The sequence below is a fragment of the Sminthopsis crassicaudata genome, chromosome 4 (assembly GCF_048593235.1).
Source record: "Sminthopsis crassicaudata isolate SCR6 chromosome 4, ASM4859323v1, whole genome shotgun sequence".
Lineage (NCBI taxonomy): Eukaryota > Metazoa > Chordata > Mammalia > Dasyuromorphia > Dasyuridae > Sminthopsis > Sminthopsis crassicaudata.
This window is the reverse complement of record NC_133620.1, coordinates 27,050,900-27,121,042: the sequence shown is the minus strand read 5'-3', so window position 1 is coordinate 27,121,042 and position 70,143 is coordinate 27,050,900. Positions and strand designations below refer to the sequence as shown.

The 70,143-nt window shown below is 46.3% G+C and overlaps 2 protein-coding genes and 1 long non-coding RNA gene across 3 annotated transcripts; all 3 read left to right on the top strand.

The window, feature by feature from the left end:
• Positions 1–19,948: 19,948 nt before the first annotated feature.
• FOXE3 (forkhead box E3) lies at positions 19,949–21,859 on the top strand. Its single transcript, XM_074264647.1, has one exon. It carries the CDS (start codon positions 19,949–19,951, stop codon positions 21,191–21,193), a length of 1,245 nt encoding a protein of 414 aa, XP_074120748.1. The 3' UTR covers positions 21,194–21,859.
• A 3,182-nt stretch (positions 21,860–25,041) lies between these two features.
• LOC141540511 (uncharacterized) lies at positions 25,042–25,901 on the top strand. The gene is made up of 2 exons (XR_012481559.1): positions 25,042–25,133; positions 25,629–25,901. It is a non-coding gene; the product is annotated as an uncharacterized LOC141540511 (long non-coding RNA).
• A 29,764-nt stretch (positions 25,902–55,665) lies between these two features.
• Positions 55,666–59,943, top strand: FOXD2 (forkhead box D2). Its single transcript, XM_074266004.1, is given in 2 exon segments — positions 55,666–58,138; positions 58,140–59,943. Coding segments are annotated over 2 exon segments (1,560 nt in total). The 5' UTR covers positions 55,666–56,833; the 3' UTR covers positions 58,395–59,943.
• Positions 59,944–70,143: the final 10,200 nt, after the last annotated feature.

Sequence of the window (70,143 nt, the reverse complement as noted above, 5' to 3'; positions counted from 1 at the left end):
TGGTTGTAGGATCTTGAGGGAGTCATTGAACTTGTCGGGCCCTTGCTTTGATGAGGTAAGGAAGTGAGAATCAACAGCCTAAGTGCACCAACGATGTCACATCATCCTACTTGTATTTTCTCTCCAGTTCGCCCTACGACCAGGGCTGGGGAGCAGGAGGGAGGAGGGCAGGGGCAGAGCAAGCAACACGAATGCACTTAGGCTGTTGATTCTCATGTCCTTGGTCTTGTGGATGTGGTGAAGAATTGTTATCTGTGGCTTCTGGGAGGAGCTGCCCAGACCCATCCTCGGGGCCCCTCTCCTGTGCTCTCCAGGGTTAGGGGTTAGTCTGGGGACAGTGGGAGGGCTCCCAGAATCACCGAGTTAGAAGAGAAGCCTGGGGCACCCCATTGACCCCAAACTTGGACACACATAGAATGGACAAGAAGCCAGGGGGAGGGGGGTCCATTCTGGCTTCTGTCCATTGGTAGGAAGTGCATCCTGACATCAAGTTCAGATCTGCCTCTTTGTGACTTCCCTGATTGATCCTGGTTCTGCCCTCTCAGGCCAAGCAGAATGAATCAAATGCCTCTTCTGCATGACCTCCCTTCAGAGACTTGAATGTAGCTGCTACGTGTGTTTTCTGAGCTTTCCCTTCCCCAGGCAGAAGCAGTTAGTCAGTCAACAAGCATTTTTTAAGTGCTTTACCCTATGCCAGGCACTGTGTTAACCTCTGGATTTACCAAAAAGAAAAAAGCAAAACACAAAGCTTGGAACACAGGGAGCTCCCATTTCCTTTAAAAGGTTTCATAGCCAAATGCAGCCTCATATTAGCTATATGACCCTGGGCAAGTCACTTCATCCTCTTTATCTGTTTAAAATGAGCTGGACGGGAAAATGGCAAACTACTCTAGCAAATTGCCAAGAAAATCCCAGATGGGTCAGTCAGGACTGAACTACAACAACCACATTATGGTTTTCACTGTTCTGGTCACTACCTTCTAGATGTTTTCTAATATCCAAAGGGAAATTTTGGAAATTAAGCTTTTATCTCACATTTTCATCCCATTGTGGGGTTTTAATTTTACATTATTTTAGACTGTCTGGATTGTGTTGGCTCTTGAATCTGAATTCTTTGTTAGCCTCCTCTTTCAGGTACATGTTCTCTGAAAATTTAGTAGTAGTGGGAGGAGTAGTAGTAGTACAAGTTGTACTACTGGTAGTAAGTAGTAGTAGTAGTAGTAGTAGTAGTAGTAGTAGTAGTAGTAGTAGTAGTAGTGATGAGGTTCGGCACAGGGCAAGGAGTTGTGGGAATCCCCTTCCAGTTGGCACAGGCCCTTCATAAATGAATTTACGAACCTGAAAGTTAAACTGGCAAAAGAAGTTTATTATTAAAGATCTAGCAGAGAAATCCCGACAGAGAGGTGAGTAAGGTCTTGTTAAGGAAATAGGGGAGAGAGATAAAGAGGAAGTAACGCTGAAAGAGAATGTCATTTCAGCAGGCAAAGGAGAGGGTTGCAGCTATGCCAAGGGGAGAGAGAGGTTCCTTGGGATGGCATGTTAGGTCCTCTGCTTTTAGGTTCTCTGCAGGGGATTGAACTGAAGGAAGCTTGTTTTATGGGCAGCTCTTGGTGGGGGCTGGGAGCAGTTTGAGCTGGAATCAGAATAATCTTGGATTTGAATGAGTGTCTTTGGGCTAACCTCCAAATTAATAGAGTTGGCTAGAAATCTCAATCTCCAGCTTGGGCTAAATAGGAGTGGTCCTAGACTCAACTAGTCCCACCCAGATAACAGAATGGAACCATTTTATTTTGATTCCCTGGGACAGGTCTCTCAAGAGAGAGCTTTTCTGAGGGAGTTTACCCCCAAAGTCCAAGAGTGAGAGTTTCGGGGCTCCCCTCATCAGTAGTAGTAGTAGTAGCAGTAGCGGCAATAGTAATAATAGGAGTAGGAGGAGCAGGAGCAGGAGCAGCAGCAGCAGGAATAGGACTAGGAAGAGAAAGGAGGAGGAAGAAGAGGAAAAGGAAAAATAAGATCAGTGGCTAGCATTTCTATAGCATTGTAAGGTTTGCAAAGCCATTTACATATTTAACCAAGTCACCAATAAAATTCAGGGATTGTGAAACAAATGCTGGTCCATTCTGTATGACTCTTCTACAGTGACAATAGCAGTAGGAGTGGGGAGGGGACAGAAAGGGCTAAAACGGACCATCTACACATTTGTATTTGGCTGCTGGGATGCTTGGGAGATCCTTGTCAAGGACCATGAGTGGTGCTGAGCTGAATTCCATCACTTTTGTTGATATTCTTGCTCTAAATAAGACCAGAGATAAGCAGGAAGTGTAACTCAGTGGTAGAATGGCCCCCAGTCCTCCTCCTCCTCTCCCTGGCTGACATGGACCAAGCCCTTGGAGAGGCAAAAGAAGGAATTGACAAAGTGGGCTTTTTCAGAGTCTAAAAGCAACAAGAAACATGATTTCTTAGGTATCTGTTTATCTTTTACTGGAGTGCCAATGATAAGAAGGAATGAATGAAAGAGAATTTGTTGAACATTCCATGCCATATACTCAGGTAACCTCTGGGAATACTGAATCAGGAAAGAAAGACCATCTGTGCTGGAACAGAGATTACATCTTAATGGGGGAAAACAACAGATGTAAAGAGAAGTTAGAACGAGAGCACCGAGACCACCATAAACATAATTGTAGTTGATGAGCCAGTTTTGGTTGCCAAAAGATGAAGCTGGAGAGAAATTCTATAAAGAATCTAATAAAAATTCTTCACATTTAAATCAATATAGTCAAGTTAGCAAGCACTTCCATAGCAGTGGGGGTATGAAGAAAGGCAAAACTCGGCCTCTGATCTCAAGGAGCTTCCAGTCTAATTCAGGAACATCATCAACTTGGCAAACATCGATGTACAGACAAGATCTGCTGGTGTTCTTCAATCATTTCAGTCCCTATCAGATTCTCTGTGACTCCATTTGGGGTTTTCTTGGCAGAAATCATGGAATGGTTGGCCTTTTCTTCTCCGGTTCATTTTACAGATGAGGAAACTGAGGCAATCAGGGTTAAACGACGACTTGTCTAGGGTCACACAGTGGCTGAGGCTGAATTTGAGCTCAGATTTTCCTGACTCCAGAGCCAGCACTCTTATCCCATCTCCTATAAAGAGAAGATAATCACCAGAAAGAAGGCACAAGCATTCATATAAATAATATACACTGTATCCCCTCTAGTCTCTCTCTGAAAACCCCTCCTCACCAACTCAAGCTGCTCTCAGACTCTGCCCTGATTTCCTCTCCTCATGTGTAAATTTCAAGAGGCAGGCGTCAATTACTTGCTCCCTGAAATTCACATCATTTCTTCCTGAGCAGATGCTCCCCATGGGCCAGAATCGGGTCTGGAGAAGCAGCTCCTTTCATGGAGGTATCTTAGCAGTTCCACTTTTAGGGGAAGAATCCCAGCAGATGTGTGGCTGGCTGACTTTCCCTGTCACCACTCTCGCGTGCCCTCTTCTAAGGCAATTCCTTCCCCCCATTCTTTTTAAAATTGAAAACCTCTGGGTCAGATCTATAAGACTCTAAGCTCTCGCTAAGAATCCATATTTTTAGTCCTGGTCCATTAATATAAAACCTGATTTTAGATACCACTATGTTTGAAGGATCCCTCCAACTCCCAAATTTCCATTTATTGTTCTAAAACTCTTTCCAGCTTTGAGATTCCATGTTCTATGTTCTGAAGGTCTTTCCACGATCCACATACAGCTCTGACTTGCTATATTTTTGGTTTTAAAAAAATGATTATGTGACCCTGGGCAAGTCACTTAACCCCAGCCTCAGGAAAAAAAATTGAAAAAAAAATAAAAAAATGATTATGAAAATAATTTCTAATATTTTTATGTAGATAATAAAAAATAAAAATCCTTTTAAACTATGACATTCAGAGTTGTATGTTCAATGGTTCTTTCCAGTTCTAGTATACTCTGATTTCCCTTAATAAAATGTGAGCTTTTGGTGAGCCAGGTTTGTCTATATTTATTATATAGCAAAGTGCTTAGCATGTAAGAGGAAATTAATAAAGAGGAAATTAATAAATATTTATTAATTGGTAGATTCAGATGTTCCTTCTGACACTGAAAGTCAATAGTTCTAAGAAACGAGAAAGGTCTCTGTGATCTTTGAGGGGTTCCTGCGTTTCTCTGGGTACCTTTGCTGGGAAACCTTCCTCCTGCTTCCCTATCCCAGACCTGTCAGATGGCCTTTGACCTGATGGCCTGCTTTCACTGGAGAAGGGATAGATGACAACTTGTACATTGGACTAGATGTCTCTGCTGCCCTTGGATCTCTGAGCTCCTGAGATTTTAGGGTTCTCCACATTGCCTACCATACATAACAGAAATTCTGTTGACTCTTGGATGTCTGCCTAGGGCATAAGCCTAACAAACTTTTCATTTTGAATGTCTTTCTCCTGCCCTGTCCTTTCAACTTTTCAACCAGGACCTTCCCTACCAGCATTGGAGAAGGCAAGGCATGTGTGTGTGTGAGTGTGTGTGTGTGTGTGTGTGTGTGTGTGTGTGTGTGTGTGTGTGTGGAGTGTGGCCTTATAGCTGGAGAGCTGCTAGACTAGGGATTCACCTCTCATCCCTGCCCTGGAGAGAGAATGAAGGGCAGGGGGGAAAGAAGGTTGGAGTTCAGGATAGTCACAAAAACTGTTCTATACTGGCCACTGGCTGTGGTGGCCATAGGCAGCTTTACATTGGGTTTCATGGGAGAAACCCTTCTCTATTTTCTGCCTTTTGTCCCTTTTTGTCCCTTGCCCTGCTCTTCTCATCCTATTTCAGTCTCCCCATAATTTGCTCAGTCCCGTTTCCTTTCTACCTTCACCCTTTTTATTTGTACTATTTCCCATATCTCTTCTACCTCCTCCAACTACCAACCAATTAAAATCCTCCTTCTGTTTTCAGGCCCACTCCTCCAGGAAATCTTCCAATACTTCCCCACTCCCACCTCCTTTTGATCCTGTAAGCCCAAACTAGGATAATTTGCCCAGGGAAGTAGTGAGCTGCCCTCCCCACCCCAACCCCCAGGTATATTACAGAGAAGAGAATCTACCCCAATATTCATGGGGACTGTTTGTGTCCAACTTGTGGCAGATCATTCTGAACTCGTATTGGTTTGATTAGCCACAGTTGGACACACTAACTTGACTCTTCTATAGTGATGTCATTTTTATAATAGCTTTCCCCAGCACAGTTTTCCGCACATGGGATTTAAATAAATGCTTGGTGAATGAACAAATGAGCGACTGCTAAATGAATGAATACATACACTGGCCTATTTAGTCTCTCTCTCTCTCTCTCTCTCTCTCCTTTTTTTTTTTTTTTTTTTTTTTTTTTTTTTTTTTTTTTTTTTGAGGCTGGGGTTAAGTGACTTGCCCAGGGTCACACAGCTAGGAAGTGTTATGTGTCTGAGACCAGATTTGAACCCAGGTCCTCCTGAATTCAGGGCTGGTGCTCTATCCACTGCACCACCTAGCTGTCCCTACTTAGTCTCTTCTATATATGAATCCTGTTCCCCTTTGTTCTTCCCACAGGGGACAAGTACTCTCAGAGGACAAATACCAGTTCTCCTCTGACTCCCACATCACACACTAGAGATCAGGTTATAGGACTACTTGATACCATGGCACCAAAAAAGAGTTGAGTGGGTGGGAGGTGGTGAGGCTGTATGGATTAGCAGACAGAATAGTGTTTTTGGATCTAGAGGACATTGGTTAGATCCCTTTCCACTCCTAGATCTTGGTTTCCCAATCTATAATATGGGAGAGTTTGACTACATTATCTCTTAGTTCCCAGTCCACCCTATAATCTGTGTCCTGCATTTCAAAGCCAAAACTCCTCCCGAAAAGGAGTCTTCCAGACCACCACCTTCCATGTGTCATTTTCCCATGAGTCTTTCATCCAACACTTGTCTCTGTGATCTGAACTCTAAAAAGGAGATGGTTCCTTTGAGGGCTGGTGAATCCCTCTCCTTGGAGCCCCCAGAAAAGTCCAGATGACTACTTATCAAGTACATTATAGTCATGATTCCTTCTGGGTATTGATTGGACTAAATAGTTAGTCATTTAGAATTTATAATTACAATAATACAAAATACATGATATTATGATTATACATCATAATTTATAATTTCTGTGACTCTGCAGATCTCTCCAGTCATATGACTACCACAACCATCCAAGTTCAGGATTTTGTCATTTCATCATTTAGACTATTACAATAGTTGTATAGAATCAAATCTTTTCTTCTAATTGGTTTCTCTGTACCTACTCTTTCCCTCTTCTCTAACCTGTAGCTTGTACACGCTAGTCCTCTCTCCTAGAACCAATCAAGTTATGTTTCCTGTTAGAGTGACTCTTCTCTACTTTTATTGGCTGGAGCCCCCACTATCTATGTTCACTCAAACACTATTTATTATTTATTAACCTTTTTTTTTTTTTTTTTTTTAAGCTGAGGCACTTGGGGTTAAGTGACTTGCCCAGGGTCACAGTCAGGAAATGTTAAGTGTCTGAGAATAGATTTGAACTCAGTTCCTCCTGACTTCAGGGCTGGTGTTTATCCACTGTGCCACCCAGCGGCCTCTATTGAGGAACTTTTATACAGAGATGTTTATTTCGAAGTTATAGCAAGAATAAATGTTCAAATATTTCATTCAGCACCTCTGGAACATATTCTTTCCCTGAACCTTGATCTCTGGGGACAGTAGGCTGCAAACTCAGCTCAGTTGCTACATAGCCTCGATCCTACCAAGTTCATGTTCAGATATAGCATGACTCCTGGTTGAAACTTTCCACTGGGCAGGGATCCTGAAATTTATTCCTAAAGATTATATCTTCTTTCTCAAGACATTAATGCTTTGATGAATATAAAACTCAACCTGGACTCTGACTTCCAGATTTCTGTGGTTTCCTTCCTTTCTTTTTTTTCTCCTTAATGGTAATTTTTTTCCCTGTTAACATGTCAAGAAAATTTTTAGCATTTATTTTTATAAGATTGAATTCCAAATTTCTTTCTCCCTCTTTCTTCTCCCCCTTCTGAAAATGGTAGACAGTTTGATGTAGTTTATACATGTGCTATCATGTAAATCATATTTCTATATTAGTCACAGTTGTGAAAGATCACAAGGGGAAAAAATTCAGGAGAATGAATAAAGTGAAAAAAATTATATGCTTAATCAGCAGTGATTTCCTTTCTTGACTTTTAAAACCTCCAAGGTTGGGGATTCTGCTCACTTCATGTAAGAGGAAAAAGATCAGATGAAAAGGCCAAGTACCAAGTCCTGTTTATTTGGGCCACATGGCTACAGACGGAAGAAGGTCCCCAAGCCTTCCTTTGCTTGTCTCTCACATGACTCTATCAGTAAAGGCAATAATAGCAAGACCAGGAAGGAAGCAAAAAGAGACCAAGAGAAAGCTGGGAGACCTTTTTGTACAGCTCTGAGACCACGCAAAGAACCTACTCTTCATCAAATGGTGAAGACTGTCCACAAATGCTCTCCAATCTCTTCCCTTATATGTCATCACAATTCTAAAAACAAACTATCTGGTGACTTCCACACGGAGAGTTTGCGTCAGCCGAGGAAGATGATAAGATCTGCACATGCACTGGACCCCCATCACAAACCCAGTTTCCATCCAGCTTCCAAGGAAATATTTCTAAAGCACTGATCTGACTGGTTAAAGAAGCTTCAGTAACTTCCTATAGTCCCTAGAACAAAGTACAGACTTTTGTGATTGTTATTTTAAGACCTTCACAATTAGTTTCCAACCCACATTTGCAGTCTGATTTATATTACATCTCATTTTTCATTGGTTAAACTTCCTCCTTGCTGGATAACTAGCTCATCTGATTTTCTGGCTGAATGGATGGACCCAGAGAGTAATCATTAATGGTTCCATGTCATCTTGGGAGGAGGGCTTCCTTGGAGTTTCCTAGGGATCTGTCTTTGGCCTTGGGCTATTTTAAAATGTCGATCAGTGACTTAGATAAAGGTGAGAATAGATGGCATGTTTATTAAATCTGAAGATCAGAAGAATCTGCAGGAGATTTTTAATATGTGGGATGACAGGGTGAGGATATAAAAAGATCAGATTAGTCATTGGGATGAATCTAAGAATATTAAATTAACAAGGATAAATGTAAAATCTTAGACTTTGACTCAAAAAGATCAATTTTACAAATATAAAATGGGGACATGTGAAAAAGATCTGAAGGTTTTAGTGGATTGTCCATTCAATGCAAGGTTACAATATGATACAATAGTCAAAAATATCTAATGTAATCATTCAGAGAGGGAAGCTGGTCCCATATCTTCCACCCTGATCAGATCACATCTAGAGAACTGCGTTCAGTTCTGGGTACCACAATCTAAGAAGGATAGCTATAAGCTGGGGAGTGTCCAGAGGAGGGCACCCAGGCTGGGAAATGATCATGAAGTCACATTACATGAGGGTTAGCCTGAAGAAGATTCAGGAAGGACATCAAATGTTTGAGGGACTGTCATGTATACAAAGATTTGCCTATGCCCAAAGGGCCATCAAACTGTGCATATCCTTTGACCCAGCAGTGTTTCTACTGGGCTTGTATCCCAAAGAGATCTTTAAAAAGGGAAAAGGGCCCACATGTGCAAAATGTTGGTGGCAGCCCTTTCTGTAGTGGCAAGGAATTGGAAATTGAATGGATGCCCATCAATTGGAGAATGGCCAAATAAATTATGGTATATGAATGTTGTGGAATATTATTGTTCTATAAGAAATGATCAGGAGGATGATTTCAGAAAGGCCTGGAGAGACTGACAGGAACTGATGCTGAGTGAAGTGAGGAGAACCAGGAGATCATTGTACACGCCAATAACAAGATGACATGATGATCAACTGATGGATGTGGCTCTTTCCAACAATGAGAAGATTCAGAACAATTCCATTAGACTTGTGATGAAGAGAGCCATCTGCACTCAGAGAGGGGACTGAATGTGGATCATCCACTGAAAGGTGGGTCACCTTGTTGTTATTATTGTTTGCTTGCTTATTTTTTTTTCTTTCTTATTTTTTCCCTTTTTGATCTGATTTTTTCTTGTGCAGCACAATAAGTGTGAGAATATGTTTAGAATTGCACATATTGGATTATTTGTTGTCTAGGGGAGTTGAGAAGGAGGGAGAAAAATTTGGAACACAAGTTTTTTGCAAGGGCGAATGTTGAAATCTTTGCATGTATTTTGAAAAATAAAAAACTATTATTAAAAAAAAAACAGCCTCATTCAACTTGGCTTCAGAGGGGAGAACTAAGAGAAATGGTAGAAGTTGTGAAAGACAGATATAGGTGTCCTATAGGGAGAGATTTCCTAATCAAGTGAAATAGACAAGTAAGGGAGGAAGTGAGCTCCTCTGCATCAGAGGTCTTGAGCAGATGCTAGAAGACCATTCAAGTGGGAATATTGTTGGAATGTATGATAATTGTTTAACAATCAGCTCACTAGAAATGACACACTTGTAAATTTAATCTACATTTTAACTGTTTTCTCCATCACTGTATTAAGTCCAGATAATAATATATAAAAATAAGCTTTATAATTTTATATATATATGAATATATATATATATATATGGAAAGACAGAGACAGAGACAGAGAGAGAGAGAAAAAAGAGAGAGACACAGAGAGAGAAAGGAGAGAGAGAGAGACAGGCAGACAGAGAGACAGACACAGAGAGAGAGACAGAGAGAGAAAGGAGAGAGAGAGACAGAGAGACAGAGAGACAGACACAGAGAGAGAGACAGAGACAGAGAGAGAGACAGAGAGAGAGAGACACAGAGAGAGATAGAGACAGACAGAGAGAGAAAGAGAGAGAGAGAGAGACAGAGACAGAGACAGAGACAGAAAGAGCGAGTGAGAGAGAGACAGAAACAGAGAGAGACAGAGACAGAGAAAGGAGAGAGAGAGAACTCTGACTTATAGTGTTGTGGTGTTTGCTAATTTCTAAGGAATAGGTGTTCACACTGAAAATTTTACAATCGGCTCTCCTGAGCCATTTGCACTGGTTCCAGCACATCCCTAATTGTACTTTACATTGTCTCTTAGATTTAGCTTCTGTGAGTCCACAGACTACAAGAGGCTGCTGACAGGGATCCCAAAAGTGCTCCTGGGTTTCCCCTATGGGGTCCAATCTAAACAATAGTCTGATTGCTTTGAAGTCATTTTCCAGGGAGTAGAGGGGACTGAGGGGCCCTATGGTGCAGTGAAAGAACTGGGCTCAAATGTTGCCTCCATCTTTGTACCAGGAGATCTTTGGCAGACCACTTCCTTCACTGGACCTGAGTTTCCTCTTTGGGAAAGTGAGGGCCTCTAAGGTCCCTCTCAATCTATGATGCTATGGAGTAACAAATGGCATTGACTTACTGATCTGGGAAGTGGAGGATCCAGCCCCTCAGGTTTGTGGGTGTTGTTGGGCACAGAGTCTGGAGGATGGGTGAGGGGACTTCTGGAGGTATCCCTCTTCACCTCTCTGCTTTTCTGGAGCCTGTTATAAGTGATTTCTGCATCCCTTCATCAAGGATGTACGACTTTCCTTTTTAAGGATCCAGGAGAGAACAGTGCTTAACTCAAAGAAGTGATTCCCTGATGGCCAGTGTCTAGCACAAGCTGGGGAGAGAAGGGCAGCAGGGAAGCCATTCTAGAACTCCTCCCACCTCACCGAAGTCCAGCAGAAGCCAGGGGTTCCGTTCCTTTATCTCTAGAGAGGGACAGGAATAGGATTGTTTGAGCCACACGAGGCTCCAAATGTAGCTTTCTTGGGGAAAGTCTGAAGTGAGTGTGATGGGGGTGTTGAGAAGGGAAGTATCCCACAAATAGGGGTCTAGGACCCACACCATTCCTCCAGACTGGGTGCTAATCCCTGCTGCTGTCTCTGGATCCCTGGATCCTTGTCAGATGTTGGAGGGTTTGGTTGGGGGCCAGGCCCAATCTCTGGGGTAGGACAAGTATTCATCCAGAGAGCTCTGGGTCCAATCAGTCAGGCTCCCCCTGGGCTCCAACAGGCAGGGGCAGGGGGCAGAGTACTAATCCTCCTTTTCAGCCTGGCTGGGCCCCTCTTTTCACGAGCCCTGGGCCGAACGTGATTCGGCTGAGCAGCCCATGCCACAAGGACCCGCCGGCCCCTTTCTCATGGGGCCCGAATGGCTTCCAAGTGACCGCTCCGGGGGGAGAGGTTAGATGGGGAGGACAGCCCTTTGTTTGACTGCAGGGGCCCATGGGTGATGACCCATGTGCACGGAGATCCAGGCTGGCAGGAGGGATTAAGGGCCAGCTCCATTTCCCTGGGGGCCTGTCCTTCCCTTCTGAAATGGCACTGGGCAGCGGAGCCTGCTTGGAAAGCTGACCAGCCAAGAGCAGGACTCCCTCCAGCAGGAGATCACTCCCCAGATAGGAGGGTGGGAACTCCCACCCCTGTCCAAAGCTGTTAGTGTCTGTCTCCAAGGCTCCCCTCCCTGGTTCGCCAGTCTTAGTCACGGCCTTCCTGGGCTCCCCCCTGCCTTGTCTCTGGCCATGTCTGGCCTTTGGGGAAGGGGGCCTCTCTGGCATTGTTTGGCAGGAGATGTCAAAGCTGGGCTTCCAACCAGGCCTCTGAGTCATTGAGGGAGCCTCAGGGTGTGAGGAAGGGACTGGAGAGGAAGGGAAAGGGGGGTGGGGTGGTGGAGCCTACCCTACAGTCAGGTCAGAGGCTCTCAGACTGCAGAAAGGAGCAAGTTATTTTCTCTTCCCTCCTCTCTTCCAGAATCAGATATTTGGGTTGATGAACACCTTCAGAAAGAACCATCCCAATATGAGTAAGAGTGCTGGCTTTGGACTCAGAGAATTTTGAGCTCTAATTCTAGTTCTGTTACTTACTTGTGATCTTAGACAAATTAATTCAGCTCTTTGGACCTCAATTTTCTCATCTGTAAGATGAGCTCAAAATAATTGATAGCTAGGGCCCGATCCAGATCTAAATCTTATAATCAGCAGCCAGCAAGCCCAGAAGAAAGCTCTGCCCTCATTCTCCAGGTTCCATCCTTCTCTCCTCCAGGACTTTGGGCCCTAAGTCCTGAACTCCCAACTTACCTTTTTTAAAAAAATATTTTATTTCATTTTTCTAGTTATATATGTACATTAATTTTTAAAAATATACATTTCTTTATGAGCTATGTTGGGAGAGAAAAATCAAAGCAAAAGGGAAAAACCATGAGAAAAAAAAGAAGAAAAACAAAAGTGAACAGAGCATGTATTGATTTATATTCAGTCTCTGTAGTTCTCTCTCTGGATGTAGATGGCATTTCTTTTTATTTGGAGAAAAAAATAAAACAGTGAAAACAAAATCCTGAAATTCACTTGATTAATAAGATAAAATTACAAATAGGAAAATTCTGGAGTATGTGTTTTACCTCATAAGGACAGCCCATTATCATGATGATTTGTAATTTTCTGTCTTGGAGGTAACAGTGATATTTCAAGATGTGATGACTAAGGATTAGGTCTAATTGATTTCTCCTTACTTAATGCCAATTAATAGGTCATTTTAAGACTCATCATTATTTATGTATATCAAACTGTGGACAAAGATTAGAACTAGTAGGTTCAGATATTCTTGAGATTGTTATTCTAGAAGGAGTGGTGCTTCATTTAAAACCTATACTTGGTAATACTTTCTCATCTTTCAATATGTTAACTGGCCTTTTATATTATGACTGCTCCAGTGTCTTTTTTTTTTTTTTTTTGCTGAGGCAATTGGGGTTAAGTGACTTGCCCAGGGTCACATAGCCAGGAAGTGTTGTGTCTGAGACCAGATTTGAACTCAGGTCCCCCTGAATTCAAGGCTGCTGCTCTATCCACTGAGCCACCTAGCTGCTTCTAGATGACATTTTCTATCCAGATTATTGGGATTGCTTTGGATCACTGAACCATGGTTCACCACATAATCTTGATGTTACTGGTACAATGTATTTCTGATTCTACTTGTCCCACTGAGCATCAGCTTGTGTAAATCTTTCCAAGCTTTTTAACATCTGCTAGTTCATCATTTTTTTATGTTTAATTATATTACTGTAAAAAATATTCCATGACTTTCGTGTACAATAACTTATTCAGCCATTCCCCAACTGATGGGCATCTACTCATTGTTCAATTCTTTGCCACTCCAAAAAAAGCTGCTACATTTTTTGCACATGTGGGTCCTTTCTCTTCCTTTATGATTTCCTTGGTTCTCAACTTAAATGACCTGGAACCAAGCCTCCATGGTACTTATGCCCATTCCCAATCAGTTCCCCATGTGCTTGCCCCTCTAGCTGCCGCATTGTGTGGTTCTTCTCCTTTGGAATATAAGCTCCTTCTTGTGTGCTTTGTCTTTGTATCCACAGCAGCCTGACTGAGCCCTTGGCAAATGCTTTATCATTCGTTCATTCACTCACAGGTAGATAAAACAAGTGAAGTACAAAAGGTTTAAATAACTTAGTCAAAGTCACACAGTCAATAAATGACATAGGGAGAATGAGAACCTTAATTTAGTGTAAGGGCATCCTCCTTTACCCCTATCCGGGGATCACAGACAGAATTATTTCCTGAATTCAAGCCCTGAGCTCAGTCTGCATTTTTAAACCCATCCCTTTTGTAATTTCAGGGCACCCATACTTGGCCCAGTGGAGGTGTCCATCCCCCCCCCATACTAGGCTTGTTGTCTTGCTGCAGAAGGGTAGTGAGCATCCTCATCGAATACATAAAGGGGCTTTAAAAATCATCAAGCCAACCTTACCAGGAGATTGTTGTAGAACCTTCCAAGGGACATCAGGCCATCCACTCCAAATTCCCATTGGACATAGAAATGACTTCCAGCTCCTGCTTCTTCCTGACTAGCTCAGAAGCAGTCCATTGCATTTTTGAACTTTTTAGGAAATAATTGTCATTAAACCCACATTTGCCTCTTTGTAACTCCTCCTCCCCTTCTGCCCTTCTGGGGCCAAACTGAACAAAGCTAATCCCTCCTTCCCTTCATGGTCCCTCACGTTCTTGAGGACGGCTACCACATCTCTCTCCATGTCCTCTCTTCTCCATACTAAATATGTCCAGTTTTTTGGACTGTCCTACGAATAATTTGTACCTAAAAGCACCAGAACTGGGGAGGAGGAGGAGGGAAAGAAGAGTAGAGCCAGCTGGGCCAGACCCAGCAATCCTTCCTGAAAGGAGTGACCAGAGGCTGGCTAAACAATTTTCTTCCAGGTCCCTGAGCAAGCTGTCATCCGTATGGCAGGATCCTTGTAGGCCTTGAGAGCTGAGAACTGGGGGCTCAGGAGAGAGCCTGGGAGGAGAAAGGAGGGGAGGCTTGCTGACTCCTACCCAATTTCCTCAGGACAGGAAGAAGTCACACAAGTTCACCCTTTTGACTTATCTGCCTTGGACATATATGTAAGTAAGAGAGATCATTGTTATGGCTCCAATTTATGGAGAGAGACTGGGAGGGCTGGCCATAATTGAAGGCTTGAGGCTTGGCTTATAATGTGGAGGAGGGAAAGAGTCCTTGATTTAATCTCAGAAAATCTGGTTTGAATCCTGGTAAAGGACATTAGCTATGTCATGGGCCTGGCCAAGTCACCATCACCTCATTTATTAAATAGGAATAATAATAGCTACATTACTTCCCTGTTGCAGGAAAATACTTTATAAATTCATTTTTTTATATATTCATTCAACAAATATGTATTACTTTAAGGTGTTACAAGAAAGATAACATTGAGAAAGAGCTGAACTTAGAGAAAGGATTTTCCCACTTTTTGTATGTGTGTCAGGCCCCCTTGGGCAATCCATCTGGTGAAACTAAAACATGATTCTTGGAATCATGTTTTTAAATGCAGAAGATAAAATATGTAGCATTACAGAGGGAATCAATTATATTGAAATACAGTTATCAAAATAACAGAACCCATGTTAAAAACCCCTGACCCCAGGAAATCTCTGGGTTTGAATTCCATCTTCTGGAACTTCCAGCTGTGAGACCACAGACAAGTTATTTAAACTTTCTGGGTCTCAGTTTACTATTTTCACACCAATTCACAGGCTCTCTATGGTGAGAGACTGTAAAGGACAGTGGTCCCCCTCACTCCTCCCCAATTTATTAAACAAAGAAGCCTCTAATTGTTCAAAAACCTACCATCTTTGTCAAAATAAGACTAGAAGCAATGCTGGAAATTTCATTTCCCCATCATTCCCAATATCAGGGAGCTTGGCTGTCAACTAGCCACCAATTCCCCAGGCATTCTCCCCCACTAGAAGCCAGCTCTAGTCTCAACCTTGTCCTTGACTGGAGTCCCTGCCCCTGGTGCCTGATCCTATTTGACCCATAAGAACCTTTTAAAAACCTACATTGCTTCCCTGTGTTGGGCAATAAGTCCATCTGGGACTCCAGAGGGGTCCTGTGTTTATCCACTTTGGCTGTCCATTCTATGAGGATTCCCACTCCTATATAAAGTATGATTACTTTAGTCTGTTCTTTCCTGTCTCCAGTCTTCTCACCTTTGAATCATCAACTGTAATTCAGGACCATGACTAATATTTAGCAGCTGCACCTTTGTCTTGGGACCCTGCCATGAACCATGTGACCCTCAGATATTTCCCACTAAGTGGCAGATTGTTGTTTTTCCCTGTCATGGACCTTGATATTCTAAACCTTCCTAAGTCTGGATTAAAGTAGAAACCAATTAACATAATGTTTGTAGAGCACCTATGTAGCAAACTGCTACAAAAATTTTATCATTATTGTTCTAATTCTGTTTCTCCCCATAGAGTACCTAGTCTTGCACTCTGACTTCAAGGACCTTCTTCAGCAGAAAGGAAAAAAGGATTGAGGCAGTCAAGGCTGGTAATGGAGTAGTGTGATATGTGGGGGGTCACCAATAGAGGGCCAAGAATTCTCTAACTATTCTCTCTTTGGGGTAAGGCATGTATCAATCAATCAATCAACAAGCATTCATTACTTGACACATTACTAGACAGGATACCTCACTCTGTAACTCAGGACATCACTTCTCTGAGCCTCAGTTTCCTCATGACAAGTGAGGGCTAGACTAGATCAGAGCTGGAAGGAACCTCAATGGCTATCTTTTCCAGTCCTTACATGAACAAGAATTCCCCAATAGGTGGCCATCCAACATGATCAGAAGACTTCCAGAGAGGGGGAGCCCTTTCCTGAGCAACTTCCACCAGAGTTTTACTTTACTCCCAAATGTAAGGAATTTTTTTTTTGGTACATCAGGCTGATATTTGCCTCCTTTTAACTGTTAGCACATTGTCCTTTGGGAACAACAGAACAAACCTTCAAATAGCCCCTCAAGTTCTTGAAGACAGTCACCATGACCCCACTCATCCAAATCTACTCTATAGATTAACATCCCTAGTTCCTTTAGATCATTCCCCATGACATTATCTGGAAGACTTTCACCATCCTGGTTGGACATAGCAAAACATTTAGAGCTGGATGGGCCCCTTAGGGGCCATGTGCAGCACTTTCACTTTACAGATGTGAAAACTGAGGCATGGAGGGGTCAAGAGTCATCCAGGATCACATAGCTAATAAGTAGCGAGGGCAAGGTTTGATTCTGAGCCCAACACTTGATCCACTGTGCCCTCCCAGCCCAACCCCATCATTTTATTTATGTGGATTCTGAGGTCCAGTAGGGTCACGAATATATAGCTAGTGAGTGGTAGAGTTGGGAGCCCTAATGTTCATTCTCCTCATCCCATTCATCCTGAGGCTAGAATGGTCCTAGCTCTTCTTTCATTCTCTCCTTATTCCCCTTAGAGCTAAAAATGCCACTTTGGGCTGCCTTAGCATTCTCACCAGTCTTGGCTCATGCTGAGTGAGTGCATATGATATTCTTGACACAGGACCATGACATGTTTCCTGCCCATGCAGCCATATTTTACACAAATCTTTTTTTAATTTTATTTAGAATTTTTTTTCACAGTATATATGCATGAGTAATTTTTAAATAATATTATCCCTTGTATTCATTTTTCCAAATTATCCCCCCTCCCTCTATTCCCTCCCCCCAATGACAGGCAATCCCATACATTTTACATGTGTTACAATAAAATCTAGATACAATATATGTGTGTAAATACCATTTTCTTATTGCACATTAAGTATTAGATTCTGGGTAGATAGACAGTAGTGCTAACAGTTTAAATTTACTTCCCAGTGTTCCTTCTCTGGGTGTAGTTATTTCTGTCCATCATTGATCAGCTGGAAGTGAGTTGGATCTTCTTTATGTTGAAGATATTCACTTCCATCAGAATACATCTTCATACAGCATTGAAGTGTACAGCGATCTTCTGGTTCTGCTCATTTCACTCAGCATCAGTTGATGTAAGTCTCTCCAAGCCTCTCTGTATTCCTCCTGCTGGTCATTTCTTACAGAGCAATAGTATTCCATAATCTTCATATACCATAATTTACCCAACCATTCTCCAATTGATGGGCATCCATTCAACTTCCAGTTTCTAGCTACAACAAAAAGAGCTGCCACAAACATTTTGGCACATACAGGCCCCTTTCCCTTCTTTAGTATTTCTTTGGGATATAAGCCCAATAACAGCAATGCTGGGTCAAAGTGTATGCACAGTTTGACAACTTTTTGGGCATAGTTCCAAATTGCTCTCCAGAATGGTTGGATTCTTTCACAACTCCACCAACAATGTATCAGTGTCCCAGTTTTCCCACATCCCCTCCAACATTCATCATTATTTGTTCCTGTCATCTTAGCCATTCTGACAGGATTACACAAATCTTTTAAATTGGGAGTTCCTATCATAAAAGAGGAAAAGACCCACGTGTACAAAAATGTTCGTAGCCGCTCTTTTTGTGGTAGCAAAGAATTGGAAAAGGAGCACTGGATGCCCATCAATTGAGGAAAGGCTGAACAAGCTGTGGTTCATGAAGGTAATGGAATATTATTGTTCTTTTAAAAATGATGAACAGGCTGATTATAGAAAAGCCTGGAAAGATTTACATGAACTGAGGCTGAGAGAAACAAGGAGAACCAGGAATACATTGTGCACAATTACAGCAAGATTGCGGGATGATCAACTATGAAAGACTTAGTTCTCAGCGCTTCAGTGATTCAAAGTAATCCCAAGAGACTTTGGACAGAAAATGCCATCTGCATCCAGAAAAAGACTGAACGTAAATCAACACATGCTGTGTTCACTTTTTTTTCTGTTTTTAAAAAATCTCTCCATGTTTTCCCCTTTTGCTCTGATTTTTCTCTCCCAACATGATTCATACAGCAATGTGTTTTAAAAATAAACTTACTGTGCTAGTTGGTGTAGTGGATAGAGCACCAGCCCTGAAGTCAGGAGGATTTCCTGGCTATGTGACCCTGGGTGAGTCACTTTAACCCCAATTGCCTCAGCAAAAATAAATAAATGATAAAAATAAACTAGGAGTTCTTCAGTTTCCATACATGTAAACTCATACATATAAGCATATCCACGTGTATATGTACATATAGTTCTTTCTCTAGCATTTTTTGTCATAAATCTTTTTGGATGGTCTTGGATCATTGTTTTGCTGAGTATAGTTAATCAATAGTTAACTCAATCATAGTTTGTACAAGGTTGCTGTCACTGTGGACACTGTTCACCTGGTTCCACTCACTCTACCGTGTCACTTTACATCAGTTCATGTAAATCTTTCCGGGTTTTCCAAAAGCATCATTTCTTATAGCACAACAGTGTTCCATGGAATTCACTACCACAACTTGTTCCTCCAGTTCCCCAATGGACAGGCAATCCCATTAATTCCCAATTTTTTTGCCACAACAAAAAGCTGTTATAAGTATTTTAGTGCATATAGATCTTTTTCTTTCTTTCTTTTTAAAAATCTCTTGGGGATGCAGACCTAATAGTGTTGCTGCTGGTCTGCACGTGTTTTAGCCTTCTAAATTGGGAAGGAAAGCATTCTAAATATGAGAGGGGGCCAGGGCAAAGACAGAACAACAGCAAAAAAGACGGTGTCATTGGTTCATCATTGACAGCGAAAGGGAATACTATAAGAGGACGGGAAATTTAGCAATGGGCCAGCTTGTGAGAGGCTTTGAATGCCAGAGAACCGTAGTTGCTCCTGAATGTGGCAGGGAGCTACTGCCTCTTTAGAAAGGTCAGTTTGTCAGCTGAGAGGAGGGTGGACTGGAGTGGACAGAACCTGGAGGCCTGGAGACCTCCTAGAAGAAGCTAGTTAAGGTCCAGTTTAAGTGGTGAAGGGCTCCAAGGTAGGCAGTGTGTGAGTGAAGAAAGAAATGAGTAGCAATAGATTGGGCCTGCAGGGTGAGGGGGAGTGAGAAGTCAGGATGGCTCAGGTGCAGTCTGGGTGATGATTTCCGATCTGTAGAACGGGATTAATTTTCCCTAGCTATTACAAAGGATTTAGAGATTATGTAGCCCAGCCCCCTCATTTCAGAGATAAGGAAACTGAGGCCCAAGGAACTGTTGTGGGGAAAGTCCTTGAACGCCCTCGGGATTTAGGGTAATTGTGTGGCCCGCACATTGCCCCGGGCCTGGCGTTATTCTCCAGATCCGCGTCCCCTGAGGGCCTTTAGCCTCGTCCTCCACGTTCCCTCCCCCCTCGCCCCCGAATCTCTTGCCCGGCTGCCCCGCAATAGTGAGGCTGAGCCTCAGGTGGGGGGTAGAGACTGGAGAGGCCATGGGGCGGAGAGGTGGGCGGCTCCTGCCCGGCGGAGCTCTCCCTCCTCTGCTGTAGGGGCGGGTAGCCGCCGCTGCGGACCCTACAAAAGGAGGCTGGGTGCCTGGGCCGCCCTTCCTCTTCGCAGGGGCGCGGAGCTGGGGGCGGGGGCCTAGGGAGCCGTGTCCCCCGCGGCCGGGAGCGGGAAGTTTATGAATCCGCCGGACGCCTTCTCCTGTTTCCCCAGCCTGGGCCTGGCGCTGGAGCCCCCCTCTCCGTCGGAGCTGCCCCCGTCGCCGGTGCCCCCGCCGCAGCTGCCGGCCAAGGCGGAGTCGAGCGGGGCCGGGCCTGCCAGGGAGGAGCCGGCGCCCGTCGGAGCCGGGCGAGGGGAGCCGGGGGCCGGGGGAGCCGTCGGGGGCGGGAGGCGGCGCAAGCGGCCGGTGCAGCGAGGAAAGCCGCCCTTCAGCTACATCGCGCTCATCGCCATGGCCATCGCGCACTCGGCCGAGCGCCGGCTCACCCTGGGGGGCATCTACCGCTTCATCACGGAGCGCTTCGCCTTCTACCGGGACAACCCGCGCAAGTGGCAGAACAGCATCCGCCACAACCTCACGCTCAACGACTGCTTCGTCAAGATCCCCCGCGAGCCGGGCCACCCGGGCAAGGGCAACTACTGGGCGCTGGACCCCGCGGCCCAGGACATGTTTGACAGCGGCAGCTTTCTGCGGCGGCGGAAGCGCTTCAAGCGCAGCGACCTCAGCACCTACCCCGGCTACTCCCCGACCCCCCGAGCCGGGCCTCCCGCGGCGCCCGGGGCCAGCGCTTTCGGGCCGCCCCCGCCGCCGCCGGCGGCCCGCGCGCCCCCCTACGCCGCGTCTCTTTACGGAGCGGCCTACGCTGCGGCCCCGACGCCCGCCGTGATGGGCCCGGGGCCGCAGCCCCTGCAGTCGTATCCCGGGGCCCCGGGAGCGGCGCCCCCTCCTCCCCCTCTGCCTCCGCCGCGCGTGTTCAGCATCGACAGCCTCATCAGTCTCCAGCCTGGCTCCGACGGGGCGGCCTTCCCGGTTTCCGAGCCCGGGCCGTGTTTTCCGGGTCCCGCGGCGGCGGCGGCCGCAGGGCCGGGTGGCGGGGTTCTCCTGGGCAGGGGGGGCCCGACCTCTGCCCACTCGGTCTCCTACCCTCCCTACCCTGCGTCTCCTCCTCCGTTGCCCTGTTCGAGCTACGCGCCGCCCGGCAGCCCCCAGCTATATGCGCTGCCCCCCAGGCTGGAGCTAACCCCCGCCCTGGCTGGCCACCAGAGCGCCGAGCCCTCCGCGGCTGAGCAGCTGCTGGGCCTGGGTAGCCCCGGGCCCGGCCCCGGGCCCGCCGTCGGCGTCAACGGGTTGAGCCAGTTCGGGCCCAGCGGCGCTTACCTGAGGCAGCCGGGCTTCGGCGCGGGGCTGGAGCGCTACCTGTGAGCTCCCCTCCTCTCGTCCCTACTCCGGGAGGGTCCTCTCTAACGCCCTGTGCTCCCTCCCGGATCTTACCCCTCACCCCAAGTCTCCTCCTGCGGGATGAGGTGAAAGGTGGTGAGGGGAGAGAGCAGGAAAGGGATCCGGGTTGGGGCGAGCCTGAACGCTGGGAGTCCCTTCCGGATGCCTCGGACAGGTGGAACCCCTTCCATTCCTCCCTCTCCCGTTCTCTCACTCCGCCCGCTCTAACCTCTCCCGTCTCTTCCACTTTGGTTCTTCTTCCTCTCACATCACTCTACTTGTTCTTCTCTTCTGTTTCATTCATTCAGCGATTATTTATTAAGCTCTTCCTTCCCCACTTCTCCCTATTTCCTCTTGCCTGGCCACTGCGCCCTCCTCCCCCATGGCGAGAGTGGGGAGGATAGAACTCCGGTCTGTATTCAGATTTTTGAGCTCCGTTCCCATTCCTGGTCCCCACTGCTCCTTCTCTCCTCTCCCACTTCTCCCTTCGCCCCATTTTACTACAGTTTTCACAGGAGAGCCGCCTGGAACGTACTTAGATGTCTCCAGAGAAACTATGTGGACCCCCATGACATGGGGACCCCAACCGCCCCGACACCCTCTCCCCACCTGCCCAGTTACCTGGAGTCCTTTGTATTTTCTTTTTTAAGCGATGGCTGAAGAATAAAAGTTCCATTTTCAGTGCGTGGCTATTTAAGGAAGGGAGGGGCTGCGCTGAGTTGTGAGGTGGGGAGGGCCACCCTAGAGGTCACAGTGCAACCACTTTCCCGACAACCTCACAAATGTACACCCAGCTTTTGCTTGATGGGATAGAGCACACTCCCTATGGCAGGTTTTACATTCTGGCAACTCTAAGTGTGATAAAGTTTGTCCTGATATCCCGCCCAAATCTGGCTCCCAGCACCTTACTTCCATCATTTGAACTTTTGTTCCCTGAAGTCAAACAAAACAAAGCTGGATCCTCCCTCCCCAGGCAGGTCCAGCTATCATGTGCCACTCCCACTGCCCCAGTCTTCTCCAGGGTAAACATTCCGGGTTGTTCCCACCATGCTCACCTCCTGTGCAGATCCTTTCCCCATCTGATTGTTCTTTCCTATATGCAGGGGTTTGGATGTCAGGCAGTAAACAAGCTTTTTTTTTTTTTTTTTTTTTTTTTTTCCTGAGGTAATTGGGGTTAAGTGACTTGCCCAGAGTCACACAGACAGAAAGTGTTAAGTGTGTGAGTGACATCACATTTGAACTCAGGTCCTCCTAACTTCAAGGATGATGCTGTATCCACTATGCTAATTAGCTGCCCCCAAACAAGCATTTTTTTTTTTTTAAGTGCTAGGAATACAAAGAAAGACAAAATCCCAGTTCCTGCTGTCAAGGATCTCACAATCTGATAGGAGAGGCAAGGAGACTATGGACAAAGACAAGATAGACAGGAAATAATGGGCAGCCCTGGGAAGTGTCAATATACCTAGTCCACTGGATCCCATCTATGGGACATCAAGGAAGTCAGAAGGTAGAGATGAGGGGTGGAGAGCATTCCAGGCGTGGAAGACATGAAAATGGCCTCAGTCAGGAGATGGAGGGTCCTGTTCAAGACCATCTGTCACTGGATTATATTTTGTGCATGAGATGGGGGAGGGGAGGAGGTCAAAGATAGTTGGAAAGGGGGTATGTTAGAGGCTGAGTCATGATGGGCTTTGAAGGCCAAAAAGAAGAGGATGACATGGTCAAATCTGCATTCTAGGAAGAGAAGATGGACTGGACTGGGGAGAGACTTGAGGCAGGGAGGTTTGCTAGCAAGCTATGGCCATCATCCAGGGCAGGATGTGATGGGCTTCTATAGAGGGGTGGTAATGTTCTAGTGGCAGTGAGAGAGGGGAGCCCATAAAATTATATTGTGGGGGCAGCTAGGTAGCGAAGTGGATAGGACCTGAGTTCAAATCTGAGCTCAGACACAATACTTCCTAGCTGTGTGACCCTGGGTAAGTCATTCAACCCCGATTGCCTCAGCAAAATCAAATAAATAAATAAGTTATATTATGAAGTTAAACTGGTGAGACTTGGGAGCTTGAGATTCCATATTGGAGTTGAAAAAGAAGTTAATAATGACAACGAGGTTTCAAGCCTGGGTGATGGGGAAGATGTTGCTGCCTTTGAAAGTAACAGGAAGATTAAGAAGATCAGAAAACTTGGCTGTGTGTGTGAGGGGAAAGGTCAAAATGCTTCCTTTTCTGCTCATTCTAAACTATAGCCTCCTCATGGGAGGGAGCTGTGATACCACTTGATGAGATGGGGGGGGGCTATCCCCTATGGATCCCAGCTGCTGTCATATCAATCACTCCTTTCATCCCACAGAAGTCAGCAGAGGGTTTTTGCAGACTGGGTCAAGGTAGTTTTTTTCCTCTGTTAAGAATTATGACATAATCCCCAATATGTGGTGAGCAGGGCATCCATGTTAAAGATAACACTCCTTTCTTCTCTTTTCTCCTGTTTATCTCTTTATAACATCAGAGGATCAATTAAGTGCCTACCAGGGTATGGAGTCTTGCCTGGACACTGGGAGAAAAACGGTGATTAAGTGGTATTTGTCTTCATGGACCTTATAATCTAGGAAAGAGAATGAGGAAGCAGTAAGCCCCAAACTATGATATCATGCAAGATTTAGAGGTAAACGGGACCTTTAAATTAGTCCAAACCTTCTTAAGCTGTGGGTTTGGGCCCTATCGGGGGTCTCTGATGAATGTAGGGTGGTGAAATTATGGTCTATCATCAGTAAATGTTTAATTTCTATACCTATTTTTATGTATGTATATCAAGTCACATAAAAATTTATTGGGCAAAAATGGACTGGGAAGAGAAAAAGTTTAAGAAGCCCTGATTCTGGACCACCTTGTCACTTTATAAATGAGGAAATTCAAGTCTTCAGGGAGTTTCAGTGCATCAGAGATCAGCCAGTGTTTATTAAGTGCCTACTATGTGCCTGGTACAGTGCTAGGTACTGGGACCTCAAAGACAAAAGCAAAATAATTCCTGCCCTCAAGGAGCTTATAGTCTAATAAATGAGGCAACAAATGGAGGCAACAAATGCCCATGTAGGTTGATCTCTGGTACATGGAGAGCTAGAGGGAAGGCACTAGTAGCTGCAGGTGGAGGAGAGGAAGACTGGGAAAGCTGAGTTTTGAATAAAAACAGAGATTCTCTAGGGCATCCCAGGCATGAGAGACAATCAGTGCAAAGGAACTGGAGTAGAGATGGAGTTTTAGTTGTGAAGAACAGCATGCTGTCCAATGCAGCTGAATTGTGGAGGGCATGGAGGGGTATATCAAGGTATATCAAGACTGGTAAAGTAGGAAGGCAGCAGGTTATGAAGGGTTTCGAAAGTCAAACAGATGAATTTATGTTTGATCCTAATAGTAATAGGGAGCCCCTGGAGATCAATTTGTGTGTGTGTGTGTGTGTGTGTGTGTGTGTGTGTGTGTGTGTGTACACATTTTTTTTTTTTTGATGAGGCAATTGGGGTTAAGTTACTTGTCCAGGGTCACACAGCTAGGAAGTGTTAAGTGGTTTAAATTGGATTCCAACTCAGATCCCTCTGATTTTCAGCTGTTGCTCTATCCGCTGTGCCATCTAGCTGCCCCACTGAGCAGATTATTGAGTAATTAACTAAGTTTAAATGCTGCTTTCCTCTTGTAAAATTTAAATTTCTTGAAATTTTAGCTTCTCATAATGCCTGATGCATGGGAAAAACTCAACCCAAGCTTACTGAATTGAATTTGTGTAGCAGAATCTCCTTAAATATTTCCTTCTTGTTTACTTGCATCCATTTTATAGAAGGCTCCGTCCTGATCTGTTTATAAAGTCTTGGTTGGAGGTTCTAATTCAGTTGGGATAACTGCCATTATATAGGATGTGCCCTACAGACTCTGAAGTGGTGAGAGATCCTTGAGCTCTATTATACTTGTGCCAAAAAATATCTCTGACCTGTGATCATCCAACCCTTCCTTAGGGGCCTAGAGTGAGTCCCAAAACTCCTGAGGAAGCCTATACCACTGTGAGACAGTTCTAAATTGTTGGGTATTTTTCCTGAGATTAAAACTAAATCTCATCTCTATAGTTCCTCCTCTTTGCTGGGTAGCAATTGTTTTGTTTTATTCCTAGCACCTAGCACAGTGCCTGACATTTAGTAAGGGCTTTTTGAATAAATGAATGAATGAATGAATGAATGAATGCCCTTTGAAGAGCTGATTTAATAAAGTTCATCCCTTTTTTCCAAGATAAGCCCTTTCTAAACTTGAAGGCGACAAAGTGGCAGAGGGTTGATTTTGGGGCCAGGAAGTCCCAGGTTAAATCTTACCTTGACACTTCCTGGCTGTTTGAGCACTAATGAATTACCTAAGATTTCTGAGTCTCAGTTTCATACCTGCAGGACTCCACCTACATTCTCCAAGAAGAAAGAAGGCTAAAACCACATCCATCTACCATCTTACAAATGTATCAAGTCTCGGTTCAGAAGCAAAGTTAATTTTCTGATTCAACTCCAGGGACAAAGCAACAGTAACACTTGCCAGTGTGGCCCCAGCCCAGCCCACACTGTTTACACAAAAATCATCAAGAATAGAGAGAACCCATTTATTCAAGCAAAACAACAGAGTGGAGAAATTCTAGTGAGAATATTCCAAAGAATACAAGAGTGAATGAACTCTTTAGTTGGAGTGTTTGTGTGGGAAGTGTAAGGAGCAAAATGGGGAGGGGGGAGAGAAAGAGAGAGAGACAGAAGCAGAGACACAGAGAGAATGATCTCCCTCAGAGGATTTCTGCTTTAAATCTAAGTCAAGGTATACAATGGGAGTCCCCCAATAGGTGCTTCAGTTCCCAAGTTCTAGTATGCCATTTAAAATCGGGCTCATTATTTCTTTTTCTGTCCTTCAATCATCTCCTTTAAGGGAGAGATTTCCCAAAGTATGTCTTCAGTAAATTTCCTTACTCAGATATTCAATATTTGGTCCTAGAGAGCAGAATTGCAAGGGAGATTACATAAACTGACTTAAAGTTTGCTTGTAAGAAAAAACTTGCTAACAATGTCAGAGGAGTTAGGCAATGGGCTATTTTGGGATATTATAAAGGAGATTCTTGTCCAGGTAAACTTTGAATTAGATTTCCTTGGATGTCCCTTTCTCTTGAAGCCTGCAGAAGCTCTGAGCATCCTTATACCAACTTTTACTCTCACAAAAAAGTTTTGGGTCCCAGTGCAATGTCTTATCTTCCCAACAGGGCTCCAGGGATATCCAGAAGGGATTGGAAATCATCCTCTAGTGCTCTAGGCTTGAATCCTCCCAAGATTAAAATTTGAAAGTTATTTTAGTTCATTTAGTAAATTGTCATTTGCCAATTATTTAGTCATCTAGACAAAAATAGCTTTTAGAAAAGGGACATTTAATAAAGTGTTATGTAAGAAGAGTTAGTTTGGGGCAGCTAGGTGGCGCAGTGGATAGAGCACCAGCCCAGAATTCAGGAGGACCTGAGTTCAAATTTGATCTCAGACACTTAACACTTCCTAGCTGTGTGACCCTGGGCAAGTCACTTGACCCCAGCCTTAGGGGGAAAAAAAAAAGAGTTAGTTTAAAACATTGCCTCCCAGAAGTCTGTGACATACTTTCCCACAGGTACATATGGAGTTTTGAAAAAAGAAGGCTCAAGTTTACAGAATACAGGTCAAAAATTAATAGCCAGCTCCAGGTTTGTGGGAGCCATTCTCTTAATCCTAGGATTCCTAAAAATTCCCCTTAGATGTGTATAATCTTTTTGCTGGTTTCCTAGTGGAGCTATGAATCTACACCCAAACTGTCTTTGGTTCTAGATGAAAATCCGGCCATCAGCAGATCTTGGAATGCTGATAGGACACTGAGAAAGGATCCTTAAAACTCAAAAGGTCCTTGTGTGAACAAGGGGGAAGGAGACCTGGAACAAGGCTGAGACCTCTCCTTCTCTGTGTAAGCCCCCCTCCCCTTGCCCCCACTGCTCCATGTCCCATAGGAGCATGGTACCATATTAGATAGTGAGCTGGAATGTCAGGTTTGCTCAGATTTCTGGAATGACTTGAGTTCTAAGAAGACTGATAATTTTGAGATGACTCCCAATGGGTGGTCAAGTCTCTTTAGCCTATCTGAACACATCTCCTATACAATGTCACTCAGGGCTAAGGATCCTCTGAGCTCAGTTCAAAGTCAGTGAATCAGTAAACATGTATTAAGCATCTATTATGTACTAGGCACTGGGCTAAAAGCTAGGGTTACCATACAAGAAATGGAGACAATCCTTGCCATTGAGGAGATTGCAGTCTTAAAAGGGGGAAGCCAACATATGAAAGGAACATGAAAAGTATGGAAGAGGGAAGTGGAAGGCATGGAGGGGAGATCAAATGGGTGGGGGTAACGGAGAAAGCCAGGGGAGGGCAGCTCACTGGGCACCCTCCTTAAATGGAGTTTCTGGGCAGAACTTTCCACCTTCCAATAGGAGGGGCCCCAGAGGCAGAGTCTTGACAGGAGTTCCAGGATTGAAGTGATTTTTCAGGATGAATAGGTTCTTGAGACATGGCAGAGAACAGCCTATGTTTGATTTAGTTGCTAGCTGAGATGTGTTTTTTCCTAGTTAAGATACTGAGGCTAAAATGGGGTGGATCAGGGTTGACCATGATCTTACCCTGCTCTGAGCTTCTATGGCCTGAGAGTTTGGGGGATGCTGAGAAATAGATCAGAACATCCTCATAAATCTGTCACCCCAAAGTTTTCCCAGATTGCTCCTCTGTCACTTGTCTGGAGTTGAGCAGAAGAAGGCACATCCCTTTTTCATCTGACAGCCCTTCGGATCCTTGCGGACAGCTCCCAGTCCCTCTTAAAAGTTCTCTTTTTCAGGCTGAACATCCCCACTTGTCTGAGGCAATGTCACTCAGGTCTAAGGAGCCTTTGAGCTCAGTTCAAAGTCAGTGAATCTGAGATGAAGGGGAGGGAGCAGGGAAGGAGATTCTGGAACAGCAGGAGGAAACCTCCAAGGCCATCTAGTCTGACTCCCATATTTTGCAGAAGGGGAAACTGAGATTCAGGAAAGTGGTAACTTGCTCAATATGATGGAGAGAGCAAATCACAGAGTCAGAATTTGGATTTAGATCCTTTGGTTCCAAGGGCAGAGCATTCTGTCTCTATCATCAGCACTGGTAATGGTGGGCTCAGTCCCTTCCCCAGAGTCTTGGGGACAATCTATGCTGTGGGCAGCTTTAGTATGACAGAGTGAGAGAGGATCCCAGCCTGGAGAGGTTACTGGGAGTCATGCTGCTTCTGCCCAGGGCAGGGATATTCCTATTAGCAGAAATCTCCAGAGACAGTTGCGTGCCAGCTCTTGGTTCTCCTATTTCTGCCAACCCAGGTTTTTCTGGTTTTTACAGAGGGAGAAGCTGAGGTCCATAGAGGGAAAGTCCTTGGTTAGAATCAAAGGTGGAGTTGTGGGCAGGACTAGGATGAGGATTCAGGAGTCCAGACTCCCCGACCAGATGCTACTTACCTCGATGAAATCTCAAAAGCAGATGTGACATCTCCAGGGCCACAAAATGGGAGAAAGTATGGGGAAATAGAAAGGTCATGAGCATGGGAGCCTGGACATACTGGTTCTAATGGTGGTTCTGAAGGAGCTTAGCTTTAGGACAGGCTTTCCCCCCCCCCCCCCCCCTTACAATCTTTAATTTCTCCAGATGTCAGATAACAGGTTGGCCAGTCAGAACCTGTGGACCACGATTGGGAGGAGGAGCTTAACAGAATTTGCTGGGAAGTTAAATGAGTTGGCCATCACCACATAGGTAATAAGTAGGAGAGGACTTTAATCTGTATCTTTTGACTCCAAAGCCAGTGCTTTTGAGAATGAGATGAAGAAAGGGTAGAGGAAGAGAGAGAAAGAGAGAGACAGACAGACAGGTAGACAGAGATTGAAAGATGGAGACAGACACAGACACAGACAGAGACAAAGAGATAGAAGAAAATAGAGGGAGATACACAGAGAAACACACACAGATACACAGAAATTCCTCGAGATATACAAATCATAGACTGAGGAAGAGATGAGAAGATAGAGATTGAGATAAACAGTGAGATAGGAGCAAACACAGATTAAAAAAAAAGAAATATAAAAAGAAAGAAAGACATGTAGAAATAGGACAGAGAACAAAATAATGAATGGAGTGAAACTGAGAGAGGAAAAGAAGTTGACAAGCATTTTTTAAATTATTTACTGGGTGCCAGACATTGAGTCTTGTGCTGATGATACCAAAAAGGACCATCCTCGAAGAACTCACATTCTAAGGAGAAAACCTATCAGAGGGAAGTTTGAGGGCTATACAGATGTCCAGTCAGAATAATATGAAATAAACTGATGACCTCTTTGGTTCAGGGAATGTGATCTCTAGGCCAGAGCTCGGTATGGTTGAGATCTGACAGTCAGAGCTCTGCCCTTGCCTGAAATAGAACTGGTTATAATGTAGTTCCATTCAAAATGTTGTTCCTTTAAAAAGGAATGGGGCAAAGGGAAGGGAAGTCATGTTTCATCTAGGCCCCTGTGCTTTCCGGCAGGAAGGCCCCAATCTGGTGTCCACAGTCACCTGAATCCAGTTAATTCCCAAATCAATCCCCCATATGTGCTTCATAGGACCAGCTAATTGAAACCAAACTGGATTCTAGAGATCTGCATAAGTAGCCATAATTCCCCAAATATTTGGTCTTTTTCATCTCTCATAGATCATGATATATCAGATTTGTAAACCTACAAATGGGAGATACAATGATCATGTGTTATGAGTAGCAAGAAGGCTACTGGGCTGGACCAAAGAGTACAAGAAGAGGAGTATGGTTTAATAGGTTTGTGGTGGGAGCCAGATTTGGGAAGGGATTTAAACAGAGGAGTTTGGTCTAGGACGCATGGGTAGGATTATGAAGAGGTAGATTTCAGCTCAACTTAACCAAAAAAATTTTTTTTAACATAAAGCAAAGGTTTATTTTTTACTTTTTTATTTTTATTTTTGCCGAGGCAATCGGGATTAAGTGACTTACCCAGGGTCCCACAGCTAGGAGGTGTTAGTGTCTGAGGTCAGACTTGAACTCAGGTCCTCCTGACTTCAGAATTTTTTTTTTTTTTTTGACAACTCAACTTGACAAAGACTTTTTTTAACATCAAAGTTTATTTTTTATTTTTTAATTTTAATTAAAATTTTTTGACAGCTCAATTTGACAAAGACTTTTTTTTTTTTTAACACCAAGCAAAGGTTTATTTTTTATTTTTTAATTTTAATTTTTGACAACCATACTAGGAACGCACAATTAGGGAATTGACTGCCTCTATGGGTGAAAGTGCCTCATCATTGACTGTATCTAAGTGATGGAATGGTCGCCTGATTAGAAGACTACAGTTAAGATTTCTGCTTAGGAGAGGGCAGGACTGCTTCCTCCTAATTCAGCCTTTAGGCAGTAGGAAGTGCTGTCAGAAGCCCCAGGTTGGAGTCTGGCTCTGACTTTTACTTATTCTGGGACCTCCCTATCTCCCTAGCTACAGAATGGTCCTGAGTGCAATGTGAACAATGTTTCCAACATGTCCAACGTCAAAGAGTTTCTGGGAGAAAATTCTTTTGTAGGCCTTAAGTTACCAGTGAGATGGGAGCTGAAATCATGTCCTTTTTCTCGTTTCTTTCTCTGTCTCATTTCTCCCTCATCCTGATTTGCTTCCAAAATCCCTCCTCCTTTTGAGTTCCTGGGGAGCAGGATGCCACCTGGTGGCGTTGGAGTGACCACACTGCCCAAAGCCTGTGAGGGGGACTCATGCTGGTTAGCACTCCCAGATCTGAAGTGCCAGAGACTCCTAGGCTAAGGGAGGGAGAGAGAGAGATAGCAGACCCAGAGCGGAAGGGGTTAAGGAAGGAGGCTAGTCTAGCACTCAGATCTGGACAGCTCCTCCTCCAGGAAGTCCACTACACTTAAGATCTTCACCCTCACTGATACTAAATTTCAGTACAAACTGACTGGCCTTGCTACTAGACTTGTCATGTGGTCAATGGCAGAACACTGGCCTGGGACTGGAGACTAGGATCTTCAGCTCTGCTAGGGAAATGCCTTTCTCCAGAATTTAGTTCCTACTGAGGGGAAAGAGTTATCCCTTCTATATCTTCATTTTCCCCATATATATTGTAAGTTAGCATAAAAGTTAAATGGGAATTTTTGGGAAGTTTTGGGAAACTAAAGATAAAATGTGAGACCAGTAGATAACAGAAAAAGTTTGGAAACTCAGAAATGCATAAAATATGGTATAATATATTTTACAGTGAGATATTGTAACATCCATAAAAAGGAAAAGGAAAAATGAGATTTATTTCTTGTACAAAGGGAGGGCTTAATTTTTTTACATGGATTTTCCAGATCGAGGGGGTGATTGTCCCTTAACACCTGTCATGTGGAAGGGACAGCTGTAGACATTTTCTAAGGTCCTTCTCAATGCTAACATTCTCTGTCCTGAGATGTCTCCCAACTTTTACATTCTCTGTTCCAAGATCTCCCCCAGCCCAGTGTTCCAAGTTCTAAGTCCCCTCCCAGCTCTGACATTTCATATTATGTTTATGTAACCAGGAAGCCGAAGAACTCTTGCATTGAGAGCACTCCTGGGTCCAGGACAGTACCTGCCCTTATGTTCTCTGCCCTGGTCAGACAGCATCTAGAAGGTCATGCTCAGATCTTCCAGGCACACTAGTGCTGTAGAAAAGTCAAGAGAAAACAAACTGGGTTGAAAGCCTGTCTCTGAAACTCTCCAGCTGCCTACCTACGACTTTTCCTGAATGGGCACCTTTTTCTGGAAAATGGACGATCATACCTGCAAGATCAACCTCATGTAGTAAGATTGGAAAGTTAAATGTCTATAAAGCACTTTGTCCATCTTAGGAACAAGAACAGGTACAGAAACAGGGATTTCCCTGACACAGAAGACATCTCCAGCATTTTAGAGACTTGTCCTGAAGAGATTGAGTCACTTACTCAAGATCACACAGCTGGTCTTTGAACCCAGGTCCCCATGCCTTTGAGGCTGTCTCATAGGTTCTGTATTGGAGAGTGACTATAAGAAACTGGAACGGGCAGAGAAGGTTGTCCCAGAGGGCCACAAATAAATTTCATATGACTAGAAATGCTTTCAATTTCTTCATCTGAAAATTGTCTGTTCATATCATTTGACCACTTATCAAATGGGTTTTTTATAAATTTGAGTCAATTTCCTATATATTTTAGAAATGAGGCCTTTATCAGAATCCTTAGATGTAAAATTATTTGCCTGTTTTCTGTTTACCTTCTAATCTTATCTGCATTGAGTTTGTACAAAAACTTTTAAACAATATAATAAAAAATTATCCACTTTGCATTCTATAATATACTCTAATCCTTCTTTGGTCACAAATTCCTTCCTTCTCCATAGATCTAAGAGGTAAACATTCTATGTTCTTCTAATTTGTTTATAGTAGCACTCTTTATGTATAAATAATGAAACCATTTGATATAGGGTATTAGGCATGGGTCAATGCTTAGTTTTTATCATAGTAATTTCCAATTTTCCCAGCAATTTTTGCCAGATAGTGAGTTCTTATCCCAGAAGCTGGGGTCTTTGGGTTTATTAAACACTAGATTATTATAGTCATTGACTATTGTGTCTTATGAACCTAACATATTCCACTGATCAACTCCTGTATTTCTTAGCTAGTACCAAATAGTTTTAAGAGCATCACACCTTCTTGCTGTTATTGTGTACAATGTATTCCTGGTTCTGCTCATTTCACTCAGCATCAGTTCAGGGCCTTTCTAAAATCAGCCTGTTCATTATTTTATATAGAACAATAATATTCCATTACCTTCATATACCACAACTTTTTCAGCTATTACCCAACTGAGAGGCAGCTACTCATTTTCCAATTCTTTGTTACTACAAAAAGAGCTGCTACAAACATTTATGAACATGTGGGTCCTTTTTCCTCCTTTATGATTTCCTTTCCTCAATTATATTTTAATCTGATTCCAGCCATGCTCAGAAGTGGTGCAGACTGCTCTGGGCTGCCTATTTGATATCTCTGCTGAGGTAGAACCACGCTTCTCTTAATGAAGACAAAGATCTCATGAGTTTTTCTTGGCTACCTAGTCTACTAACTCTCCCCATGAACAAGATCCTTTTCAAATAAGCTGCTGTCTCCATCTTATCTCCATGCTTTCTTCCACTTGTGGAAGAAGTTGGTTTTTGGTGCTTTAAGTATAAGACTTTACATATATCCCTATTGATTTTAAATTATTGGATTTTCTGAGTTTTCTTGTACAGCAAGAGAACTGTATAAATATGTACACATATATTGTATTTAAGATATTCTTTACCATATTTAACATATATGGGACTGCCTGCCAACTAGGGGAGGGGGTGGAGAGAAGGAAGGGAAAAGTTGGAACAGAGTAATTGCAAGGGATAATGTTGAAAAATTAACCATGCATATGTTCTGTCAATAAAAAGCTATAATAAAAATTATTGGATTTGTTGTTATTCAGTTCTTTTTGACTCTTATTATCAGATTTAGCCCAATATATTACCTTATAAAAGTTTTTTATGTTTTTCACTTATTTCATTAAAGATGTTAATTAGTCAAGGGCCAAGCACAGACTCCTGGGCGTCTTTATATTTATTAACAATGACATTGGATCTAACCACCAAATCAATTCTGAATCCTATTAATTCCGTGTCTAGATAGACTCCATATCTCTGCCTCCACAAGAATACTGTGAGATAATTTATCAAGGCATAGCTAAACAATAACTTCACGAAATAACAAGAAATAATAAAAGTCAAGAGCCTGAAAAAATAGAAGAAAATGTAAGGTAACTTGGGGCAGTTAGATAGTGCAGTAGATAGAGCACCAGCCCTGGAGTCAGGAAGACCTGAGTTCAAATCTGGTCTCAGACACTTAACACTTCCTAGCTGTGTGACCCTGGGCAAGTCACTTAACCCCAATTGCCTCAGGGAAAAAAAAAGTAAGGTAACGTAGCAAAAACACTGATCTAGAAAACAAACCAAGGAGAAAAATTTGTGAATCATTGGACTGCCTGAACTCCATAACTGTAACAAGAACCCGCTCATCACATTTCAGGAAATCTAAAAATAAAATTTCCCAGATTTCTTAGAACCAGAACGTAAAATGAGATTTGAATCTCCAAGTCACCTAAAAGAAACCACAAAGTTCAAACTCCTAGGAACATCATAATTAAAATTGAGAGCTGCCAGATCAAAGAAAAATGCTACAAGCAGCCAAAAAGAAAAAAAAAAGAAAAAAAAAAACAAAACAGGCATTGAGGAGTCACAGTTAAGATTACAAATGATTTAATAGCTACCATTATAAAGGGGAATTTGGAATATGATATTCCACAAGGCAAAGGTTGTAGACTTACAACCAAGAATAATTTTACCCAGCAAAATTGAGGATAATGCTACAGGGAAAAATATGGATCTGTAATGACACAGAAGATTTCCAAACACTCCAGATGAAAAGACCAGAGCTGCATAGAAACAATGACATTAAACAAGGAGTTAACATGGACATAAAAAAGATAAATACGAATGAACAACAATAAGGGATAAACTGTAATAAATTGTTTATATTCAAATAGGGGGAGATGATACTTGTATCCTTTCTGAACCCTGTCATCATCAGGGGTCATAGAGGAACCTAATTAGACAGAAGGTCTGGAAATGGTTCTTTTATATTTTGATATTCTTAAAAGAGGAATGGTGAGAGAGGAAGAGGAGGAGGAGGAGAGAAAGAAAGGGCGGGAAAATTATCTCACATAATCAAAGTTCACAAGAAGACATTTATGCAAATTAGGAGGAAGGAATAGTGGGAGCAGTTGACCCTTGAACCTCTTTCTCAATTGAACCAAAGGACAGATGAATAGACTCACATGAATAGAGGCAGAAAATTATATTTGACTTAACAGTGAAGTAGAAGGCAACGGAGAAAGGGGAATTAGAAATTAGAGGGAGGAGAGATTAAAGGAGGGAGTGGTCTTTAGCAAAACTAAGGATGTGCAAAAATATTTACAGAATATCGAAGTGGCAAAGAATGGGAATCTGAAGGGGATACTCATGAATTGGGGAATGACTGAAGAAGTTAAAGTAGATAAAGTAGAATAATGAAGGAGATGATTTCAGAGAAATCTGGTTACAATTTATATGAACTGATACATAGTGAACTGAAAAGTCATGAGAACAATTTATGATAACATAGTAAAGATGGACAACTGTGAAAGAATTAGGAATTCCTATCCCGGAATCACCAACTAAGATTCCTGAGGATTAATGATGAAACATGCTTCCTGATAGAGAAAAGGTCGAATCGTAGAATGGATCTTAAAATTTGAGGGGCAGAGTCAATGCAGAAATTTGTTTGTTTGATGTGTTATTTTTGTAACAGTAGTTTGTTTTTTCTTTTATTCTCCATTGAGGTGAATGAGTTGAGAAAGAGTAAGAGAAGGTATATTTTTCCCAATCAAATGATTATATAATTTTTTCAAAAGACAGTATAATTGAGGTATACTGTAACTATTCTATACTTTCTAAAAATTAGGAAATGAGGTTAGTCTAGTAGTTTTTGCTGGAGTCATCCTAGCTCTTTACGATCGTTCGCTTCCCTTTCTAAACATTCACCAAGTATCTCTTAAGAGCAGTTCAAGATTTTCCTAAAGAATCAAAAGTAAAGCTCACTGGTCTATTATTTTCAGACTCAGTTCTCTTCCTCTTTTCGAAAATTGGGAAGCCATCTTTTTCTCTCTATTCCTTATTGCCTTTCCTATTTTCCATGATCATTTTATGATCAATACTAATGGAAGAAGTGCCCCGAGTCAAGAACGTGCAATACCAAGCCCAAGACACAGACAGGGGACATTCCCAGCCAGAGAATAGCCAAGAGGGGATATCAGTCTAGGAAACACATATGGTCCCAGAGAATGGCAGCTCCTGTTCCAAAGGCTCAGTTGGAGCCCTTCTCTCTTACCAATATTGTTCCTGGTTCTCTTGTGAGGGTGATGTCATTATCAGCTACTACCTCTTTTAAACTGCTCTTTGTTGCCACCTCCTGGTCTCCGGCTGAATGTAAAATAATCCCCGTTCTCCCTCATAGGGGGAATAGTCTTTCAATTCTTTTAGCTAATAGCCCCAAGGAATTCTTTAGGTTGTTTGTGATCTCAAACACCAATAAATCATGGCCTAACAGCTAGATAGAGATGCCTTTTGGCATTTAAGTATTTTTTTTTTTTTAAATTCAGCTCCACTGCTGCTTATATTTCTCAGTTTAAGCTCTTATTGGAGCTACAGTTAGAAAATTCCTTATAACTTTTAACGTGCTCCCGAGTCCCTACAAATCATGCTGGGAGTTCCAGTTTATATAATTCATAAAAGAATTGGGCGGAACCGTGGTGAGGTAATTCCTTTTAACCATGATGGTATCCCTCACCATCCTTGCAAATCATGTTGGAAATAGGCTATGCGAAGCAGGTAGAATTTTCCATCCCCGCCTCCCTCCTTTCACTCCAGCAACCAAAATACTGTTTTCTCTACATTATATTTTAAACTGTGATTTAGAAATTCAGAGCTAGGTCTCAGACATCATCTTATTAGTCAGCTGTTCATTTCCTAAAACTCCCTCAATCTTTTGAATCTTTTGCCTTTCAGTGGACAGCAGTGATTAAAATATCTCTCGGACCCCCAAAGTCTTCAGTTTCCAATTTGAGAGTTGGGAATATTTAGCAGTTCTTTCTAATTTTTTTTTCTCACAGCATCACCTGTGCCCATGTGAATCACCAGAAATGAACTTTAGTCATTCGATTCAATAAATCTGGGAAGGTTTTCTCTTATGTCTTGGATACACAATCCAGGAAAAGAACAGTCATCTATGATGACTTGACAAATCAAGCCCACAAAGAGTTATGTCAAGTGAGTCTGCAGCAGGGAGTCCCTAACCACTCCTCTTCATCTTTTCTTCCCTCGACCTGAACTGGAGCATCTCTCCTCGGTGAACTCACTGCATCATCCTAGGGAGAACAAGCTATTGAGCTTGCTTTAAAGTGCAAGGTTCTCTCCTCCTCAAAAAGAGACGGAAAGTATCTTAGCTCAGTGATCTCTCCCTCTTTGTTTTCACCATGAACCCTTGCTTCTATTTTTAATGGAGCATGACATTCTCTCTGAAAACCCTGAATGCAAAGGCAGGGAATTCCTCCAGCCCTTTACCTTTTCTTCTAGGAGGGAAACCAGTCTGCCCTTGGAGCCCTGCGAGGGAAAACTGCAGATGGAAAGCAAGTCCTTTGAGACTTGTAGAGGACTGTAGATGTGTGAGCCATGAGAGTTATTATTAGTATTATATTGGAGGAAAAACCACTGCTGAACAGCTGTTGAGAGCTCTGCAGCTCTGGGCTCAGCGACCCCGGGCTGAACTGCCTGCCCCCCTCCCAGCCCCCCAGCCCCTGATGCCCCCAGCCAGCAAACCATTATTCTAACTACTTCCATCTGGTGGAAGGATCATGTTCTCTCACCCAGGCCTCCCTGCTCACCCCCATAACACCCCTCAGCCCTCCACCGGTGATGCCTTTTTAATGCTCCTAATCCCCCAAATCTGCACCTCCCAGGCAGAGCCTAGGGGGACCCCAGCCTGAGGGCTCAGGCCTGGGCCTCCCAGGGCTTGAGAGAAGGGGAGAAGGGAAGGGGGTAGTGAGTGTATGTGTGAGATGTGTGTGTATGGGAGGGGTGTAGGTTCACGGGGGGGCTGGGGTGGTATGGACATCAAACTCCAGGTCTTGGGAAAGTTGTGTGTGTGACTAACCTTAGGCCAAACAGGAGCTGGGCCCGGCTGGAAAAGCAGCCACTTTGTAACTTGGTAAAGCCGACAACTGGTCCCAGCCCTTGATGTCTGCCTGGGTGGTGAGGCGGCACTGGGGGCACTGTGTAGAGTCCGGACCCACTGAGACCACTGCTAGTCAGCCTTACAGGGACTACACCTGAGGGTGATAGTATTGGTCAATAATTATAATGAGATTAAAAGTAATAATAAAAATTACAATAATAACACTGCTACTACCACTGTTACCAACAGTGCCAGCAGCACCCCAATTCCCTGGCTAACCTATTTGAAGGTCTAGAAATCAGTTTTCTCACAACTTTTGCTTCCACTTGGGATGTCTCTCCCCTCTCTATTTCCCAACAAAGACCTTTAGGATCAAGATTGAATGATATCTCCTTTAGCAGGATTTCTTCATGCCTCCCCCTTCCCCAGCTGGTGGGATTTCTTCCTCTGAATTCATCCTCTCATCCTTATAGAAAAGAGAGAACTGCCTTGGAGAAGTATCTTGCCCAGGGTCCTACAGGAAAGTCATAATTAGGCAGGCACCCGACCCCTGATTCCCATCTTGGAGGACAAAATAAAGGAGGTTAGAAGGCTAGCAGGAATCATGGAAAGGAAATCCCCAAGAAGGGATTGTGATGGTGATGGAAGTGATGGGAATGTCACCCACAGAATCAGAGGCTGACAGAACTGGAAGAGCCCTTAAAATCTCTCTGGATCGGCTCATATTTTACCAAGAATGATCCCAACATCCCTAATGAGTGACCATCCAGGTTCTACTTGAATACTTCTAGTGACGAAGAACTCCCTACCCCCTGAGGTAGCCCATTCCACTTTGAGACTATGTTTTTTTAAATTGATAAATTTTGTTTGTCCTACCCCAAAACACAAGCAAACCACAAAGCCAGCCCACTAACACCATTAATTTGAACAATACAAATGTTTATATATGATAACTCAAGCTCAAGCTACTCCATCTTTTGCTGATTCCTTTTTGTTAAAGAAAGGTGTTGTAAGTTCATCATCCATTGCAGTCATTTTGGGTTTTGTTTTCATTTCCCATGATTATGGACAACATGGGAAATGTTCTCTGGGCTTGATTTCCCCATTTTTCACCAATTCGGGAATGACTCCCCAAGTATATTGGAGTTCTTTATAGTCACCATTCCTTACAATAGTGGGGTCAAATTTATCACTAAACTGTCCATAGGGACCCCCACAGGCCACATATTGACTTAAAAGTCCCACATGTTCATATATTTCTTTTAAAAATTTACACAGAAGCACATTAAAATCAGAGAGAAACTATATTTTAATCTGATTCGAGCAACAGTTGTGAGTGTTGTAGACTTTGTGCTCGATACCTCTGCCTTCCATCATATTCATTCATCACAACTTGTCTAGCCTTTCTCCAGTTTTTGCTTATATAAACTAGTTTCATCTTTTTGCAATTACCAATGGGGCTACTAGAAAAATGTGGATGTGACAGGGTCTTCTATCACTAGTGTCCTTGGAGAATTAATCCAGTAGTGGGATCACTGGGTCAGGATGTATAAGCAATCGAGTAACTTATATAATTTCAAATTGTTTTCTAAAATGGTCCAGTCCTAGCTCCATCAGTAGTGAATTAGTGCACCTGTTTCCCATATCCCTGACAGCGTCAAATTTATCCATTTTTATCATTTTGTGGGGAGAAGATGATACATCTGAGGTGTTTGAACTTCTCCGATTATTAACAATTTTGAGTATTTTTAAATGATTATTGAAAGTTTGAGTTTTATCAGGAAAATGCCTGTTCGTATAATTTGATTCTGACTTCATGACATTTGACCTTTGGACCTTTCTGTAAGAACTGGGCCAAAGATGACATGACAATGTTTTAGGTTTATATTAATTTGCTGTAGATTTTAAATTCAGATTTTAGTTATCAGAGATTTTTAAATGAAATTATTTCCCTAATCTTTACCTTTTTATCTTATTATATAGCTGCACTGCTTTTTCTTTATACTGAAGTTTTAAACAATCCTTATAAAACCCAAATTGAGAGGCAGTGTGATATACTGGATAGAGAATCAGCCTTTGAACTAGGAAGATCTGAGTTCAAATCTTGCCTCTGACCATGTGACCCTGGACAAAATCACTAAACTTCTTAGTGCTTTAGGTAAATTCTCTTATAAAGCAATTCCTTTTGTCTATGAAATCTTGACTCAAGTCTCCATTCCCCAAATGTTTTTTTTTTTTTTATAAAATTTCCCCATCTCATTATTGGTTAATAATTGCACCACCCCAATCAATAACTGTCAACAAGTAAACTTTCCATATTCATCTCTATTTTTCAAAATATTTTGTGCCTTCTCTGTGATTTGATGTAAATCATTTATCACAAACTGATAACTTTTACCCATGCTTTGAGTCTTGCCTTCTGGGAGTTTAATCTTTGTACTAGACAACCCTTTAAAATACTTAAAGCCAGTAACGGTCCTTTGTCCCTCTTGGTTAAATATCTATCTATCTCCCTATTCTTTCACTTGATTCTCATACGGCTTTGACTCCCAACTTTTCACAAATCACTCAGCTCATCTTTATTGTTCTGTGCCCAGTCTTGTGCTGTGTGTGGAGTGAGGAAGGGAAAGGGTGAGGGGAGGCAGTGAATAAGCTTTCTTTGGCCCTTTCCTTTTAGCCCAGGGGCATCTCTTGTTGCCACCACCCTAGGAGAGTCTTGACCTTTCCCATGATCTTTCTCCTGTTCTCTTTTTGACAGGAAGTCCTGACAGGACAGATTTCAGTTTAACATATGGAAAGACTTCCTAATAATTAGATATATAAAGTGGAATGTGCTGCCCCAGTAGGCAAAAAGCCCCGACTCAGTCAGTCAACAAGCATTTATTAAGTGCTTACTATGTGCCGGGCACTGTGCTAAGCTCTAAGGATACAAAGAAAGGCAAATTCAAAGTCCTAATTCTAAGGGAGTTCGCTGATAGGGGAAACAATATGAGAACAATTATGAAAAATATGCTATTTACATGAAAAATTGGAAATAATTAAAAGAGAGAAGGCACTAACATTAAGGGAGATCAGGATAAACTTGTGGCAGAAGGTGGGATTTTAGCCAGAACGTCAAAGGAAGCCAGGAAAAGCAGGAGACAGAAATAATGAAGGAAAACATTACAAGCATGGAAGATAGCCTATAAAAGCTCCTGGGGGTGAGAGATGGAATGTCCTGTGCAAGAGAGAACAAGGTAACCTCCAGTCCTGGGGAGTAAAGGTTGGACAGGGTAATAATATCTATTATTTCTATAAGGCAAGGGTTTATTAAACCTTTTTTATGGGTGTTATGGACTCCCCTGGAAGTCTGATGAGGTCTATGGATTCTTTCTGAGTTTGTTATCTCTATTCATAATTGAAAGAAATATGAAATTTTGGTTAGAGGTGAGCAAAAATAAAAACATATTTTTCATATCTAGGGGACCCTTTGAAATATATCCACCAACCTTGTCTATGAACCCCAATTTTAGAACCCCATATTATAAGATTTCACAGTTTATAAAGACCTACGTAGTCACGATCTCATTTAGTAATCAGAAGAACCCTGGAAAGTAGATGGTACAATTAAAATTATTATCTTCAGTTTATAGATGAAGAAACTGAGGCTCAACATGATCACCCAGATGAGGGAGTTGGAATTCACATCTCTTGGCTCCAACTTCTGTGGTCTTTTTCCTGCATCAAGTTACCTTCCCTTCTTCACCCAAGGCAACAGCTCTGGCCTTGTATGAAAGAGGCTGTTTCTCTTTTTCACGACTGTGTCTGGGATCGCTTTTAGCTCTCCCTCAAGGGCTCTAGGTTTTCCTCCACTCCTTCCCCGTGCTCTCTCTAGTTTGGTTTGGTCTAGATTTGGACTGGAGCAGGCAGACGGAGGGTTCAATGCAATTCACTGGAGCACTTATTAAGCATTAAGTGTATGCAGAGACATGAACTATGGACAAGGTTCAATTTAACAACAGATATTTATTGGGCAGGGGATAAATAAGCAGGGGATAAATAACACAGACAAAAGTGAGTTGGAGGTATTTTCCAAAGTCATCTGTTTCAACTCTTAAATGAAAAGAATTTTCTCAGTGATCTAATATCCACCTTTTACCTAGTGAGTTGCTCAAATTCTCTTTTTGTTTGCTGTTTTTCTCTCATTTGTATTTCTCTTGGGCAGTTGGGCAAGGGGATACTAATTATTCAGTGCCTCTTGTCTTCAAGGGTCTCCCAAAGGGAAAAGGGGGGGGGGAAAGATTGTGGCTCCCAGATGCAACTTTGAAGGAAAGAGGGGCTAACCATGTTTCCTTCTTCACCAAACTATGAAATGCTTGAATTCCTTACCTGGTTGTACATCCCACAGACCAGGGATATTCATGACGATGAGATTCCTTTCGTGAGCTTGGAAACTGGGACATACCATGGGTGTGGTCTCAATGTGGTTTAAAAAGGCTGTCTTCTTCATGTGTCTGTTTCCTAAAGTCCCTGACCTCCCTCCCTCTTTCTCGTCCTTCCTCCCTCTCTCTTTCCCTTCCTCTCTTTCTCATTCCTACTTTCTTTCCCTTGCTCCCTCCCTTCTTCTTTCCCTCCCTCCCCTTCTCTTCCCTCCTTCCCTTCCTTCTCTCCCTCCCTCCTTCCTTCCCTCTCCCTCTCTCTCTCTCTCTTTCTCTCTCTCTCTCTCTCTCTCTCTCTCTCTCTCTCTCTCTCTCTCTCTCTCTCTCTCTCTCTCTCTCTCTCTCTCTCTCTCTCTCCTAGCTTATTTTATGTTTATGTTTAATAAATATCTGAGGCCAGATTTGAAGATATGTCTCCAAACTTCTAAGTTTCCATGTTCTGATGGTCTATATTCAATATTCTAAGTTCCCTACAAGACCTAATATTGCAATTAGTAGATGAGGCAACTCATCACAGAATAAGTACTCACCTTAGAAAAAATAGCATTGGGCTGAGTTGTTGTTTGTCCTTCATTTCTGAAGAAGACCAATGTCTTCCTGGGGTGAAGTCTTGAATAGCTTGTAAATGGGATTTAAGTGCAGCAGAGCTCACTCCCTTCCATAATCATAAAAGTCTGCTGGTAAGACAAAAGTCAACATGACTATCGATGGCTCGGGATGCAGCAATGACCAAACTCAAAGTATTCCCCAATGCCTGCTTCAGCTGTCTTCATGGCAACTGGAACAAATTGTTCCAGCGGTGAGCCAGACTATTGTGGAGAAAAGAGCACTGGATTTGCAGGCAGAAGACCTTGGTCTTGCCTCAACTACTTTCAGCCTATGTGGTCTTGGGCAAATCATAGAATTTTGATCTGGAATTGACTCCAGAGATTATTTAATTCAATTCCCCCATTTCACAGAGGGGAAAAAAAAAAAACTGATACTCAGGCAAAAGAGGTTTTTGCTCAAACTTTCCCAAAGAGTAAGGAATTTGACCCTAAATCCAATGTTCGTTCTTCTACACTGTGTGCATTATATTTCACCATAGTTATGAATCTTAGTGTTTTCATCTGAAGAAGGATAGGGTTGGAATTGATCTTGAAGGTTCCCTGAAATTTAAATTCTGTGACCTGATTAGATTGCCCATTCTTCCTTCCTATGCAAAATGTTTCAGCTTTCTATAATTCCACCTCTTCTTGGGAGTTCTCCTGGATTGCTTCAGGCCCAAAGAATCTCAATTTCTGTCCCCTACGATGTCTCATGCACGAGTTTTGACATTCTATTATAGGCCAGTCTGTATTATTTTTTTCCCCTGATGCAATTGGGGTTAAGTGACTTGCCCAAAGTCACACAGCTGACAAATATTGAATTCAGGTACTCTTGACTTCAGGACCAGTGCTCTAACCACCACACTAGCTGTTTTACGCATTCACTTTTTGTTCCCCGATTAATACTTGAGATGAGAAAGAGACAGTGACACAGAGGCGGAGAGACAAAGACAGAGAGAGACTGAGATAGAAAGACACAGAAAGAAAGACAGATGAGACAGAGAGGCAGAGAGATATAGACAGAGACAAGCAGAGACAGAGACTGGCAGAGAAAGCCAGAGAGCCAGAGAGACATAGAGACAATAGTCAGTCAGGGCCTTCATCTTCACCCTGCCTTGGAGCTGCAAATGAAGGAGACTTTTAGTAAAACTTGGCAATTGATAGATTGTCAGGAAGCCAAACAGCTGGGTGAAAAGTGACATAGTCAGGCTGTCATCTGGATGGCATGCCTACTTGACACCAACCAGCTGGGGTTTTAGAAACATCTGGACAATGGGATGAAGCTTTTTTCTCTTCTTCACTTTTCCCACAGATGTTTTGGCCTCTTGTGTCTGGTGGAAGAGGAAATTTCATCTGACCTACAGACAGCAAGGAGTCATTGGACAAGTAACGATGGCAAAAACTCAAAAGTCATCATCAATGAACATCGCCAGTCCTCGTTCTCCAACCACCCAATGGCAATAGTGAAGGCTCTAGCTGTCAGGCAGGAAGTTTGGCTTCTGGTTTCAGTTCTTTTACCTGCTCATGGCACAACTTTGGGCTGTCTAATTCCCTCTCACAGCCTCAGTTTCCTCATTTTTTAAATTAGGAAAATGAGCAAGAAGTGCTCAAAGATTCTTTCCAGCTTTGCCATCTTATATTTTTCTACTTCTGACATTTCATGTTCTCAGGCTCTCCCAGTTCTGATATTCTATATTCAATGTTTTAAGAACCCCTTTTAACCTTGGATGCTTGCATGGAATTGGGTATGCTCTTACTCATATCAGTGGAGACTTAGACATAAGTTACATTTTGAGGTTTCTGGGGAAAAAACTTGTTATTTAGTTGTGTCTGATTCTTTAGGATGCTATTTGGGGTTTCCAGTATCCAAAGATCCTAGAGTGGTTTGCTATTTCTTTCTCAGGTCATTTTTACAGATGAGGAAACTGAGGCAAATTGGTTTAAGTAATTTGTTCAGGGTCACAACTAGTAAATAAATGTCTGAGGCCAGATTTGAAGATGGATCCTTCAGACCCCAGGCCTTGTGCTCTGTGCACCTGGCTTCCTAGCTGCCCCTGGTAAAATTCTGGATTCGTGCAAAGTGACTCAAAAAGATATGATTTGGGGTGGGGTATGTGTGCAGATCTCTAAGTCTGGGCCCTGTCCATTTAAACCCACATCTTGGTCCACATATTAGAAATAACATGCAAGAATTTATCCTGATATTCACCAGTCATCAATCAATACTCAAACTTTTATCATCAATTCATCAATTAACATATCTATTTATCCTTCCAGCCATTATTCTTTCACTGATATCCACTCATTCACTATCAATCCATCTATCATAATAACATCTGACATTATATATGACTTTTATAGTTTTCAAAAAATATAACAGAATTATTTGATATGATATTATAGTAAACTTGTTAACTTAATGGATGAGAAAAACCGAGACTCAGAAATTAAGTGACTTGCCCAAGGTCACATGGCTAAAACCGAAGGTGAGATTCAAACCATGATTCCAAGTTCAATGCCATTTCTACCATACCATCCTCTCTTCATTTACCCATTCTTTATTCAACCATCAATTTTCTAACCATTATTTTCTCTCTCCCTCCATTCCTCCTTCTCTGTCTCTCTGTCTCTCTCTGTTTCTCTGTCCCATCCTCCATTTGGAGTTAAGTGACTTGCCTAGGCTCACAAAGCTAATAAATGTCTGAAGCCGGATTTGAACTCAATTCAAATTGTAGGTCCTGAGTTATTCAGTACTCTATCCACTTTGCTGTCCCCAGCATCTATTCACTATGCATCTATACCAGCCATCTATTGATACTTCCATTCATTATATGTCCATAGTGCAGAGTGCCCAGGCCTGAAGTCAAGAAGTCAGAAGCACTCATATTTCTGGGTTCAAACCTAGCTTCAGATACTTCTCAGCTGTGTGACTCTGGACAAGTCACTTGATTCTGTTTGCCTCAGTTTCCTCACTTGTCAAATGAGCTGAAGAAGAAAATGCAAACCCATTCAGTGTCTCTGCCAAGAAAACTCCAGATGGGACATGGAGAGTCAGGCAAGACTGAAAAATTATTCACTTGATCATCTCTGATGGATGTGGCTCTTTTCAACAACGAGGTGTATCAGGTCAATTCCAGTAGTCTTGTGATGGGAAGAGCCATCTGCATCAAGAGAGAGGACTGTGGGGACTGAGTGAGGATCACAACATAGCATTTTCACCTTTGTTGTTGTTTGCTTTTTTCTCATTTTCCCCTTTTTATCTGATTTTTCTTGTACAGTGTGATGAATGTGGAAATATGTATAGAAGAATTGCACGTGTTTAACATATATTGGATTGCTTGCCATCTAGGGAAGAGGAATGGGGGGAAGGAAGGAAGAAAAATTTGGAGCACAGAGTTTTGCAGGAGAATAGCTTTTTGAAAGCTATTCTTTGCATGCATTTTGAAAATAAAAAGCTCTTATGAATTTAAAAAATGATTCACCAACAACACTCTCTTTTAAACATGGTTTGCATATGAAACAATTGAAGTAGAAGCAAAAGATTAGATTAATATTGATTGAACAATAGCAAATAGGTGGATGTAAATGGAAACGTAAAGTATATGAAGGGGAGTCATGGGAAGTGAAATGGAAAAGGTAAAGGCAGGAATCAGATTAGTGTGGACTTGAGGGGGGGGGGGAGACAGTCAGGGTTAAGTGACTTGCCCAGGGTCACACAATTACTAAATGTATGAGGTTGGATTTGAATTCAGCTCATCCTGACTTTAGGACCAGCACTCTATCTATTGAGCTATTTACTTATCCCTAGAGCAGATTTTAAATGTCAAATTGAGGAGTTTGTATTTTGGACTCTCATATACGCTCCCTTCTTTCCTCTAATACCACTCTAGCTGAGCCTTGTGGGGAGGGGTGCCTGCTTCAAATCTCTCCCCACTCTAGTCCATTCTAACTGTCCTGTCACAGTGATTTTCCTGGTCATATCTCCCTATCCCCAATTCCAGTGCTCCCCATCTCCTTGAGGACCAAATATAAAACCTTGTTTGACTTTCTGAACCTTTCATAACCTCCCTCCTACCATTCTGGCCCTTTTACATTTTATTCCACCTCCATTCCCATTCAGGCTGCAATCCAATGACATGGCTTCCTGGCTGTCCCTTGAACAAGGTCTCCCCCTTTGGCTCTGAGCATTTTTGCTTGCTAAACTCCATGCCTAGAATCTTTTCCTCATCATCCCTTATTTTGGGATTTTCTGGTATTTTTTCGCAATATAATTCCATTGCCTTTAAAACAATCTCCTGATTTTTTAGAAGAGGAAAGTGAGGGCCAGAGACATGATGTGACCAAATAAAGGCTACTCATATAAGCAAATAGTCAAGCTATGATTTTTATCAATTATACCATACTCTTCTAGCCTTTCTTCAAAGGATTTGGATTCAGTTCTAATTAGTACTTTCTACTGGAACCACCAGGACTCAAGTCCTGGATAAAATCCCATTCTCTGAAAGGAAACCTTTCCTACCCCCCCTTTAAGGCTAGTGCCTCCCTTCTGCTATCTCATTTTCTTGCTGAATATGTCTCTTGGTTGTTTGCTTACTTCTTCTCCCACTACTTCTAGAGATCAGGGATTATTTTTGTTTTATTTTGTTTCCTTTTTGGGGGATATCAAGGGTATTTACTTAGTTGGACTATATGTGCACTTAATACATTTTCAGATTCAACTAATACGGAGTCCCTGAGGCTCCTGGAGCAAGGGAATTACCTGGTCAGACTTGTTCTTTGGAAAGATCACTTCAGCATCTTCGTGGAGAATGAATTGGAGTGAAGAGAGCTTAGAAGCAAAGAAATCAATTAGGAGGTGACACAACAGTCCAAGGGGAAGATGAGAAGGACCTGACTTAGTGTGGGGACTGTGGAAGCAGAAAGGAGAGGACCAATGTGAGAAATATGTAGATAGAACTAATAAATTTGGATATGTGAATGAGTATGGCACAAAAAAGGGGGAAAAAAAGCATTCTGCTTATATTCTATTATATTCTAACTGGGTATCTGTATGCATGTGAGACAGTATGGATGTAGTTTTATCTAAGTAGTTATATACAAGATACATCCCAATTAGGTATCAAGTAGCCTCCGTAGGAACGTCCTGAGGAGCAACTGGTACAGGCTACATGTGCTTTGAAAATGTTTATGGAATTGAGCTGAATTTGACCAACAAAATGGATTTTTCTGTGTGTTTTTAGGGGGTATTGATGGAAGTAATGGAAGTACGTGCACTTGACTGATGTTGACAGATATTTCCTCAGTCATGCCAGAACTAAAAGGGATCCGAGACAACAACCAGTCTGACTACTTCATTTTACCCAGGAAGATGAGGGGTCCCAGAGAGGGGAAGATAACCTGCTTGGGCCATGAAGCTGAGAGGGGACAGAGCTGGGACTAGAAACCCTCCTCCCTCCCTTCATCCCTCTCCTGGAACATGCTTTGTGATGACTTAGCCCATCCCCATTTCTGCTTCTACCTTAGGAGGGAGGTCAGTGTCCTCCAGGGGTCAGTGTTCTCTAGGAATGCAGAGATTCAGGCAGGCAGGAGTTCTGGACCTGCCAGCCCCTCCCTCCATCAAAAGCCCTAAAATGGGGGAGAGATATTGGGAAGTCTGCTCTGACAGGGCCTCCTTCCCAAAAGCCAAAAGACAGAGTGAAGTGGGAGATGGCCAGGCTCTGGACTGAGGATGCAAGTGGGGCAGGGCTGCCCAGAGTGTAGGTCTAATTTTGTCCATTGCCCTCCAGTCACAGCCACCTTCCTGGGACAGGACACCTAGGGACATTATCCATATCTATCTATCTCTATCTATCTACTTTTCTGTCTGTCTATCATCTATTTTTCTATCTACTTTTCTATCATCTATTTTTCTGTCTACTTTTCTATCATCTACTTTTCTGTCTATCATCTATTTTTCTGTCTACTTTTCTATCATCTACTTTTCTGTCTATCATCTATTTTTCTATCTACTTTTCTATCATCTATTTTTCTATCTACTTTTCTATCACCTATTTTTCTATCTATTTATCACACACATACACACACTCTATTTGTTGTTCAGTCATGTCCAATTCAATGGGACTTCATTTGGGGTCATCTTGGCAAAAATACTGGAGTGGATTGTCATTTCCTGCTCCAGGTCATTTTACAGAAGAGGAAACTTAAGCAAACAGGATCCTACAGCTAGTAAATATTTGAGATCAGATTTGAACTCAGGAGGTTGTTTTCCTGACTTCAGATTTGGACTATTCACTATGGCGCCACCTAGCTGCCCCATATACACTATATATCATATCAACACAACATTTACAGAACACACATGTATATGTACATACATACATATATGTACATGTGTATAAAATATATTTTAGTGCTTCTGTGTCTATTCACACATCTACATATCATATGCACACACTCAGAGACACAAACATATCTAGACATACACAAACACACAGAGATATACATATAGAATATATTCATCTCTGCATCTCTGTCAGTCTGTTTCTCTCTCTCTCTCGGGGCATTCTCATTCTTCTCATTCTTCCTCAGCTCAAGGCCCAGGATCTCCACCCATATGTTCAATAGAGGGGATTTTCAGAATTGTGCTTCCCATTTAGACTCCAGGGGAGGCTGTAGAGGAAGTGGGGGAGGGGTCAGGGAGGACGTAGGATGGGAGAACCTGAGATGGAGCTAAGCAAGCAAAGAACTTCTTGGCATTTGTCTGCCCTCCCTCTAAATCTTTGCTTGGTGCCCAGGACATGAATGCAGCGGTTGTCAATATGTGAGCTCATACACACATGCATGTACTCCTGGACACCCGAACCCTCCTTAGACACCCTCAGAGACAAACACATGCCCTGCCCCTGGGTCTGGATGGACATCACAAATACTAGCACTTATGAGGCACTCATTGGGTGTGAGGGGCTAAGCCTGGGCTCTGGGAAAGAGACAGAGTACCTTGTCCCTACTGCACACTCTATGCTCCAACTGTATGAAAGATCTTCTGGTTCTTTTGTGGTGGCTTCAAATTGGAAATCCAAGGGATGTCCACCCTTTGGGGAATGGCTAAATAAGCTGTGATTTATGAGTGTTTGGGAATATTAGTGTTTTATATTACAAATTATCTTGCAAATATATTTGTTTTTCATTCTCTTAAGAAATGACAAACAATAAAAAACAATCTGAAATGACTTTCATGAACTGATGCAAAATGAAGTGATCAGAACCGTTGTACACCATAATAGCACACTTTTTTTTTAATGGCTTAGCTCTTCTCAGCAAAACGGTGATCCCAAACAATCCCTAAGGATTAATGGTGAAGCATCCTATCTGCCTCTAGAGAAAGAACTGATATCGATGGAGCTATTTTTCAATTTCTTTCATTTTTCCCTTTCTTACATTCTTATTAACATGGAAATATTTTACATAATTGCTCACGTATAACCTGTATCTAATTGCTCACCATCTCAGGAAGAGGGGAGGGGAGACTTTGGAACTCAAAATTTTAAATAAAACATTTTTTGTTTTTAAATGAAAGCCCTGCAGGAAGTCAGGCTCCGGGTGGGGTGCAGGGATAAAAGCGGAGAGATCCTGCCCTCGAGCTCTTCCATTCCCCTTCTCATGTTGAGGTCTCCCCCGCCACACCGACATGTGTGTTTGCCCGTGGCCATACACTCACCTGGCCGTTTCTGACACGGACTTTAGGGGAATTGCTTTCGGGAGGGGCCCTGTGGAACCCACTTGGATCAGCTAGGGGTGGGTGTTTTGGGGTTCAACTAGTGCCACGTCTAAGAACCGCCTCAACGAAAGCACCTGGGTTTCCAGACTTTTCTTTGCCTGGTGATACCCCCCCCTACACATTTCAGTACCTTTTGGGTTCTAAACTTTCAAGTTGATTTCAGGGTCCTCTCAAGAAATGGGATGGTAAAAGAGGAAACTTCTGGGGCAGGGGAGGACGTGAAGGAGAGAAGGGTGGGTGCTCTAGGTGCTGGGGTGGTTGGAACTGGTTCGGGAGAGAAAGAGGCTGTGCTGGGAATTTTCTCTTCGCTTGCGTCTTGGCGCATAAGGGATCGGTTTTCAGGAATTGGGCCCCACTAACCCCCGGGTGGGTTTTTTTTTGGGGGGGAGGAAGGATGAGAACAGAGGGCTCCTAAAATGCTTCCATTTGGGGGAGAGAGAAAACAGCCCAGTCCCTGGAGACTAGATTTTATTAAGTGTGTGTGGGGTTGGGTGGAGAAGAAAGTCTTCCTCCCTCCTCGGCTCCCCGCCCTGCCCTGCCTGTGGGGCGGAGAGCCCGGGTTCCGGACCAACTCCGGCCCAGCAGCAGTCCGCGCTCCCGCGGGGTCTCCTAGCTCCGCTCCGAGCCCCTCTCCTCGCCTACCTTTTCCAAGAACTCGCCTCTCTCTTCCGAGGGGGCCAGGGGCGTGCGGGGGCGTGCTTGTGTACATGTGTGCGTATATGTCTGGCTACGTACGCGCGCCTCGGTCTGAGTGCATGTGTGAATCTTTGGGAGAGTGTGTGTTTATGTGTGTGATGTGTGTGTGTATGTGTGTGAATGCGCGTGTGTGGTCCGCTGGGCGCCCGCAGCTGCTCCGCCCCGGATTCTTTCAGACACTTTCGTTTTATGGGCCGCACGGCTGTTATTTCAGGGAATCAAAGCGGGGGAGGAGGAGGGGACCGGGGAGGGAAGGAGGCCAGGGGGGAGGAGGGGGCGGGAGACGCCTCCCCTCTCCTTTCCTCCTCTTCCCTCCTCTTTCTCAGTCGGCCCTGGAGCTCGCCAGCTTGCGCTCCCGGAGACCCCCTATTGGCTAACGCTGAGCTGGGACAGCGGGAGCGGGGCTCAGTCCCTCCCCCCTCCCCCAAGTCTTGGCCCAAGAGTCTTTGGGTCGGTTCCGTAATCTCAGTGGAATCGGTTGGAGGACTAAAAAAAGACATAAAGGATCGAAACGTAGCTCCCCACGCCCTAGCTTTGTCTTTTGGGGGACAAGGGGAAAGGTCTGAAAACCGTTTAAATCTTTCCTGTGTAGACGCAGTAGAGGCAAAGCGCTTTGTTGTTTTTATTCTAAGGATTGGGAGGCACTTAGTTATGACCGCAGTTGTGTGTGTGTGTGTGTGTGTGTGTGTGTGTGTGTGTGTGTGTGTACACAACACGTGATTCTTTTCCTTGTTCCTCCGACAGTTTGACCTCAATTATCGGGAAACGTTTTAAATTTTAGTCAAGGGTGATACAATTCTCCATTCTGCTTGTGAAGACAGCGAGGCTGCTGCGGACTGACACGAGAAACCAGCAGACTGGATGTCTAGATTGGGCACAAAGGGGATTTATTGATTTGTGGGTGGCTCGAGCAGGACATTCGAGTGAGGTTCTCACCAAATTCGTAAAGGTCTCTCCTGTGACACACCCATCCACACACACACTTGCACACACACATACACATTCCATTTGAGTCAAATATAAGTTTGAACGGCGAGGAAGGAGAATTGCACCGATTTTCCTGGAGAGAAGGGAAGAATCAAAAAGATCTGGGCAGAACCATTGAGCAGAGAGCAAAGGACTACGGGAGAAGAAGAGAACCAGCGAGACAGAGATAGAAACAGAAAGAGCCAAAGCCAGCCAGCTACACACTCTCTCTCTCTCTCTCTCTCTCTCTCTCTCTCTCTCTCTCTCTCTCTCTCTCTCTCTCTCTCTCTCTCTCTCTCTCTCACACACACACACACACACACACACTCACACAGTCACTCACTCATACACACATGGGAGCCCGTGCAGACACCCAGCCTGGCCATCCTTAAGGAGCCTGAGGCCTAGGTTAAGAGGGCAGGAAAACTGCCCGGTGAGTGCCGCGGAGAGTGAGTGTAGGTCGCTCTCCCCGGCCACGGTCGTAAGCAGTTCCTCTCCCGACTTTCGCAAGGCATAAATCAAAGTAAGGGATTCCATCTTTCCCGGCAGGCAGCTGGTCAGAGCTCAGGCCCACCTCCCTGCTCGCACCACCATGGCCGGGGCTCTCCTCCGCCAGCCCGGAGGCCAGCTGGGACGGCCAGCGGGCTCCTCTTGAAGGTTGCGGGCGCTCTTCCGGGGTCCTCCTATGGCAAGCCGTCCCGTGGCCCGCAGCTGCCATACCCGGAGGCTACCATTAGTGCCGGGGCTTTGCGCAGCACATGCACACACCTGTTCTCTGCCCAGTCCAGCCTACTCTGGGCAGCTTCCACAACGCTGTTTCAGTTCTGAACGTAGGAAACGGGAGAACGTGGGTGGGAGGCCTAGGCCGAGGTTCGCCCGGTAGGAGGGGGAATCTCCACAGGCCGCCCACCTGACCCAGTTGTGAACAGAATTGAGTGTGTACACGGAAGGTTTGGGCGTGCCTGCCAGGGGTTTCTGAGGGTGCAATTCTTCCTGAATGTGTCTGAGCAGGCAGCCTGTGTGTGTGTGTGTGTGTGTGTGTGTGTGTGTGTGTGTGTGTGTGTGTGTGTGTGCTGCTACTGTATGAGGCTGATAATGTTACAGCATTATCTGTATTTTGGCTTAAGCACAAATGAATGTGTGAATTTTTATGTATGTAAATGCGACTTTGTAGATATATACATAATATATAAATATAAACAAACAAATAAATGGATAAATAAATAAATATGCTAGCTAGCGATGAGTGTGTCAAGATCTGTATTTGAGAGATAGCGGTGGAGAGGGGTAAGCACCACTGGGGCCCGAAACTAACTCCAGTGAGAATTAGCTTCTGGCTCCTCGGTGGGAGGTGTGGAAGGGAAGCGCGTGTGGAGCTTCCTTTCCCAGACTAAAGAGAGAACTGCTCTGAGGGTCCCTACGCGAGAGCCAGGAGCGGAGTGGGAGAGGTGGGATGGAGGAAAGCGAGAGGGGCGTGGCCCGGAGGAGGGAGAGAACTTTTTCAGGCTGTTAAGAACAGGTGGAGCTGCCTTTCCTTATGAATCTCCTGTTAGGAGGAAATGGAACCTTGGGGATCTAAGGAAGAGAGCACTTTTGGCTACCGCGACGCCCCTTCATCTTTGGCCTTCTGTTTGAGAGCTCTGTTTTTACGAATCCCCGGATGATTGGGGTCCCAGGAAAGGGGCCCTCGAGCTTCTGTTTAACCAGCTGCGGGACCTGGGGGCAAATCCCTTCCTCTGTGAACCTCCTCTTCTCTTCGAAATGAGGACGTAGGACCAGATGGTCCTTTAAGTCTCCGGCAGCTTCTAGGAAGGCGCCCCTGGGAAGTTAAGGGCACCAGAGGGGTGGCGCCTGTCTGAGCCCAGGAAAAAAGTTGAGAGCCTGGGTTCACGTGTGGCCGTACAGGGCTGTGTGTGAAGGGGAATCTGGCAGCCTCTACCTGTCCCTCAACAAATAGTCCGTCTCACCCCTGGAGGGGTCGAAATGGGACGGAGACGGAAAGAATCGGTATTGCCTTCTGCCAGGAAATAATCGAGAAGTAGGCCACTCCCCCCCCCCCCCTCAGCCTTTGCCAGGATACAAATCTGGAATTGGGGGGGCCCCTCCCTTCCATCCTAGCCAACACCTCCAAATATTCTTGTCCGGTCTGGGAAGGACCTTGGAGTCCGAAGCCCTTCATTTTATAAAAAAGAAACTGAGGCCCAAAAAAGGAAGGGGCTTACCCAGAATCCACGATGACCGTGATACAGCCGGTTTCGAATTCAGGTCTTCTCATTTCTAAGCCAGAGCTCTTTCCACTTCCCTGGCGGAGAGGGCCGTAACGGGACCGGGGGGGTTGGCTGGAGGAATCCCTGGATCGGATTGCCCGGGGGAACCCGGATTAAATGGAGTCGGGTTCCAGAGCCGCAGGGACCGGGCGATAGGGCCAGCCACACCGGGAGCTGGCTTCTAGATCAGTGTCCGGCCTCCACCTCAGGCCGTTAGCGGGAGGGCGGGGGAGCTGGACCCGGCGGGGGTGAGGGTCCTTGGGGTGGCCGGGACTGACCAGACTAAGGGCATTCGTTTTGATCTAGATTATAGTCCGCACGGGAAAGGCCATTAATAGGAGACTACGCTTTTGCTCACCTCTTTGTGGGTGCGCCCCGGGGCCGGCAAGACGCCCTAGAAGAGCAAACGCCAGTGGCCTCCCACCCAAGCCAGTCTCCAGGGCCACCCCCGCTCCCGGGTCGGCTGGTTTGGTCAAGGGGACTCTTAGAGACAAAGGGTGCTAGTAGTTCCTTGTCCGGGGACGCAGGTCCCAGGACACAGCATCAGAGGCTCCGGTGGGAGGGGGAGGAGGAGGAGGAGGAAGAGGAGGAGGAGGAAGAGGAGGAGGAGGAAGAAGAAGAGGAGGAGGAGGAAGGGAAGGAGGAGGAGGAGGAGGAGGAGGAGGAGGAGGAGGAGGAGGAGGAGGAGGAGGAGGAGGAGGAGGAGGAAGAGGAGGAGGAGGAGCCAGGCAGGGAAAAAAGCCAGCCGGAGGGGGAGAGTTAAAAAGAGACAATGAGACGGGGTCCGAGCTGCAGAAAGCCAGACAACTGAGCGCTCGTCGGCGGGGCACGATCCCTGCCTGGCCCCGGACCTCCTCACTCAGGAGGGAAGCTCAGGGAGAACATCCCGAGGCCCCTTAGCGTCCAGGGCTGGTCGCCGAGGGCTCCGGAAGGGAAGGGAGGCAGAAAGAAGGGAGCCGCCTGGGGGACAGCAAAGCCTCAGTCCAAGTACCCTCGCAGAGTTAGCCCGAGAGGCAGCGGCGAGGCTGGAGTCCCCTTCACTACCTCTGGGCCTAGGCCGGCGACTCCCGCTGCGGAGGCTCGGACGGCTGCGGCTCCCGGGTGACGATGCGCCCAAACCTCCGGGAGGAGACTCCCCTGCAGAAAGCAGCTCTGGGCGCTCGCGCTAGCACACGTTCGTCTGGCTGTGTGTTCGGGCCGCCCCGCCGCGGCCCTTGCTGGAGGAAGCCGCCCGGAGGGGAGCGGGGGCGAGTGATCGGTGGGGAGCAGAGCGAGGAATCCCTGCCGGTCCCGCCGGGGTGTGGTGGGGACCCGGCCAACAGTCAGCCCCGCCACGTGATTCTCCAGCTCCCTCCCCCCAAGTATAAAGGCCCTCAGAGTTCGCCTCCTTAGCCATAGTGGCTACTAGTTACCGCCCGGAGTCGGCTGGAGTAGCTGCCCTCCTTCTCCTCTTCCTCCCTTCCTCCGTCCTTCCTTCCCTCCCCGCCCCCTCGCTTTCCCCACCCCCTCACCCTCCCCATGGAGCCCTCGGCTCTTCCGCCTTAGGAAGCGGGAAGGGGGGGAGCAGACATTTCCAAGCCCCCTTTCACCAGCAAAGACCACCAATCTCCCCCCGCCCAACAGGGGGAGGAGGTGGAAGAAAGTGACTAATCCCCTCACACCCCCTACACTTCCCACACACTTCTAGCCCCTAGCTCTAGGACTTCTCGAAGGGAGTCCGGGCGCACGCGGTTGGGGAGAAGTGCAGCTCTCGGCCACCAGGGGACGCTTCCTAGCTGGGGGACACCCCCCACTCTCTGTGCTCACCCCCGACTGGTCCACCTCCCCCCCACTCCTCCCCTCCCTTCTCCTCCCCGCGCGCAAAACACACACGCACCAAGACCCAGCGAGCCGGAGCCGGAACAGAGACAGCGGCGGCGGAGGAACGCTCGGAGCGCGGGTCCCGGAGCCGCCCGCCCAGGACTAGGCGGCGGCGGCGGCCACCACCATGACCCTAGGCGGCTGCTGCTGCGAGATCATGTCCTCCGAGAGCTCTCCGGCAGTGCTGTCCGAGGCCGAGGGGGACATCGACGTGGTGGGCGGCGGGGGCGGAGGAGGAGGCGATCCGTTGCTCAGCGCCGCCGCCACCCCCCGGGAAGCGTGCAAGTACGGGCCGGACGAGGAGGAAGGGGACGAGGAGGAGGAAGAGGAGGAAGGTGAGTCCTCGGACGGCGAGCCTCGGCTCCTCCCGCCGCCCACCCCTCGGGGGGCCGGGCCCAAGGGGGGAGCGGAGCCCAGCCCTGGCGGGGAGCCCCCCGTGGCCCCCAGGGGAGCGGCGGCCGGCGGCGACAAGACGCCGTCGGGGGCTGGCAAGAACCCCCTGGTGAAGCCGCCCTACTCGTACATCGCGCTCATCACCATGGCCATCCTTCAGAGCCCCAAGAAGCGGCTGACGCTGAGCGAGATCTGCGAGTTCATCAGCGGCCGCTTCCCCTACTACCGGGAGAAGTTCCCCGCCTGGCAGAACAGCATCCGCCACAACCTCTCGCTCAACGACTGCTTCGTCAAGATCCCCCGGGAGCCGGGCAACCCCGGCAAGGGCAACTACTGGACGCTGGACCCCGAGTCCGCCGACATGTTTGACAACGGCAGCTTTCTGCGGCGGAGGAAGCGCTTCAAGCGGCAGCCGCTGCCGCCCACGCACACCCACGCGCACCACCCGCACGCCCATCCGCACCCGGAGCTGCTGTTGCGCGGAGGGGACCCCGGCGCCTTCCTCCCGGGCTTCGCTGCCTACGGAGCCTACGGCTACAGCTACGGGCTGCCGCTGCCCGGGTACCACGCACACCACGCCGGCCCCCCGCAGCCCCCGCACCCACACCCGGCCCCGCACCCCGGCCACCCCGCCGCCTTCTCCTTCGCCGCCGCCGCCCCGTGCCCTCTGGCTGCACCCCCACCCGCGCCTCCCCCGCCGCCGCCGCCGCCGCCCGTGCAGGCTCAGGCGGCCCCGGCCCCGGCCCCGGCCCCGGGCCCCCCGACGGCGGCCGCCTCGCTCTTTGCCGCGACTCCGGCCGGCCTGCCCTCCTTCCTGGGGGCCGAGTTGGGCTGCCGGAAGGCCTTCTATCCCGCGCAGCTGAGCCCCCCGGCTGCGGGCACGGCGGCCAGCTTGCCTGCGGCCGCGGCGGCCGCGGCTCTGCTACACAGCCTGAAGGCGGACAGTGGGGGCGGCGGTGGGGGCTCCGGGTCTGGGAGCGGGCCCGGGCCCGGGGGGCGGCCTTCGTTCTCCATAGACCATATCATCGGGGGCGCGGCGCCCTCCGGCGGGCCCGGGTCCCGGATCGGGCGGCGGAGGCAGCGGAGGCGGAACGGGCGCCGGGAGAGGCTCGCCTTCGTCTCCGTACGCTACCGCTCCGAGCGGGGGCCAAGCCCAGGTGCTGGCGGTGCTGCCCGCACCCGCGCTGACGCCGGTGCCGGCCCACATTCGCCTCTCGCACCCCGGGGACGCGCTGCTGCAGTCGGCCCCTAACTTCGCCAGCAAGATCCCCAGCCTGAGTGGCTGCCACTTCTGAACAGTCGAAGGGCTCCGCGCCGGGAGGAACCGAGGGGACCCAACTCTCCAAAGACACCGGAACGCTCCGCGGCCCCTTCTCCCCGGCCGGTTCCCTCACTCGCCCGGCCTGGCTGCGCGGGGGCCGAAGGGAGGAAGACGCCGTGGGGAGTGAGAGTGTCTCCGGAGCAGCGTCGATGCCCCGTCACTCTCCTCGGCCTGTGCCTCCCCGCGGGCTGGCCGCGTATTTATAAGCGTCCTCGAGGGTCTCTCTGTGGCCCGAGGAGGACAAGGGCTGAGGACCGCGTCGGCCCGAGCCCGGAGCCCTTCCAGTTGTGTCTTTTTAGAACCGAGCTATGACCGGGGATCCGGGTCCCAGGCCCCGGGCCGCAGTCACACGGCCTTCTCTGATCGCGGAGCTGGGGAGCAAAGGCAAAGATCGGATTTTTCGTGCCAACCGGAAAACCCTGTGGGGGAGGGGTGGTGGGAGCGGGGAGGGACGACGGGAAGAGGGCATTTTGGCTAGTGAGCTTCCCCCCTTGGATCTGGCGTGCCCGCTTCCGATGGATGGGACCCCGGATAATTGCCTGCTCTCTGCTTCCCACAGTGGCCGGTCGGACGCGGCCTCCACCAGCCGGTGAGAATTCCAACCCCCCACTTTCCACTCCCTTTTCCCCAGCTCTGAGGTCGGAGTTTTCTCCGGGTTTCCCTTTAAAAGAAACGTAAGTCTACGTCTTGTGTACTTACCTCCTCCTCCCCTCCGCCCCCTACCATTCAGCCCAGGGAAATCGAGGCTCCACTTCAGTGGGGGCTGCAGAGAATCTGTCCGTTTTCAGTCCTTTAGGACTCCCTCCCAACCTCCGCCCCCTCCCGCAACGTGAAGCAGCGTCTATGCGAACAAAGCTAAGGGCTGGGGTGCCAGGCCCCGGATAATTCCGGCATCCATTTTTACAAGCCACCCACCCCTTTGCTGAGGAAAGAGATTTAGGCTTTTCAGCTTTTCTCCTCCCAGCCCGGTGCCTCCCAGGCATCTCAACCTTAAGTACTCCCCGTCCATCTCTCTCCCTCTTCTCCACTAGCTCCTGTCGCTGGTCACCCGATGCCGCCCTATTTATTTTCTCCAGAGGCAAAAGAATTCCGAGAAGCGAAGGGCCCAGAGGTCTCCTTCCCCCAGTTTGTGGGAGGCGGGGAGTGAGGCCTAGCGCCTCCGTGCCCCCCATCCGGTCCCGGAGCTCCCGATGGAATCCCTCCCGCCCCTGGAAGGGACTTGTAAATAGTTCAGAGCTGGCCTGCCCTCCCCCGTGGGATCTCTCCAGGGGCGCGGCCTGGGGCTCCTTTGCTACGGGCCGGGTTCACGAGAGGGGAGAGCCGGGCACTGATAGACTGGGGGGCTCCGTGACCCCTTTCGGATGGTTTTCCGCGGAAGCAAAGGGAACCTCTGCAACTTGCCCCATTCCTCAGCGCGGCCCTGTTCCCCTCTCCCACTTTCCTGCCGGCCTCGCCCTTCCATTCCTGCTCCCGCCCCCGCCCCAATTGGTGTCAAAGAATAAATGTTTGTGGATTTCACCGAAGCTACGGCATCTGTCTCCCTCTGTCCCTGGGCCGGAGAGGCTCCGCCTCGGGCCCGCGTCTGAGCTAGAGTTGAAGGAGGGAGTTCGGTCCGGCCCAGTGAGCACTATGAGGGCTGCTGAGGTTGGCGGGAATGAGGTGGAGCGGGGAGGAAGGATTTGTTTTTTTAACGGTCGGAATCACTCATCCCTCGGGATCAAACCCCACGCAGGAACCCCAATTGAGAGCTGCCAGACTATCGCGGTTGGGGGGCCACGGCTGACTTGTCCTGAGTTGGACTCGAGGAGTAACGAATGGCGTAGGTCTTGGGCTTTGGGAGTCGTTTTCCTTATTTGTAAAAGAGGATGGCCTCTAAAGATCTTTCAGTTCCAAATACTGTGATCTAGTGAGACTGAATCAGTTCCATGTCTTCGACTAATTCCTCGTGTTACTTTGGGCAAGTTCTTTCTCAGTTTTCTCCTCTAAAAAAAGAGGGGGTTGGATTTAATGTTCACCCAAGCCCCCTTTTTCTCATTTGTTATATTCGTTTTGGAAGATTCTCCCCAGATCTCATTTTTACGTTTATTTTTATTCTAAAATCTCTTAGTTTTGACGCTTGAAATCCATGCAACTCTGGGGGCATCAGTTTCCTCATCTGTAAAAAGAGAGAGTACTTATTGGATTAGTTGACCCCTGAGCTCCCCTCTGGCTTTGACAACGTTCTCGATGCAGAGTGGACCCCTTCAGGCTTCTAGCTTTCATTTTCGATTTCACAGACAGACCTTCCATTTTTTTAGATTTGGGAGCCAGGGTGGAGATCGGTCCCTTCCAGGCAAACACCTTCATCCAGGGGGAGGCTGGGAGAGCTGCTCGTTTCCCTCTAGGCTGGTCATTAGAAAGGCCCCGGAGCCGTCGTTAGGAAGGACTCTTCACCGTGTGTCCAGGAAAACCCTCCCTCGGGCAGCAGCTCTCCCTCTATGCCAGCCTCAACTCCTGCTGTCTATGGGGGAACTGAAGTGGGTAGAGAAGATCTGGTCTGATTTGGGGTCAAGGCAAGGATTGCCTGATTGCCACCAGTATGGTCAAGGAGAGTCTAGAGGGAGGCTCATTGAATTGGGGGTAAGAAGGGTAGCAGGAGATGGCGAATAGAGAGCCCCATGGGCTGCTGTGCTAGTTTAGGCTGCAGTCATTTGGCGATGGGCCTCCCTCGTCCATCTTTGGGGTCCTGGGGATCCCACGGACTTCCTTTAGAAGCGGGATCCTGGATGTCTCCATACGTTGATTGGGAAGCCTGGCTAGGTTAATCCGTCTGACTGTTGGAGGCAGATGGGCCAGCCAGGCCAGGCCCCAAGCGTCCATCTTCTCTCCACACCTTCACTGCCTGGACAGACTTGGGTCTGGGCTCCTGAGGCTAAACTGAGCCACAGAAAAAAGCGACTGAGACTGCTAGTCCCTTTCTGGGGAAGGAGATGTAGGCACATCGGAGAGCTCAGACGGATTTCTTGGGAAAGTTAGAGTGAACAGCATTTTCCCTAAGGGGGTGGGTGGTCTGTGATGGCTCTGTGGCTTCCTTCTTTTCATTAAACTCCCTCGATCTTGCTCTGGACTTCTTTGTTCCTTCCCATCCCTTTCTGCGATTCATTTTCTCTTATTCCCTGCATCTCTCAATGTTTCAGACTTCTCCATCTGTCTGTTTTTGATTCTGTCTCTGTCTCTGTCTTTCTCGCTTCTTTCCCTCTGGAATTTGTGAATGGGAGTGAATGGGAGTGGTGGCTCCCGGTTTTCCTGAAGGATTGAAGAGCCTTCCCCATTTCCTCTTTTCCCTCGTGGCAGAGAAAGGGAGAAACAGAGAGAGACAGAGAGAGAGAGAGAGAGAGAGAGAGAGAGAGAGAGAGAGAGAGAGAGAGAGAGAGAGAGAGAGAGAGAGAGAGAGAGAGAGACAGAGAGAGAGAGAGAGACAGAGAGAGACAGAGAGAGACAGAGAGAGAGAGAGAGAGAGAGAGACAGAGAGACAGAGAGACAGAGAGACAAAAAGACAGAGAAAGAGAGATAAACATTGACACGGAGACATAGAGAAAGACAAAGAGACAAAGAGATAGAGACAGACAGAGATAGTGAAACACAAGAGACAGAGATACACAAAGATAAGACTACTCTTGTCTTCTCCCTTCATTTTTCTGCCTGAGCAGACTGGCTGGTAGTTAGCCACAGGTTGGAAGTGATGATGGGAAGAATACGAATCATGAGGGAAAACTAGACTGTCCCTTCCATCCCAAGTAATTCACTTTGCACTTTTTTGAACTCAGGAAAGGGGATGATTATTAAGGAGTGAAGAGAGAGTATTGCTCTGGGCCCTCAGGGGACCAAGGGAGAAATTAGGGCTGATCTGAGGCTCTTATGAATTTCAAAGCCTTTGGGAAAGTGAAATGGAGAACCCGTGGGTTCTGTTAGCATTGCGGAGCTGTATCTGTCTGGATGAGAGAGAGCCTGTGTATATTTTAGAACCGTCACATATAGGAGAAAGAATGACTATGTAACTAAGTGCGCGTGGGGCCCTGGGTATGGACATTTCTGTATGTGATGATTATAAGTTTGGGGTGACAGTGAATGCGGATAAATGCATCTGCACACATGAAAGTGAATTTGTAGGTGAGAGTACATGGGGGTTCTTCTGTGTGTGTGTGTGTGTGTGTGTGTGTGTGTGTGTGTGTGTTGAGGATGTAGAGGGAGGGAGAGAATGAGAGCTGGAGCTCTCGGACAAGGCCAATCCCCCATGTTCAGCTGCTGCTGCTGACAGGAAGGAGAGCCAGTTTCCTATAAAGCCTGAAGTTTCTTCGGACTATGACCTTTCTGTGCTGAGCAAGGGGGAAAATCTAGGAAGGCTCAAACCTTTCTAAGCACTAGACATTGTCCCCCATCTCCAGGCACAGAGGATAGAAAGCCTCCCAAAATGGGGGAAAAAAACAGACAAGTAAACCCTCGATTAGGCTGTCATCTTTCCATGAGCCAGGAGGCTCGGGAGGAGACCAGGGTATGCAGATAAGAGTGAAGCAGGACTGCTTTCATTCTCCATTCACCCTGGATTCTCTTAAAAGCTCTACAGAAAAAAGCTTGACTATTCCCATCCAAACTTCCCAGGTAAACAGAGTGTGTGTAAACAGATTGGTAAAGAGAGCCCCTCATTGCTGGCTGTGACCTCCCAGAAACCATCCTTTCCTGATTGGGAATAGGTGGCAAAAATATTCAATTTCGAAATGTGATAATGGGAGGAAATGAGGGGGTTGGTGGGCATGTTGAAGGTTGTTTGTCTGCACTAAGGTTTTTCGTGTCCCTCTTCTCTCTGTCCCTCTGTCTCTGTCTTTCTCCCCCCCCCCCCCCACCTACGGTGTGCTTAAGAGAAAAAGACAGATGAGATAGAGAAACAGAGACAGAAAGAAGAGTATCAGATGGAAACAGACAGAGCCAGACAAGCCGAAGGACACACACTGGCCCTCTCTCACCTTACTCAGGGTCAGTGTGCTAATTATGTCCAGGGTCTAGCAGTTGTGTTGGGCACTGCATTCTGGGTGCAGGATGATTTGAGGAATTATTGGTTTTCCCATTCCTTTCTCAAAAGTAAAAGCAATTCGACTTCAATGAAACTTCTAACCTAAAAGCTGGGAGCCAGGGTGGCTGCAGCCAGGCTTTTTTTTTTTTTTTTTTTTTTTTTGTCAATCTATGGGAGTTAGACTGGGGACTGGAGTCAGGGGAAACTGGCTGCTTTTTGGTCCTCTGGGATGGTAGAGCTGGATATGATTCCCCCTAAGCTGGGACTACCTAACTATGGGGGTTCATAGAGACTATAGACTTATAGCTGGACTACCCACCCCAGAATAATTAAGGCTGTAAATTCCTGGAGATTATTCCTGGGCCTACAGGAACCCCAGGTTCATCTGTCAGTTCTAAGAGAAGAATCTAAGAGAAAGTAGGGAGATGGAGGAAGGGAGAGGGGCTGGTTGTCTTACTTAACCCAAACTTCAAAATGTATCTGAGGGATGATGGGGTAGGGAATGAGTTCAGGAAATCTTTGGCTTCCCCAGCTACAAATCAAAGCTTGGCCTAGGCAGTCTTCAAGGTCCTTCCAGCTCCAGAATTCTGCATTCTAAAAGTCCCTTCTTCATCTTCTTTGAGTCTATAGTCTAACATTTTATATTCTAAGGTTTCTTTGCCCCAACAGCTTAAATTCAAATTATACTTGTCCTGTTTTCTAAAATGACAGTGTCATAGGATACCTTCTGTCTCTGACATTCTGTATTCCTCTTTCCAACTCTAATAAATTTGATGTTTTAGTATTCTGTAAGTTTCCTTCAGACAAATCTAAAATGGATCGATATTTTTTCCTGCTTTGTTCCAAGCTTCTTCCCAGTTTTAATTTTTTTGTATTCTAAGGTCTTTTCCAGTTTGGACATTCCATGTCCCAACTGTCCTCCAAGCTCTAATATTTTACAGCCTGGCAATCTGTGTTCTAAGGATCCTTCTGGTTGTCACATTCTACATTCTAATGCTGACAGGTTTAACTTAATTGGTCTATGGTACCACAAACTTGGTCCTTTGCTCCAATATTCTCTCTTTACAAATCCCTTTTAGCTCTAAATTAGGTTATTTATTAGTTCATATTTTTAGGTCCATTCCAGTGCTAATGTTTTTCCTATATTCTAATCAGCTATGTTCCAAGATCCTTTGCAGCTCCAAGATTAGAGATCATGGCCCTTTATGTTCCAAGCTTCCTTCCAGCACTCACAGCTGGACTATTTTCCATTTACAGATTCTTAAGTCCTAAGAACTCTTCCAGCTCTGATATAGCCTAAGGCTCCTTCTGACTCTAACATTATGTTTTATTTAATACAATATACTCTATACACTCCACACCCCAAGGTTCCTTCCAGCCTTTTTTGGAGCATTTTTTTTTCTTTTATGATTTTTTATGAAGCCTTTCTATGTTTCTAGAAGTCGGAAGGGGTGGGAATGAATAGGAGAAAGAATATCCAAAGCTTTTTTTTTTTTTTTTTTACCCAAGACCTTGAGATCCCCACGAAGTAAACCCAACCTTGGGGCCCCATAGGGTTGCAGACTAAAGAGGGGTGGGGGGGAGAGATAACAAACTCTTTCCTATTTATTCTCAACTAGGTAGAGGGGTGTGTGTGTGTGTGTGTGTGTGTGTGTGTGTGTGTGTGTGTGTGTGTGTGTGTTGGAGGGAATACCTCGAATCCTTTCTCTTCCTCTCCTTTTTATACCTCAGCCCTCAAACTTGAAACCTTGGAAGTGGGGATGGAAGGAGAGGACGAGGTTGTCTAGAATCATCTTCCTCCTCTTTCCCTCTTCCCCTCAGTTTCTCTGCAGGAATGAGGGTCATAAACTGAAAGAACTTGGGAGGTTCAGATGAAGTGCACAGAAAAATGGACAGGTGATAGAGTGGGAAAATCCCGTCGGGGAAAGTCAGACACAAGGGTTCTAATCTTGGTTCTTTTCTCTCGATCACTGTGTGTGGACTAGTCCCTTCTTCTATATCGGGCCCTCCGTTTTCTCAAGTGTAAAATTAGCGGGGTAGAGGTAGGTAATCCCCAGGAGCCCTTCCGACTCTGAGAGTCCCCGAGACCGAGTCGAAAATTCTCAGACTCGGCGTCCAGGCTCACCCAGACACAACGGCTTCCTTTGGAGAGAGGCTGTCTTTATTATTAGGTGATGGAGTTTATCATCCCCAGGGGTCGGGAGGCCAAAAGTGTAGGGAGGAGGGCGCGCGGCGGTCATAGAGACCAGCCTGAGAGCCGAAAGGTGGACGCATAGAATGTCCAGGATGGCGGGGGAAGCGGCGGCTCCCCCACGCAGAAACGCGTCCCCGCAGGGGAGCCCGGAAGCACCTTGGGGAAAATCAGCAGCTGCGCCCAGCCCCCGTTCTCCCGCCGGCTTCAGTATTATTGTTATTATCATTGCCATCTCTTCTCATTGTTATTATTAATCACGTCAACAACAATAATAACATCAAAGGCAAACTCTAACCTCTCAAGATTAAAACAACCAAAAACATCCCCAGCAAAACAGGCTTCTGTTTGAGACAGACGAGCAGAGCAGAGACTTTAAATGGGGAGAAAATTGACAAATTTCCGTGGTCAATTTCCCTCCATTTCGGTCAATTTCATCTCTCTCCCTGCGGCGCTCGGAGAAGCAAAAGCAAAGGTGTGGCTGCGGAGAGGGAAGATCTCTCAGTCTCCGATTTCCGGGACGATTTTGACTCGGATTCTGGGTACCCGAAGTGGGGGGTCCAGAGTGGGGGGGAGACTCTGGACCTGTCCTCCTTTCCCTGCCCCCACGATGTTGATTGCTCTGCCACTCCCAGCGGGCCCGAGGCAGAGGTGCTTCGGAGACGGAGGGGAGGGAGGAGAAGGTCCAGAGGTCTGTTCAAGGGAGACCCTGGATGCCGTGCCACCCCCACCCCAGCTCCCGGTCCCCTCAGTTCATTTGTTTAGTGGCGGCTTCTTTCTGTTCTTCCAACGCTGCCTCCAATCGGACCACCCAGGAGCCGCAAATCGAGCTGGGGAGAGGTCCTTCGCTCGCTAGCTCCCGCGCTCCCTCTTGCTCGCAGCCGGGTTTGAGGCAGCCGGCTCGGGAAAGGGTTCCCGCTTCCTAAGCTCCCCTTCCCCAATCTCCCTCCCCCGCCCACCAGCCTCGTCTCCTTCCTTTGTGCTGGCTTTTCTTTCTCTTCCCTTCCCCCACCCCTGCTCTCCCAACTTCTCTTCTGGCCCCGGAGTCTGTTTATTTAAACCCCGCCTTGGAAGGAAGGCAGCGGAGTGGGCAGGGCGCGAAGGGCATCGGGGTAAAGGAGCCGCGGGCCGGGGCTGTCCGAGTGCCCCAGCAAAGAGAAAGAGAGAGAGAGAGAGAGAGAGAGAGAGAGAGAGAGAGAGAGAGAGAGAGAGAGAGAGAGAGAGAGAGAGAGAGAGAGAGAGAGAGAGAGAGAGGAAGAACAGAGGCCAGAGGAGAAGGGGTAGCCCGGCGAGCTCCCGCTCTAGGTGGGCAGGGGCCAGGGTCTACGCAGGAAACGAAGCCACAAACAAATGGGAACCTTTCGATTTGAAAACAAACAACCTCGGAATCCCACTAATCCCGAGCTCTGTGTGGGATGCCTGCCCTGGTACTCCAGGTGTTCAGGGATGCGGGGCGAGACCTAAATTAGAGAAGGAGCAGCGAAGCTCCGGGGTCTCAGAAAGAGGGGTCCGCTGGTCACAGTGACACTGGCGCGGGGGAGGGAAGCTCGGGTACAAGGGCCCGATTGTACGATGGGAAACTCTCGGAAAGCGCATGGTGGAGGCTCTGGCCGGCCATCCGCTTTAGAAATAGTCTCTTTCGAAGAGCGGTGCTTACGGGGCTCAGTTTTCCGCCTCGAGTTATGCGGCTCATTTGCTGCAGCACGAACCCTCCGATACCGCCCTCTCTTCCCCGTTAGCCAAACGAGCTGGGAGAGTGGATTTTCCTTCATTTTTTATGAGCGCGTGTGGGGAAGGAGCCTGCCCTCGCTGCCAGTTTGAGGTGGGGAGGTTTCACCCGCTTCCCTGCGGTGGCCCGTTTCTCCCCTCTTCCCTCACCCCGTCTCCGAAGGGCTCGGACATATAAAGGTTGCCCCCCGCCGAGGCAAGAAGAAGGCAGTCGAGGCGAGGGGGCGGCGGCAGGCCGACTAGGAAAGCACGAGGTTCCCCTTGGCCCAGGGCTGGGCAGCTCCCTTCCCTCTCCCTACCTCCCTGCCCCTGCCTCGGCTGCTCTGGCCGTGGCGATCTCTCGCTCTTCGCACCAAGCGGACTCAGATGGGAGCCTCAGTTCCTCCATTCCGCGGCTTCCCGTAGCCTTCCATCGGAGCAGATGGCCTCCCGCTGCTGCTCAGGGGCTCCGCCGCCCGGTCCGCAGGAACCGAACCATGGCCCGAGTTCGGGGCGTGTGGCGGTCCGGAGGAGCCGCCAGCAGGCAGGGCCGCCCCGCTGCCGATTCGAGAAGGGATCGATTGTGGGGAGGCGGCTGCAGGGGATGGGGAGACAGCACCGGCCCGGGGTCCGGACCGGCCGGCAGCCGCAGCAAGGCCTTTTCGCTCCCCCACCTCCTAATTGCTCATCTTAAAACGATTACTTAAACACGCCGTGTTCTGCCGTCTCTGGCCGCTTCCCACACGCTGTTCTAAGGTTTCTTCCGATTCCATTTAATTCAATTCAATCCTAAACCCATCAATTATGTGTCTAAGTATCAGCTAGATACGAGCTAGAGACAAAAGGAACGTTCTTTCTATCGGGAGAGGGCCAGCTTACCACTAGAAGCGTTTTTGGAGGGACAAAATCACACCCGGGGGAATCCGAGCAGGCTTCTTCTGAGAGCAGGTCTCAGGGCTGAGACTTGGAGGAGCACAGGCACTCGAAAGTCTAGCTGGGAGGGAGCTCAGAGATCATCCAACCTAGCCTCCTCATTTTACAGAGAAGTAAACTGAGGCTCAGAGCGATTAGGGGACTCGTCACAATTCGTTTATTCTGATGATCAATGGCAGAAGTGGAATTTGATTCTCTGATTCCCTAATAAGCCCTTTTTGAGGAAAAAATGAGGAGTGAGTGAATTCCAGGCATCAGGTTCAACTTGTGCAAAGGGACCGAGGAGGGAGGAGGAAAATGGGTTTTGTCACTTTTGAAGAGCTGGGATACTCCATGTATTTACTTACCACATTTAAAATATACCTTGGACTATGCTTTTAGCTCCTTTCTAGGGCCGATATTCCCCATTCTAAGTTTTGAGCTCCCTTTTGTGGCCCTTCGGCAGCCGACCCCAGTAGTGGAAGGGAGCGCTGTCTCCATCCCTGCTTGCTAAGGTGGAAACGTCCAGGAAACCGAAGGCACGGGAATCTCGCAGATCTGTGGGTGTGATGACCCGACTCCAACGAAACCTCCTGATCTACGGTTCCCGAGGCTGGACGGAGGTGTGCCCGGGGTCCTGCTTGGCTCCCAAGGCTGACCTGGTTCCGGGGTGTCTCCTTCCTGTTCCACCCCAGCTATCCCGCAAAGCCTCTCCTTCATCACTCGCCCCCCGCGCCACAGTTTTGGCGGGGTGCACACACATAGTCCTTACGGGGCATGCAGAACGGGGTCAAATCCTGCTTCTTTGTGCTCTCGAATTCTCTGCAACAACGAGAAAAGGAAGGCCGGCCCTGACCTTGGGTTTGATGCCGAGATTCTTGGGAAGCTTTAGAGGTGAAAGAACTCTTGAAGATCATGTAGGGAAGCCCCTGATTTTTCAAATAAAGAAACTGAAACCCAGAGAGAAAGAGAGGACGTGACTGTCGTCCACCCATCGTCAGGAGCAAAGACCTGCCAGCTCAGGGTCTCCAAGGCTCCCTCTCCTCACAATATTTCCCGAAGGATTGAAAAAGTTTTTCTTTGGTATTCTTGGGAGGATGGAGGCCTTGCTGAAGACCAGAGGTCGGGGTGGGAGTCCTGTAAAGTAGGGGAGAGGAGGCGGGGATGGGAAATGGGCACTTTCTTTCTCTCTCTCTCTCTCTCTCTCTCTCTCTCTCTCTCTCTCTCTCTCTCTCTCTCTCTCTCTCTCTCTCTCTCTCTCTGTTGCTGCTGTGGAGAATTTCCGATGGCCAGGGGTGGGGTGGGGGTCTAGAGGGAACAGGTGCTCGGACTTTAAAGGGCTGTGATCGGGCCTCCTTTCCTCAGGAAGGTTCCCCAGCCTCTCGGCATGTTACACTCTCCTAAACTGACCTGCTGCTCTGCCCTGAGATTCTACCGTTCTACCTTTCCTAGAGTTAGGTCTAAAGTCTCTCTCCCATTTCCCAGACTCTTGGGCCCCTTCCCCCTTCCTGGGACATGTTGGACCTTTCCCTTGCTCCCACTAGCCCCTCCCGGGCCCTGCCCCTCTATCCAGAAGCGGGCGGTCCAGTGAAACTTCTCTAAACTCGCCTGAGGAAAAGCACCGAAGAACAATTGCAGAATCATCCCGAAAATCTCCATTTCAATAACGAAAAGAAAGGCAGAAGAGAACGAGGGCGAGGGAGAATGTGTGTGTGCGTGCGTATGTATGTGTGAGAGAGACACGGACCGACCCACAGACCGAAGGAGAAAGAGACAGAGGCCGAGAGAGGGAGACAGAGACAGAGACAGAGAGACAGAGACACTACGGATAAAATAAACGGAGGAAACTGAGTCCCAGAGGGAGAA

Excerpts from the sequence above, each read along its gene's own strand:
- FOXE3 (XM_074264647.1), top strand. The coding sequence starts at position 19,949 with ATGAATCCGCCGGACGCCTTCTCCTGTTTCCCCAGCCTGGGCCTGGCG.